Raw genomic sequence first — 72,089 nt, forward strand, 5'->3', positions numbered from 1 at the left:
ACTCAGCACCGCCCTCCTAACCTGCAATCTTCTTCCTGACCTCTCCGTCCCCAACCCACTCCGGCCTATCACCCTCAACTTGACCTCCTTCCACCTATCACATCTCCATCGCCCCTCCCCAAGTCCCTCCTCCCTACCTTTTATCTTAGCCTGCCTGGCACACTCTCCTCATTCCTGATGAAGGGCTTATGCCCGAAACGTCGAATTTCCTGTTCCTTGGATGCTGCCTAACCTGCTGTGCTTTAACCAGCAACACATTTTCAGCTTCATTTCTGATCAGCAATCTTTCTGATGATCCCCCACCCCACCCTCGGAGACTCCCTGTCTCCTGTGGACCCGGATATGTGAGGGATTCTGAAATCTCGGAATCGCGTCTCTCTCTCTCTCTCTCTCTCTCCCCATAGATGGACCGAGAAACGTGGAGATTATTTCTGAGGATACAGTGAAGGAGGGGACCGAGATCACGTTAACGTGTCGAGGTGAAGCCAACCCCCCGGTTCATACCTACAGCTGGGGGAAAATGTGCAACAGACAATGGAAAGATCTGCAAGAAAATACCGACACGATTAGGATTCAACCCACCAGGAATGATGCATCTTGTAGCTACATCTGTACAGCACGGAATTCTGTCAACTCCTGGAATTCTGCACCTAAACACATTAATGTACAGTGTAAGTAAAGAGGGTGTGGGATAACCAGAAAATAGCCCCCAGACCACACTCGGAGCACTGTGTTTAGATCCCTGGTCTCCACACTACAGTTGGATCGTCAGGGATTACAGAGGAGGGTGCACTTGGGAATGAGAAATTCTAGCATGGAGAAGAGAGGAAGAATGGCCTCCTTCAGGATATGAGAAATACTCTTGGTCTCTCTCTGAAATGATGTCAGTGCTCAGGGGCAGCATTTATTTGGGGATTTGGGAGAATGTTCCACAGCTTTATCCCCCTCCCTGACCTGAATCGAGCTGTAATTCCTCTTATAGATGGTCCTGGAGATGTTACCATTGTTCGCAATGAGCCACAGGGAGAGGTGAAGGAGGGAGACCGGGTTACCCTGACCTGTAACTCCAGGAGTAATCCAGGAGCTCTCTACACCTGGTATAAGGACAGTGTGAACACAGCAGCTAACAAGGGGACAGGGAATATCCTGACCATTCGCTCCATCACCCCAACGGAATCTGGAGATTATTACTGCAAAGCGGAAAACGTTATTGGAAGACAAACTTCAAAGAACTTCAGGATCGAGGTGCTCTGTGAGTGACATTCCCAGGTTGACCTTTTCCCAATGTAAACTCCCCGGTCTCTGTCACGACTCACTGCATGAGAGCTCCTTATCCAAAACGTCACTGTCCTCCGGACTCTGATCTCACAGTGAGTCCCTTTCCCCAATCACCCTCCACTCACTCCCTCTCCTGCTTCATTCCCCAGTCCAGCAATATCTCAATTATAAAATTCCCACTCATCACATTCAAATCCATTCATCACCCCCTCCCTATATCTATATTCTCTTCCAGCCCCTTTACCCCTGTAACTTCCTCCAATCCCTACATCAGTCCCTATCTTTATAACCTCCTCCATCCCCTACATCCCTCTCTATCTCTGCGTACTCCTCCAGCCCTTACACCCATCTCTATCTCTGTAACCACCTTGAATCCTAGCCTCTTGAGTAATGCCTGGTTCCCGCCAATTGGGCTCTGCCATCAGCTGCCTATGACCCTGAACTCAGATATTCCCTCTGTCCATGCCTCCATATCTCTCCGTCCTGGAAAGATTGGTTGAGATTCCCGACAGTATGGAAACAGACCATTTAGCCCAGCAGGTCCACACCCAATCTCGGAGGGGTAACTCACTTAAACTTACTTCCCCTACCCAATATTTACCCCTGACTAATGCACCTCGCACTCTGGGACAATTTCCCATGGTCAATCCACCCTAACCTGCACATCCCTGGACACTATGGGACAATTTCCCATGGTCAATCCACCCTAACCTGCACATCCCTGGGCACTATGGGACAATTTCCCATGGCCAATCCACCCTAACCTGCACATCCCTGGGCACTATGGGACAATTTCCCATGGCCAATCCACCCTAACCTGCACATCCCTGGGCACTATGGGACAGTTTCCCATGGCCAATCCACCCTGACCCGCACATCTTTGGACTGTGGGAGGAAACCGGAGCACCCGGAGGAAACCCACGCAGACACGGGGAGAATGTGCAAACTCCACACAGAGAGTCGGCCGAGGGTGGGAATCGAACCCGGATCCCTGGCACTATTACGCAGCACTAACCATTGAGCCACAGAGCCGCCAATAATGCATTCGTTAAAAGCTGACCTCTTTTCCTCATGTACCGAACATCTGCCCCTGATGTTGTTGAAGCAAATTGCAGTTGGATTGCTATTTCACCCCTTTCAATGTACCACCTTCTCAAGCAGTCACTACAAAAATACACGTTGCCTCTTTGTTGTCACTCACCTGGTTTTATTTATGATCAAGATTTAACCAACCAGCGACATCTGTACAGCACGGAATTTTGCCAGCTTCCGGGATTCTCAATCCAAACACATTATTTGACAGAATCCCTTTTCCAAGTCACCATCCACTCAGTCCTTCTCCTGCATTGTTCCCAAGTTCAGAAATAACTTGATAATAAACTACCAACTCTTTGGTTTCACATCCCACCATCACCCCCTCCCGATCTCTGTAACCCCCTCCAGCCCCTACACCCCCTCCCTACCTCTGTAACCCCCTCCAGCCCCTACACCTCCTCCCATTCTCTGTAACCCCCTCCAGCCCCCTACACCCCCTCCCTATCTCTGTAACCCCCTCCAACCCCTACACCTCCTCCCATTCTCTGTAACCCCCTCTAGCCCCTACACCCCCTTCCTATCTCTGTAACCCCCTCCAGCCCCTACATCCCCTCCCTATCTCTGTAACCCCCTCTAGCCCCTACACCCTCTCCCTATCTCTGTAACCCCCTCTAGCCCCTACACCCCCTCCCGATCTCTGTAACCCCCTCCAGCCCCTACACCCCCTCCCTATCTCAGTAAACCCCTCCAGCCCCTACACCTTCATCTCTGTAACCCATTTTAGTTCGTACACCCCTCCCTATCGCTGTAACCCACTCCAGCCCCTACAGCCCCTCCCTATCTCTGTAGCCCCTTCGAGCCCCTAGCCCCCTTCTCAATTTCTGGAGCTCCTCCAACCCCTACACCCCCTCCCTATCTCTGTAGCCCATCCAGCCCCTTCACCCCCTCCCTATCTATGTCACCCCCTCCAACCCCTACACTCCCTACTATCTCTGTAACCCCCCCCAGCTCCTATGCTCCCTCCCTATCTCTGTAGCCCCCTCTAGCCACTACGCCCCCTCCCTATCTCTGTAACCCCCTCCCTACTTCTGTAACCACCACCAGCCCCTACACTCCCTCCCGATCTCTGTAACCCCATCCAGCCCCTACACCCCCTCCCTATCTCTGTAACCCCCTCCATCCCCTAAACCCCCTCCCTACCTCTGTAACCCCCTCCAGCCCCTACACCCCCTCCCTATCTCTGTAACCCCCTCCAGCCCCTACACCCCCCTCCCTATCTCTATAACCCCCTCAGCCACTTCACCCTCCCTCTCTCTGTAACCTCTGTCAGCCCCTACACTCCCTCCCTATCTCTGTAACTCCATCCAGCCCCTACAGCCCCTCCCTATCTTTGTAACCCCCTCAAGTCCCTACACTCCCTCCCTATCTCTGTCAGCCCCTTCAACCCCTCCCTATCTCTGTAACCTCCTCTAGCCTCTACAATCCCTCCCTATGTCTGTAACCCCCTCCAGTCCCTACACCCCCTCCCTACCTCTGTAACCCCCTCCAGCCCCTAAACCCCCTCCCTACCTCTGTAACCCCCTCCAGCCCCTACACCCCCTCCCTATCTCTGTAACCCCCTCCATCCCCTACACCCCCCTCCCTATCTCTGTAACCCCCTCAGCCACTACACCCTCCCTCTTTCTGTAACCTCTGTCAGCCCCTACAACCCCTCCCTCTCTCTGTAACCTCTGTCAGCCCCTACACCCCCTCCCTATCTCTGGAACCTCTTCCAGTTTCAGCCTCTTGAGCAATTCCCGCATCCCATCGCTCTCCCCTTTGTGACCCTGACCTTTGGCATTCTGTCCCTAAATCATTTTAACTCTTTCTCTTCCTTATAAACTGAGCCCTTTTACCGAAGAACTGTCCATTTTTCTGCCCTGTGGGATCTGTGACTGATTTTCCTGTGACTTCACCCCTTGCAATGTCTCCCTCAGTGAGTGATGCTCAAGTAATCCTATCGGAAAGATGTTGTGAAACTTGAAAGGATTCAAAAACGATTTACAAGGATATTGCCAGGGTTGGAGGAACTGAGCTACAGGGAGTGGCTGAACAGGCTGGGGCTGTTTTCCCTGGAGCGTCGGAGGCTGAGGGGTGATCTTATAGAGGTTTACAAAATTATCAGGGGCATGGATAGGATACATCTTTTCCCTGGGGTGGGGGAATCCAGAACTAGAGGGGCATAGGTTTAGGGTGAGAGGGGAAAGATATAAAAGAGACCTAAGGGGCAACTTTTTCACGCAGAGGATGGTACGTGTATGGAATGAGCTGCCAGAGGATGTGGTGGAGGCTGGTACAATTGCAACATTTAAGAGGCATTTAGATGAGTATATGAATGGGAAGAGTTTGGAGGGATATGGGCCGGGGCTGGCAGATGGGACTAGATTGGGTTGGGATATCTGGTCGGCATGGATGGGTTGGACCGAAGGGTCTGTTTCCATGCTGTGCATCTCTATGACTCGATGATTCTATGTCTCTCACTGAGGGTCTTGTCCCTTTCTGTCAGATGCCCCTCGGAATGTGATGGTGTCGATCTCCCCATCGGGCAGTGCGATACACGAAGGTGACAACATCACCCTGAGCTGCACCAGCGACAGTAACCCCCCCAACCAGCTGGTACAAGTGGGTACGGAGACAGGGAGAGGAGACTGAGCCCCTAGAATCAACTGAGAGAGACCTGACCTTGTACAGAATCACTCCCAAACAGGAGGGTGTGTACTCCTGTGAGGCGGGGAACACGGTTGGTGCCAACAGGTCGGACGGTCGCAGGATAGCGTTTGGGAGTAAGTAAGCAGCCCTGATATTGATGTCTGACTCTCTGCCCTTACACTGAGTGTTCAGCACAGCCCTCAGTGTACACATTGCTCTACTCCCATTTGTCAGTCGCCTCAAATGACAGCTGGGGATTATTGACAGTTTATACCTTGAGTCACCTCAGCTGAGGAAGGATTTCCTTATCTTAGAGTCAGCACATTGAGGTTTCACCAAATGGAATCCTGGAATGTGGGGCAGAGAAGAGATACAATCAATCATAGAATGTCTGCAGGGTGTAAAGAGACCATTCAGCCCATCAGATCCACAGTGACCCTCTGATGAGCATCCCAGATACAGCCTAGCCTCATATCCCCACATTTCCATTGGCTAACTCACCTAGCTTGCACACCCCTGGACACTATAGGACAATTTTGCATTGCCATTCCACACTAACTTGCACATCACTGGACAGTATGAAATAAGAGGTGTTCCCACTGTATTCCAGCAAATTCTACAATAACCAAGGGGAGGAAATAAATACAGTAACTTTCACAAGAGGAAATGAACCAGGGAAACTAGTGGGAGAAAAGGCCAACAAGTCCCTGGTCCTGATGGGATGCAGCCTCAGATAAGAAAGGAAGTAACTAATGTTAGAACGCTCACTGATTTTTCAGTGTTTTTGTTTGTATTGTTTTACCAGTTTTGGTTGGAGTTGTGAATTGGGAAGTATGAGCTGAAAATGAACTGTGGAATTTGGGACAGCTTGTGGTAAAAGGAAGATAGCAGACCAACAAGCATCTGTTTGTTTGTGAGGCCAGGCCTGGAGGCTGATTGCAGGCAGATTCTTGGTCAAAGGAATTCCAACAGACAAAGTGAAGGGTATTGTGTTTAAACAGATCGCAGAAGGTGGCTATTAACGAGGTCTGTATCTGGGAATTGGTTCCAGCAAGTCTGGAAGAGGCCCTATGTTGAAGCAGACAGCAGTTGTTGAATGGTTATTGAGACCTCAGGAAGAGCCAATCAGACTATCAGAGATGCTGCACTTGCTCTTAATATACTTATAAAAAGTCTTGGGATTTTTCTTGATCCTGTCAGCCAAAGATATTTTATGACTTCCTTTTTAATCTATTCCCTAACTCTCTCAATTCCTATTACAGAACCACATTTCATTTTTTTTGGTATAGACATGTACACAACAGCTGGTTGTTCACCCTTCCCCTTCAGAATGCCTGGCAGCTACTCTGGAGCTCTGACCAGGAGAATAATATCCCATTCGAGAGTCCCATCTGTGGACATAGAGAGTTATAGAGTCATGTAAGGTCACACCTCAGCCTCCGATACTCCAGGGAAAACAGCCCCAGCCTGTTCAGCCTCTCCCTATAGCTCAAACCCTCCAACCCTGGCAACATCCTTGTAAATCTTTTCTGAATCTTTTGAGTTTCACAACTGCAAGCAATATTCCAACAGTGCCCTTACCAATGTCCTGTACAACCGCAACGTGACCTCCCAATTCCTGTACTCGACACTTTGACCAATAAAAGAAAGCACACCAAATGCCTTATACACTATCATATGTATCTGCGACTCCACTTTCAATGAGCTATGAACCTGCACTCCAAGGTCTCTTTGTTCAACAACACTCCCGATGACCTAACCATTAAGTGTGTTAAGGTTTGCTTTCCCAAAATACAGCACCTCGCACTTATCTGAATTAAACTCCATCTGCCACTTCTCAGCCCATTGGCCCATCTGGTCCAGATCCTGTTGTAATCTGAGGTAACCCTCTTCGCTGTCAACCACACCTCCAATTTTGGTGTCATCTGCAAACTTACTAACTGTACCTCTTATACTCACACCCAAATCATTTATGTAAATGATAAAAAGTAGAGGGGCCCAGCACCGACCAGCCAACCTTTTCCTTCTTGCACTCTGCAGCAGAGCCAGTTGCGACACTGCAAACTTTCCCCCGATAGGCCACCCCCCGACAACAGTATCCAGCACGTGATATCTGTTTGTGAGGGAATGGCCACAGGGGACTCGTGCATGACCTGACCACAGTTTTCCTGGTGGTTGTCCCAGACCTTTCTGCCTGTGTCGCTCTTCCGTATGGTGCAACAGCTCAGTATATGTGCTATCCACAATGTCCTCAGCGTCATGGATGCTCCATCATGACTCCATCTGCAGCTGCATCTGCTCCTTGTACCAAATCAGGAGCTGCAGCTGAATATACGTCTTGAATACATGGTCACCAAGGAGACTGGAAGTGTCTGTGATTCCACACATTATTGCAGGAGGAGCATTCCGCAGTGCCGAGTTCTCCTTAGCAAGTACAAACAATAAACTAGGAATAAACTACCCAACCTCACCCATTACTCACCAAGTCAGATTTCTCTATTCCTAAAGAATGACAAGGCACAAGGATAAGGACGTTACATTCTGTCTCCCGACAGGTTTTACTCTGAGCCCCGAAAATTGGTTCCTAGGCAACCAATCCTCTTTCCCTGAGCTAATTTTTAAATTGTGAGGTCACCTCAGGAGACCTGCCTCTGGACAGAGTGAAGGCTCCAACCTTTCTGCTCCTCTCCGACTGCTGCTCTGACAAAGCATTGGGCTGGAGGAGGTGACAGAGATAGAGGTGTAAGGGCTGGCAGACCTTACAGAGATAGTGACAATTGTAGGGGCTGGAGGAGGTTACACAAAACGGGAGGGTGTGTGCAGTGGAAGGAGGTTACAGAGACAGCGAGGGGGTATAGGGGCTGGAGGGGGTTCCAGAGATGGGGCGTGTAGGGTCTGGAGGGGATTACAGAGATAGAGAAGGGGTATAGGGGCTGGAGGGGGTTCCAGAGATAGAGAGGAGGTGTAGGGGCTGGAGGGGGTTACAGAGATAGGGAGGGGGTGTAGGGGCTGAAGGAAGTTACAGAGATGGGGGGAAGGGGGTGTAAGGGCTGGAGGGGATTACAGATATAGGTAGGGGGTGTAGGGGCTGGAGTTGGTTACAGAGATAAGGAGGGGGAGTAGGCCCTGGAGAAAGTTACAGAGACAGGGAGGAGGTCTAGGGGCTGGAGGGATTTACAGATATAGGGAGGGGATGTACAGGCTGGAGGAGGTTACAGAAATAAGAAGGGGGTGTAGGGTCTGGGTGGGGTTACAGAGATAGGGAGGGGGTGTAGCGGGTGAAGGGGTGTACACATATAGCGTATTCTGTAGCATTTGGAGGATGTTACAGAGATAGGGAGGGATGTATGGAAGGAGGAGATGACAGAGGTAGGGAGGAGGCTGGAGGGGCTCGAGGAGGCTACAGAGGTAAGGAGGTTGTTTAGTAGCAGGAGGAGGTTACAGAGGAAATGACAAGTGAATGGGCTGTGCCATGTCACAGAGGTGATATTGGGTACAGGGGCTGGTTGAGTTTAGAGATTGTGGCAGTTGTTGAATGGGTTGAGGTGACAAAGATAGGGAGAGTTCTCACACACTCACTTGTAGTAGTTTCCTCCAGTCTCTGGGTAATGTCTGGAGCTGTTTATTTAATGGAATCTGAAATTCTGTGCAGTGGTCTGTTGAGATCATGGCTGATTTACATGAGACCAAGAGAGATGTCACACTCTGTGAACAACGTTTCCAGATTTCTCTCCAACAATTCACAACAACACAATCCTGTGTGGAAAAAAGAGAGAAACCTTTGACAGGGAATCCCCCAGGACAAACCTGCACTGTCTCCAATATCCCACACTTTGATTTGATTCATTCACTAGCTTCATTCCTGTAAGTCAGACCTGATACTGTCAGCACTGCCCTTCCCGGATGGACACCAGTGAACCAGATGGGTTTTGCTGACAATCTTCAATGATTTCATGGTTATCATTGGATCCTGAATTCCAGATTTTAAATTTACACACATTCCAGCATCAGCTAGAATGGATCCAACCTGCAATCTCCAGACAGCACCACACTGTCTGCATGATTCCTGTAGAGATATTAACACTAGACCATCGTCACCCCACTAAAGTGGAAGGTCAGAATGGCACTCGCAGCAAGTTCACAGTGAAAAGATCTTGGAGACTTTGGTGTCTCTGAGAAACCATTAGTTGCTCAGAAAGACACATTTTATATTTCATCCCAGTGGTTTTTCTGGTTTGGAAGACAGTTTGGAGCCAATCAAATTGCTGTGGGTCTGGAATCACATGTAGGGTCGGCCGGGTAAAATTTCAGGAGATTCCCATAAGTGAAGGCCATAAGTGAACGAGCTGGGTGTTTACAACAATCAGCAATGGTTACACAGTCTCAATTAGGCAAATGTTTTAATTACAGATCTTTTAATTAAATTTAAATTTCACCATCTGTAACAATGTAATGTGAACCAATGTTCCCAGAACATTAGCTTTGGATTCTGAATTGTTCAACCAGTGACATTCTCACTCTATCACTGCCACAGTTGGAGTGACGTGGAGCCTGAGAGAGATTGAACATGGACAGGAAGTGATTAACCCTTTCTCTGTATTTTCTAGATAACAGAGGAGAGAGTCTGCATGTGATCCTGATCCTGGGAATACGAGCTGGGATATTCATTGTAACTGTTGTTCTCACTGTTGCTGGTGTTTGTGTCTGTGAGGGGGAAACTGTTAAAGGAAGCTGAAAGGCTGCTTCAAGCTTTATCAGTGCAACCAAATCCCATGGGATGTTGGGTTAAGGGAACTGGTTCGGATTGTCTGAGAGCCATAGAATTCTCAGGTAACCATTCAGTCCATTGAGCTATGCCAGCTGTCTCTGTACAGTAATGCAGTCAGTGCCATTTCCCCACTCACTCCTCATTGTTCTGAGAGTTTATTTCCCACAAATATTCATCCAAATTCTGTTTGAAATCAGTGAGCATCTTCCCTTCCACACCACCTTGTAGGCAATGAGATCCAGATTATTATCACTCACAGTGTATAACAGTCCTTCCTCACAACCCCTGCTCTGTCTATCCCACCCCGAATCTTCAATATGTCTCCTTGGTCCTTGTACCTTCAGCAAAAGGGAACAGCTTTCCTTTGTCTCCCTGATCTAAACCTGGCCCCATCTCGTCCTCATCAGTCAGATTCACCCCCAGTCACCGTCGCTCTGAGAGGAACAGCACCAACTTCCCCAAATGAACCCTGTCACTGAAATCCCCGCTCATTGGAACTGTTCAGGGAAATCTCTTCCATATCCTCTCAGACTCTCACATCCTTCCTGAAATGCACTGACCAGAACTGGACACAATGATGTCTTTGTAAACTAAGCAGACCTTTATAAACTCAGTGTAACTTCCTTGCCTTTGTCCTTGACAGCTCGATCTATAAAGTTCTTGTTCTGTACATCAGCGCAAACAGCAATTTACCAGCAGAATGTCTTCAGCAAATGGAGTCCAATTAAACTTCAGTGTGTGTGCTACTTAGTGTATTGACAGAAACCCCAAACACCCTCATCCTTTCTGCTCCCCAAGTGCTGTTGTGTGACCCTGTCTTACCCAAGATGGAGTGCTGCCAACGTGGTTGAATAGCCCTGAACTGAAGTGTGACTTCACTCAGACCTGAACATGCTTTCTGAATGTTGCATCTTGTGTAAACAGTGAGAAATTGCAGCAAGCTTGTTGGTTATGAACAACTTTACCGTTATTGGATTAGATTAGATTCCCTACAGTGTGGAAACAGGCCCTTCAGCCCAACCAGTCCACACCCCACCTCTGAAGAGAAACCCACCCAAACCCATTCCCCCACATTTATCCCTGACTAACGCATCTAACACTGTGGGCAATTTAGCGTGGCCAATTCACCTGACCTGCACATCTTTGGATTGTGGGAGGAACCCAGAGGAAACCCACGCAAACACAGGGAAAATGTGCAAATTCTACACAGACAGGCGGGAATCGAACCCAGGGCCCTGGTGCTGTGAGGCAGAAGTGCTAACCACTGAGCCACTGTGCCATCCAAAGTGGAATGAAATACTCAGATACATAAATATCAATTCAACTTCATATTGATTCAAAATTGTTGACTCAAGATTACCTCACATGTTCTCATCTTCCCCACATTGTTTGAATTCCTGGGCCAACTTTCCAATGTAAACATGTCACATTGTAGTTACAGCCTCCTGCCTGTGGTGGTGCTGTAATCTGCATCTCAGATGCTGGAGGAAATAATGTGGTGGAGAACAGGTCATTCTTCTGTAACACAACAGTTGCATTATTGTGCTACCCTGCATTTTTGATAAATCGCACTTTGGAAACAGTGCTTAATGTGTTGGTGATGTAATTGCGTTACATTTTAAATGTTCATGTTTTAGAAACAGTGTCACCAATTCATCAATTATGTTATAGTGAATTTACGTTAACAAAATGCACATTATAGCAGAATGACCTGTCACTGAAATTTCTGAGACATGGATTTCAAAGGAATTTTTGTACTGAGCTTAAAAATGTTTTAAGATAGAGCTTATTCAGTGTGCTCTCATTAGTAATGACATCACTCCCTCAATATCACCCTCTGACAAAGGACACACCCTCAATACTGACACTCCAATAGGATAGTGGTCTTAAAGGAATAACCCTCTAACAAAGTCTCATAGTCCCTCCCTATCACTTTGCGATGATGTTATGGCTTTAAGAGATGTATTTTGTCCTGTCTTTGTTTTGAAGAAAGGTTTTCAGGCTGAGGGTTGTTGTCCATTGAAAACCTATAAAACAGCTTAGGTATTTTCAAAGATGGAAGAATAGAAGCATCCTGAATGGGTGTGATCAAACTCCCACAGAACCTGGATTTTAGGTTTAACTTTCAACAGTTGTTGCTGAGGTCTCAACAGAGTGTGGAAGCTGGAGGATGTCTCTCCCTGCTTCACTCGCTCACTGAATGATCTCTTGATGTTTTTTCTTACTGCTGCTGGAGTTGCATGTCAGACAATCTGTTTTTCTGAAATTACCTGTTGCCAATGGTGTGTTTATGGGGTGTTACGATATTACAACAGTTACTCTTTAGTAGTAAAATAATTTCTTATTCTGTTTAGTTTTCAAATATTCTAATTGCCTTTTCCATTTATTGTCTTTTAACTATAGTGTATGAATAAAGTGTGTTTAACTTCAAACCTGGTCGTTTGACCGATCAAACTGTATCCGGAACACAATGCCTTGCACGTACCTTTACAAGAAGAAAATGTGAGGGTTAGGCTGTGTTCTGGATTTTTTGTGGGGGTTTACTCTGGTCCATGGCAGACTGGGGACTCTTAGTTGGATCAAAATCTCTAATTCAACTTTGAGTTCAGGATTATTGTACTCAAAGGTAGCGAGTGGTAAGTGTTTGTGTCTTTTTTTTGGGGTGTTGAATTTGATTAATTTAAACAGGGTGGGCCTTGTTTTAATGGCGGCACGGTGGCACAGTGGTTAGCACTGCTGCCTCACAGCGCCTGAGACCCGGGTTCAATTCCCGACTCAGGCGGCTGACTGTGTGGAGTTTGCATGTTCTCCCCGTGTCTGCGTGAGTTTCCTCCGGGTGCTCCGGTTTCCTCCTACAGTCCAAATATGTGCGGGTCAGGTGAATTGGCCATGCTAAATTGCCCGTAGTATTAGGTAAGGGGTAAATGTAGGGGTATGGGTGGGTGGTGGGTCGGTGTGGACTTGTTGGGCTGAAGGGCCTGTTTCCGCACTGTAAGTCTAATCTAATCTAATAATGGCTCTTTCAGTCACTAAGAGTTTCTTAGGGCTGGAGAAAGTTGCTTTGGCAGTTCTACAAAAAGTGAGCAAGGAAAAACATTAGGAATTGGCAAACCAGCTGTAGTTGGGGTTGGCTGTGTCTGTGAGGAAAGAGGAGATTTTTGTGGCAATCACGCAGCATTTACAATTGCCAGGAACACCATCAGAATCTTTGGAAATGGTTAAAATGTAATTGCAAATGAAGCAGCTTGGGTTAGAGGCAAAAGAAAAGGAAAGAATAGCCTTGGCAGAACAAAAATAAAGAGAGATTGAAATGAGACAGCTTGAATTATGATTCAAAGCAGCAGAAAAAGAAAAAGAGAGGAAATCCCTAGTAGAAGGAAGGGCGTGAGAGAGAGACAGAGAAGAAAGACTGAAGGAGAGAGAGAAGAATTGGAGAAAGAGGTAAGATTTGAACTTCAGAGGTTGGAACTGAAAACCCAAAGTCAAGATAAATTGTCGGAGGTAGAGGTGAAAGTAGGAATAATGATGAGGATAGTGACGGAGAGCAATCCCATCTGAGCTAAAGGCCTGGTGGGATCTGTTTAAATATGCTCAAGCATCACCAACGTTCAACAAGAAGGATCTAGAAGCCTTTTTCATTCCATTTGAGAAAATGGTGAAACATATGAAATGGCCAGGGACCATGTGAGTATCATTGATTTAAACAAAGTTGGTATGTGGAGCCAGTGAAGTATTTGCATTGCCAACACAGGAGCTATCTGGTGATGGTAATGAGGTGAAAAATGCCACCTTAAATGCATATGAACGAAGACCAGAAGCTGAATTAAGCGTTTCAGGAGAGGGATCCTGGTCAAACATACATTGCGTTTTAAAGGATCAAACACCATAAACTTGATAGATGGAGAAAAGTATTGAAAATATATCACACATATGATGCTCTGAGAGATGATTATTTTGGAGGAATTCAAAAAATCACTTCCTGAAGCACTCAGAACTGACGTGGAAAAGCAGAGATTTAAAACTAAGATTAACAGCTGAAATGGCAGGTCATAATGACTTAGTTCATAAATTAAAATTTGACTTCCAACATCAATCTTAATCTGTGAAGGATAGTAATTGGGGAAAAGAGAAATCCTCAGGTGGTAAGGGAAAGGAGATCCCATTGAAGATAGTAAAGATAGTTTGCCAGAGGGTGAACAGGAACCCCATGATGGGGAAAGAGAAGTAAAAATGTTCCAGTGTTTTCACTGTAATAAAGTAGGCCACATCAAGTCGCAATGCTGCTGGTACAGGAGAAGGACTGGGAAGATGGATGTGGGAAAACAGGATAAACCAGTGAATATTGTTATTGTGGGAAAGGAAAGTGCAGGGGAAGCTAAACAAAAGCTGTGAAAGAATGCACAATCTGATCAGAGGTTGGTTGAGAAGAGAATGCCAGATCTCTTTATAAAGAAGTTACTTGTGAGGGTAAGGGTTACTCATGTATGGCAGCAGGAGCAGGTAAAAAAATTAACATTTTCAGTGATATGGGAGGAAGTCAATTTTTGATAGGGAGAGATGAGGAGATATGTAATTACAAGGCATATTGCCAGGAAAAGTGGTTACACATGGAATTCATGATGAGAAGTGCAGTGTTTCATGATTTAAAGTGAGGTTGGAAAGTCCAGGAAAAAGTGGTGATGTGGTGGTAGGAGTAATCGAGAAATTCTCAGTTCCAGGAATGCAATTTATCCCTGGTCATGGTACAGCTGGATCACAGGTGAGAGTGATGCCTACAGCAGTTGAAAAGCCAGTGGAATATCAGGCAACTGAGGTGTACCAGGAAGGATATCCTGGGATTTTTCCTGACTGTATGGTAAGACGGTCACAAAACCACAAGTGGAATCAGGAGGAGAAACCAAAACATGAAGACAAGGAAGTTGGAGTTCAATTATCAAAGCCTCTGTCTGATCAAATGGTTGAGAACAAACAGGAACAAGTGGAAGATGAAGTGGATATCTTTAGTTCAGAGAAAGTAAGTGAATTACAACAGGAAGATGAAAAACTAAAGCAGCTGTATCAAAAGACATACATAGAAGGAGAATCTGAGTGTATCCCAGAATGTTAGTACCATAACAATGACTTCTTGATGACGAAATGAAGACCATCGCATATTCAGGTGGAAGGGAAGTGGACAGAAGTCCATCAGATTGTATTACCAGTGGGTTACAGAAAGGAGGTGTTGTGGGTAGCACATGAATTACCAGTAGGAAGTCACATGGGAGTTAGGACATCACATGCCAAAATACAGAAACATTTTTGTTGGCATGCATAAGGATGTAGTGAGTTTTGCCAAGCATGTCGTGGGTGCCAGGAAAACCTCAAGCAGTAATAAAACCAGCACCCTTGATGCCCGTTCCCATGTTTGAGGAACCTTTTATATTGGTTCCATAGGACCCCAACTTTAAACATAAAATGGGCATCAGTGTGTATTCACCATATGAATGAGTTTACTAGATTTATCAGATGTAATTCCATTATGCAGTATCACAGTTAAAGGGATTGTGGAAGAATTACCCAAATTCTTTACGAGGTATGGACTACCCACAGAGATATAATCAGGGTCACATTTACATCCAAAGCATTCAAGGAGGTTATGGATAGAGTCATAGAGATGTACAGCACAGAAACAGATTCTTCAGTCCAAATTGTCCATACCGACCAGATATCCTAACCTAATCTAGTCATATTTGTCAGCATTTGGTCCATATCCCTCAAAACCCTTCCTGTTCATATACCCCTCTAAATGCTTTTTAAAAGCTACAATTTTACCAGCCTCCACGACTTCCTCCAGCAGCTCATTCCACACATGCACCACCCTCTGCATGAAAAAGTTGCTCTTTAAGATCCTTTTATATCTTTCCCCTCTCACCCTAACCCAATGCCCTCTAGTTCTGGACTCTTTCATTTCAGGGAAAAGACCTTGTCTATTTATCTTATCCATGTCCTTCATGATTTTATAAACCTCTATAATGTCACCCCTCAGCATCTGACACTGCAAGGAAAACAACCTCAGTCTATTCAGCTTCTCCTTGTAGCTCAAATCCCCCAGCCCTGGCAACATCCTTGTAAGTCTTTTCTGAATCCTTGCAAGTTTCACAAAATCCTTCTTCCATGCCATATTCCAATCGTGGCCTGAACAATGTCCTGTACAGCCACAACATGACCTCCCAACGCCCATATTCAGTGTTCTGACCAATAAAGGAGCTTGGAAATAAAACAAATCAAAACCACTCGATACCATACAGAATCAAAAGGAGCACTAGAACGGTGGCATCAAACTTTAAAGACTATGTTGAAGGCTTATCATCAAGACTATCCAGAGGATTGGGATAAAGGAATTCCATTTGTACTTTTTTGTAATTTGGGATGCACCAAATGAATCTATCAAATTCAGTTCATTTGAATTAGTTTTGGGCTTAAGTTGAGAAGACCACTGCAATGGATTAATTGAAAATTGATGTGTCAGAGTTTTGAGACCGTACAATTCGACTAGGTGTCAGATTTTAGTGTAGAGAGCAAGTGAGTTGGCTCGACAACATTTGAAAGTAGCTCAGAATATAATGAAAGAGGAAGTAGAGAAGAAATCAAAAAATTTCAATGTTGCTAGTGGAGATAAAGTTATTTCCAACGGTAAGCGAATGTTTACAGGCAAGTTTTAGTGGACCTGATCAAATTGAAAGGAAATTGAATAAGGTGAATGATTGCAGAAATCAGATCAGATTGTTCTGAATTGGGCATTCCTCAACTTAGACAGTGAAGAAGTTCTCAAAAACTGGGATAAATTATTGAGTTATCTTTCAGCGGAAATTCAAAGTGTCCTGAAAGAGTTATTCCAATCACATAGAGAGACATAGCTGGGAAGCACTAATTAAATTATGTATGATTCCAATCCAGAAAATGCTGTTCCAATTAAGCAACATCCTTAGTGACTTGTCCTCTGAAGTTGGCACATGTTCAAATAGAAATTGAATGCATGTTGAAAGACAACATCAGGGACTGGAGCTCACCCATAGTAATGGTGCCGAAACCAGGTGGTACCCAATGATTATGTGTCGCCTATTGCAAAGTCATAACCTATTCCACATTTGGAAGACTGTATTGAGAAGATGGGACACGGAACATAGTCTTCTAAGTTGGACCTACTCGGTTACATGGCAGGTACCTTTATGAGTGGAGACAGTTTCAGTTTCTGTAACACAGAATGAGCTATACCAGTTTGAAGTCATGCCATTTGGTCTGAAAATCCACTAGCCACATTTCAAAGACAAATTAATAAAGTCATTTCTGGATGACCCCACTGTGTGCTGTATATCGATGAGCTGGTGATTTTAAGGCACACATGGAAGGAACATTTGCAGCATTTATCGGAATAGTTTGATTGACTTTGGGAGGTGGGCTTGGTGATAAACCTGGCTAAGGGTGAGTTTGTAAAAGGCCGACTTGCATTCCTGGGCCATGTCATTGGACATGGACAGATGGCCCATGGGATGTGAAAACAAATGTTATTGGGGAGTCTTACATCCCAGCAGCAAAGAGGGCAGTGCTGTGATTCCTGGGATTGAGTGTTTTTTATTGGAATTTCATCCCCAAGTTTAGCAGGATGTTTCCTACACTGACTGACCTATCAGCGGGCAGCAAACCATCAGAAGGTATTTGCCAGCCTGAACGCTGTATTAACCACTGCCCCAGTGCTAGCCACACCTCATTAAGCAAAGCCATTCAAGGTATCGGTGCTGTACTCTTGCAAGAAGACGACGAGAAGATGGATATTGGGTATTTTTGCAGAAAATTGAATAATCATCAACAGAATTGTTCCCAATGAAGAAGGAAACCTTGAGCTTAGTATTGGAGTTACAATATTTCAACTTTTCTATTGTTAGTAATGTGTCTAAGATATTAGTGCATACTGACCACATCCTTTTAAGGTTCTTAGAAACATTTAAGGAGAAAAAGTTGAGACTGTTTAGATGGAGTTTATAATTGCAGCTATTCAATGTGAAACCTTTATACCCAGCAGAATGAAGAGGTGTCAATTGTTATGACACAATGGTGAACCCCTCTGTCAGTGAAACCAAAACCCAGAAAAGCACACCTCGCCTTGTAATCTGTAATGAGTGACTGAGAACTCCCAAATTGCACTATGTTTAAAAAAAAATCAATTTCGTTTTTTAACTTGAAAAATGAACATTAAACAACAATTATTCATAATTCTAAGACCCCTTTTCTCTTTCCCGCTCATTACTTGCCTCCAACTCGATAACAACATGCTGTTCCAATAAAACACTTGTTGGAATACATCAACTTAATTGCACAACCACACAGCGGCTGTCATCTTCGGTGTCTGTCTTTTCCAGATGAAGATCTCCCCAGGTTGTCTTCTTTCTTTTTACTGTGAGTATGTTTCGTATGAATAAGTATCTTTGGCAGAGAGTGTTTCTTACTTACTTGGATCTGTGTTGATGGCAGTTGCTCTATCCGCAATATTCAAAACTTCTGCATTTTTATATTCATAACGTCAGATCATTTCATTGGTTTGATGTTGGCAAAACAGTAAATTCAAACTTGATTAAGTTTTAGTTTCCAGGGCTATAATTTAAACTGATTACAGTCATAAAGATGTACAACACAGAAACAGACACTTCAATCCAACTCGTCCATGCTGAATAGTTACACTAAACTGATCTAGTCACATTGGCCAGCACTTTTCCCATATCCCTCTAAACCTTTCCAGAAGGCTCTTAAATGCTGTAATTGTACCAGCCTCCACCACTTCCTCTGACAGCTCATTCCATACACGCACCACCTTCTGCATGAATGCATTGCCCACAAGGTCACTTTTATATCTTTCCCCTCTCACCTTAAACCTGTGCACTCTAGTTCTGGACTCCCCCATGCCAGGGAAAATACCTTGTCTATTTACCCTCGCCATGCCCCTCATGATTATATAAACCTCTATAAGGTCACCCCTCAGCCTCTGACAATCCAGGAGCAACAATCCCAGCCTATTCTGGATCTCCCTGTTGCTCAAACCACTCAACCTGGCAACATCCTTGTAAATCGTTTCTGAACCCTTTCAAGTTTCACCATTGGTTAAATTTGAATTATTATCAAAACAGCAACCTACTCAGGTATCCATTTCACAACTAAATGTTACATGTTTCCAATTTTCCAGTACACTCTGAGACAACTATCTAGGTGTTTGTAATCTCTCAGTTCAGAATAGCATTCACTCTCTCTTAATGGTACAGTCCATGCCTTCAACATCATAACATCAACGCATTGTTGTGACTTTCATAAAGTAAGAAGGAGGCATTTGGTGGTGGTGGAGAAATGTGGACTAAAATAGACTGTGGTAGGAGGGTTAGTAAGGAATAGATCTCTCTCAGCTGCTCCACGCGCTCTCTGAAATTTCTCTGGATTTGTTTTTACCTCCAGGGCTGCTGGAGTTGTGTGTGAGACATTTCTGTTTTCTGAATATGCCAATTGGCAAGGGTGTGTTTATGAGATGTTACTATATTGGAACTGTAACTGTTTAAGAGTAAAATAATCTGTTATTCTGTTCAGTTTTCCAGTAGAGTAGTTAAGTAGTTCGTAAGAATAGTTAAGTAGTTAAGTTCCTCTTTCTTTTGTTTGTAATTTAACTATATAGTGCTTGAATAAATTGTGTTTTGCTGAAAGGTGAATATTTTGACCAATCAAATTGCATCTGGAACATCCCATTTACCTTTGAAATAAGAGGTTAGGGTCTAGTATACCTTCCTAATGTATTTTGCGGGGTCTAGTCTGGTTCAGGACACCTGTTATTAGCCCGTCACTCAGACAAATGGTGACCTGAGATAAACCTTGGAAGATGTTCTCCACCCTGCACTGCAAAATGGCAGAGGCTGATGATCCCACAAATGGCAGTCTCATATATTGGTACAAACCCTTATGAGTATTAATTGTCGCATGCCTCTGGGAATCCTCATTGAACTGCAATGGCAGGTATGCGTAGGTCATGTCCAGCTTCATGAAGGACAGTCCCTCTTGCCAACTTTGCGTACAAGTCCTCTATACAACATTACAGCGCAGTACAGACCCTTCAGCCCTCGATGTTGCGCCTCGGTGAAGCACATCTAACCTTCACTATTCCATTCTCACTCAGATGACTATCCAATGACCATTTAAATGCCCGTAATGTGGACGGGTCTACTCCTGTTCCGTGCCCCACCTACTCTCTGAGTAAAGAAACTATCTCTGACATCTATCTATCTATCACCCCTCAATTAGAAGGTATGTCCCTTCTTGCGAGCCATCAACATCTGAGGAAAAAGGCTCTCAGTGTCCACTCAATCTAACCTTCTGATTATCTGATACATCTCCAACAAAAACAGCCTCAAGTCCCTCAGCCTCTCCTCATAAGACCTTCCCTCCATACCAGTCAACATCCTAGTAAATCTCCACTGAAACCTTTCCAAAAGTTTCCACATCCTTCCGATAATGCGGTGACCTGAACTGCACACAATACTCCAAGTGCGGCTGCACCAGAGTTTTGTACAGCTGCAGCATGACCTCATGGTTCCAAAACTCGATCCTTCTACCAATAAAGCTAATACATCTTATGCCTTTTAACAGCCCAATCAACCTCAGTGGCAACTTTGAGGGATCTGTGTATGTGGACGCTAAGATCTCTCTCTGCTCACCAAACTACAAAGGAGCTTATCATTGGCCTGGTTCTCTGCATTCCTGTTACTCCTTGCAAAGTGAATCACCTCACACTTTCCCGCATTAAACTGCATTTGTCACCTCTCAGCCCAGTTCTGCAGCTTATCTATATCCCTCTGTGACCTCCAAAATAATTCTGGCACTATGCACAACTGTACCAACCTGAGTGTCATCCACAAAGTTACTAACCCATCCTTCTATGTCTTCATCCAGGGCGTTTATCAAAATGACAAACAAGAGTGGAACAAAACAGATCCTTGTGGTACCCTACTAGGAACTGAGCTCCAGGATGAACATTTCCCATCAACTACCACTCTCTGTCTTCTTTCAGCTAGGCAATTTCTGATCCAAACAACTAAATCACCCTCAATCCCATTGTGCAGTAGCCTACCATGGGGGAAGCTTATTAAACACCTGACTGAAATTCATATACACCATATCAATGGCTTTACCCTCATCCATCTGTTTGGTCACCATCTCAAAGAACTCAATAAGGTTTGTGAGGCATGACCTACCCTTCACAAAACCGTGCTGACTATCCCTAGTCAACTTATACCTATTGAAATGATTATAAATCTTATCTCTTGTAGACTTTTCCACTATTTTACCCACAATTGAAGTAAGGCTCTCTGGTCTGTAATTACCAGGGTTGTCTTGACTCCCCTTTTTGAATAAGAGAGCAACATTTGCTGTCCTTCAGTTTTCTGGTGCTATTACTGTAGACAATGACAACATAAAAATCAAAGCCAAAGGCTCCGCAATCTCCTCCATGGCTTCCCAGAGAATCCCATCTGGCCCAGAGGATTTATCTATTTTCACATTTTACAGAATTGCTAGCACCCCGCCCCCCCTCTTGTGAAATGCAATCCCATCTAGGCTAGTTGCCTGTTTCTCAGTATTCTCCTCAACAACATTATCATTTTCCAGTGTGAATACTGACGAAAAATATTAATTTTGCACTTCCTCTATCTCCTCTGACTCTAAGCTCAACTTCCCACTGCTGTCCCTGATTGGCTCTAATTTTACTCTAATTTATACCTTTTATACCTATAGAAAGCGTTAGGGTTTTCTCTGATCTTATCCGGCACCAAATTCTCACGTTCCCTTCTTGCTCATCATAGCTCTTTCTTTAGGTCTTTCCTTGCTAAATTGTAACTCTCAGTCACCCTAACTGAGCCTTCACATCTCATCCTAACCTAAGCCTTCTTCTTCCTCTTGACAAGAGATTCAACTTCTTTTGTTAACCATAGCTCTCGCGCTTGAGAACTTCCTTCTTGTCTGACAGGTACATACTTATCAAGGACACACATTTCGATTGTGCCCATGCCCTGCAGTTTCGTTCTCCATCCTATGCATCCTAAGTCTTGTCTAACTGCATCATAATTGCATTTCCCCAGCTGTAGCTCTTGCCTGTCTACATACTGTGTCAGAATACACTCCTGTGCACATTGGACAAAAACTGACACATCTAAAGTACTTGAACTATTGTATTCCCGTTCAGTGTTTGGGAAGGTGAAGTCTCTCATTAAAACTCCCTGTCATTCTCACTCCTATCCAGGATCATCTTTGCTATCCTATCTTCTAAGTCTCTGGAACTTTTCAAAGGCCTATAGAATGTTCCCAACAGGGTGGCCTTTCATTTCCTGTTCCTAATCTCAGCCCATACCACCTCAGATGACGAGTCCTTCAAAGTCCTTTCTGCAACCGTAACGATGTCTTTGACTAACAATGCCACACCCCCACCTCTTTTACCATCTTCTCTGTTCTTATCGAAACATCTAAATCCCAGAACCTGCAACAACCATCCCTGTCCGTGCTCTATCCATGTCTCCGAAATAGCCACAACATTGAAATCCCAGGATCTGACCCATGCTGCAAGTTCACCCACCTTATTCCAATGCTTCTGACATTGAAAATAGACACACTTCAAACCAACGTTTTTGCTTGCGACTCTGAAACCTTATTTCAGACCTCCCTATTCTCAACCTCCTCTATCCTCAAACTGCAATTTAGTTTCCCATTCCCCTGCTGAATTAGTTTAAAGACACCCAAACAGCATGAGCAAATCTCCTTCCCCTCTCCCCCTTCCCCCAAGGATATCGGTATGCCTCTGGTTCAAGTGAAGACCATCGTGTTTATAGAGGTCCCACCTACACCAGAAAGAGACCCAATTATCTAGGAATCCAAAACCCTCCCTCCTGTACCATCATTGTATTCATGTGCAGTCAACAGTGTCACTAGTGGTGACCCTTACCTCCCACATTCTGCTGGAGGAAACGTCAACTGCCCTAACCACTATTCCCACCTTTCTAAATTCCAAACGAGCCGACTGAAAAACTAAAGAGAGGAGAAAACGAGTCACCTTATCAACCTGGGGCTCAGGACCTTTCAGTTAGAGGCGGAGGACAGGTGGGAGACACTACTCGGGTAGTGTTGTGGGTAAAGCAACCACCCAAACATAAGGCCTCACTTACCCAGCAGTCCTGTGTCCACTCCTGCTCAGTGTGTGCTCTGCCTATACACGAGGTGAGTTCATAAACTTTACTCCAACTTTCCTGACGGGTCTCTGGTCCTCGCGGTCGCTCCTCCCACTGAGAAAATCCCTCTAATGCGAGGGATTGGGTAGTTATCCAGAAGCAGTTTACTGTTTGTCATTAAATAGGCAGGGGGTAGCAGCAAAGGAAGAGTTCATTCAGTCCAAGCAGAGGGTCCTGGCAGTACCTCCCCAGGCAAGCAGTCAGGGAGGTCATTGGTAAGTAATGAGGCGATTGCAATTCATTTCCACAACCAATATCTTTGATGAAGTGATGTGACACACACAGATTCCAATGATCGATGCCTTCAATAGGTTGCTATTTATTATTGAGCTCTGGGCCTGATACTCACAAACAGGACAATTCCACTTCAGGCTCTCGGTTCCTGTTGGACACAAACAAGACCACTCAGCCCCTTTAGCCCATTACATTGGATCAGTATGAGGTTAATCCAGCCCCAGAAGCCTTCAGCACAGGAACAGTAGGACATTCAGTCTGTCAGGTCTGTGAGAGAGGAACAGGAGAAGCTCCATTCACCCCCTTGAACCATGTTCAATGCTGCCCAGGTCTACAGAGAGACAATATCAGGATACACAAAGGGTTAACAGTTTGTTTGTATTCCGGGGCTAATTGCTGCTTTCTCACTTTGACCCAGCTTCCTGCTTTCACTCACTGTGACAGACAGCAGTTCTGACTAAATACTCAAGGGGAACAATACAGGAAGTGGCCATTCCACCCTCCCCAGGCCAGTAGTCGGATAGGCCCAGAGTAACTAAAATCACGACAAGAACTTACTGCCGCAACCAGGATCATTCCATGCTGATGTTGTGAAGATATATTCCAATGAACAATTTCGGTTGTTAGGAAGATCTCGCTGTAGGGCTCAAAGTCTGTCATACAGGATATCTTTCTCGGTCAAGGAACGTGGGTAATGCAGAGACAGGAGCTTTGGGACATCTAGAGGAGGTAAAAGCTGCTATAGAATTTCAAATATTTTATTGTTTTACCTTCTTGAAGCCTCCTGACTCTGAGGTGCACCCATCAACCCAGAGGGAGTCAAAGTAGTCTGCAAGGACATGGTCTAAAAGCAGTTCTGATCTCTCGAGAGCTGGTGACAAGAGGTGAGGTCTCATTCACTTCTTTCTGTTTCAGAGCTTGAGAGGGTGAGGCTGATGAAATATCTGGGAGCAGACACTGATCAAGAAATTTTACTTGCTGCTGTAACTTCTCCAAGGTAATGACATCGTCAGCTCAGACATGCTCATGGTTAATAATCTTTGTACAAGATTGGTATTATCGAGCTCTGTTTGGGAACCAGTGCAGCAGTGAGGCAGTGTACACACTCATACCTAGTCCTGGTCACCCATCACCCTGTGCTCACTGATATACACTGGCTCCCATCCTGACAACAGTCGTGGAGTTACACAGAGATCCCACAGTGTACATTGCAGACCGAGAGGAGGTTGCAGAGGGAGGGAGTGGAGAGCGGTGACAGAGAGATGGGAAAGCAGTGGTGATTATCATAAAGCTGAAGCTTTGTTAACCAATGGAATTCAGTGAATAAGGATTCAGTCGTGAGGATGAGCTGGAATAAATACTGGGGAATGATGTTTACACTGACACTGCAAGTTCAGTTACAATTTACTGAAACTTATGTTCTTACTGATTTAGTTAGAATTTCCCACAAAGACAGCACAGCAGCTCCTAGAATAGACAGACTGGTCAGCGTCGCACTTCCTGATCATTCTCCCTGTGCTAGAAACCTCAATAAGGGTGTGAGATAACTGACAGAGAGAAGGGAGAGTGCAGGGCTGACATGTTCCCATGAAGGTGAAGGGCAGGACCAATAGGCTGAGAGAACCCTGAATGTCAGGGGATGCACAGGATTGGATACGGGAAAAAAACCCTTTTGACAGACACCGAGGGCTCAAAACACTGAATGTTTCAGAGGAGAAAATACAGGGGGTTACTGAAAATGGGAATTAGGAGAACAACGAGGGGACATGAAGAAGCAATGGGGGGTACCATTACGGAAAACCCAAAGGTGGTTTATAAGTATATTCGGGGTCAGAGAAGGAGCCGGCCCCATTAGGGACCAAACGGGCAAACTGTGTGTGTGGGGCCTGAAGACACAGCTGAGGTTCAAAATGAGTATGTTGTATCTGTGTTCACTGTAGAGAGGGACAAGGTAAGTCTGGGACTCAGGGAGGGAGAATCTCATATATTACAGTGAATTAGCATTGAGAAGGAGGAGGTATTAACTGTTTTAATGGATCAGTCCCTTTGGCCCAGATCACATGTACCTCAGGCTGCTGTGGGAGGCAAAGGGAGGAGATTGCAGGCACCCCGACATTAATTTACAAATCCTCTCGTTTTGATGTGTTTTGATTTCTGATTGTCACATGCACATCAGTCCAGTGAAAGGTTCTGTGTGCAGTACAGATAGACCATACTTTACAAAGACCATCGTGTGATTGTACAGAGTGGGGAATACGGCTGCACAGAATTTGTACATAAAGCAAGATGAACATTAGGTTTGAAATTTGAGAGGTCCATTCAGAATCTAACATCAGCAGCAAGGAAGAGGCTGAACTTGAACCTGTCGGTATCTGTGTGGAAGGTTTTGTACCTCCTGCCTGGTGGAAGGGTTGGAAGAGATTAGAACCAGGGTGGGAGGGCTCTCTGATGGTGTTGGCTGTCTCTCTGAGGCAAGGAGAGGTGTACATGGAGACAATGGACAGATGATCAGCTTGTGTGATGGTCTAGGCTGTGTTCACAACCCTCTGTCGTTATTTACAGGCCTGGGCAGAGCAGTTGCTGTTCCAAGACGTGATGTATCCAGATAGAATGCTCTCCATGGTGCATCTGGAAAGGTGGGTGAGGGGCCTCATGCTGAATTTCCTTCATCTCCTGACATTAATGTGCTTCTTCATCATCGCATCTGCATGGGGTGGTCCAGGACACATTGTTGGTTATCATCACTCCGAGGAACTTGATGCTCTCCACCCACTCCTCCTCATCCCCCCTCCACTTTCCTTCCAACCTCTATAACCCCCTCCACCCCCTACACCCCCTCCTTATCCCTGTAACCTCCTCCTGCCCCTACACCCCCTCCCTATCTCTGTAACCCCCTCCAGTCCCTACACCCCCTCCCTATCTCTGTAACCCCCTCCACCCCCTCCACCCCCTCCTTATCCCTGTCACCTCCTCCAGCCCCTACACCCCTATCCTATCTTTGTAACCCCCTCCAGTCCCTACACCCCCTCCCTATCTCTGTAAACCCCTCCAGCCCTTACACCCCCTCCCTATCTCTGTAACCCCCTCCCACCCCTCCACCCCCTCCCTATCTCTGTAACCTCCTCCAGTGGGTATGAACTTTCAAGATCTCTGTGCTCCTCCGATTTTTGAGTACCTCCTGATTCCTTGGCTCCATTATTCTCCGATGTGCCTTCAGCTGCCAAGGGGCCCTGAGCTCTGGGATGAGTTCCTAAAACTCTCCAACTGTCATGTCTATCTCTGTTGCTTTCTCTTACTTTTTCTTTCTCTCTCTGTATCTCTCTCTTTCCCTTGCTCCCAACGTTTCACCACAGTATGTCATCAATGTCCTCTCTGACTTTGGCTTTTGTCACCTGTTTCCTGATATCCGCTGGTGGAACTCAGCGTGAGACGATGGTGAATTAAGATGAATGGTCATTCCTCAGCAAAGGACTCACCTTCATCCCCCTCCGTCCATGCATCAATGAATTTAGTACACGCCGTGACGTCGAACACTTCTTCCGTTGCCTCCGCCTCTGAGCTTACTTTCACAATCAGGATTCCCGCCCACCTTCCGAGGACCCCTTTGCCCACCTCCAACACACTGCATCCACCTGGACACCCCGTGCTGGCCTATTACCTGCCCTTGACCTCTTCATTTCCAACTGCAGCCGGGACATTAACCGCCTCAACCTGTCTAAGCCACTCCCCCACTTCAACCTCTCACTCTCACAACGCGCAGCCCTCCAATCCCTCTGCTCCAATCCCAACCTCACTATCAAGCCAGCAGATAAAGGGGGCGCAGTGGTAGTCTGGCGCACTGACCTCTACACCGCTGAAGCCAAACACCAACTCGAGGACACCTCTTCCTACTGCCCCCTTGACCATGACCCCACCCTCCATCACCAAACCATCATCTCCCAGACCATACAGAACCTCATCACCTCAGGAGATCTCCTACCCACTGCTTCCAACCTCATAGTCCGGGAACCCCACACTGCCCGGTTCTACCTCCTTCCGAAGATCCACAAGCCTGACCACCCTGGCCGACCCAATGTCTCAGCATGCTCCTGCCCCACTGAATGCATCTCTACCTACCTCGACACTGTCCTATCCCCCTAGTCCAGGAACTCCCCACATACGTTCGACACACCACCCACGCCCTTCACCTCCTCCAAGACTTCCGTTTCTCCGGCCCCCAGCGCCTCCTCTTCACCATGGATATCCAATCACTCTACACCTCCATCCACCATGACCAGGGCCTCCAATCCCTCCGTTTTTCCCTCTCCCGACATCCTCAACAGTACCCTTCCACCGACACTCTCATTCGTTTGGCCGAACTGGTCCTCACCCTTAAGAATTTCTCCTTCGAATCCTCCCACTTCCTCCAGACCAAAGGGGTAGCCATGGGCACACGTATGGGCCCCAGCTATGCCTGTCTCTTTGTTGGCTACGTAGAACAGTCGATCTTCCATAATTACACCGGCACCACTCCCCACCTCTTCCTCCGCTACGTTGATGACTGCATTGGCGCCACCTCGTGCTCCCGTGAGGAGGTTGAGCAATTCATCAACTTCACCAACACATTCCACCCTGATCTTAAATTTACCTGGGCCATTTCTGACACCTCCCTCCCCTTCCTGGACCACTCCATCTCCATTAATGACAACTGACTTGACACTGACATTTTTTACAAACCCACCAACTCCCACAGCTACCTGGATTACACCTCTTCCCACCTTACCTCTTGCAAAAATGCCATCCCGTATTCCAATTCCCAGGAGGACCAGTTCCACCACAGAACACACCAGATGGTCTCCTTCTTTAGAGACCGTAATTTCCCTTCCCACATGGTTAAAGATACCCTCCAACGCATCTCGTCCAAATCCCGCACCTCCGCCCTCAGACCCCACCACTCCAACCGTAACAAGGACAGAACGCCCCTGGTGTTCACCTTCCACCCTACCAACCTTCGCATAAACCAAATCATCCTCCGACATTTCCGCCACCTCCAAATGGACCCCACCACCAGGAATATATTTCCCTTCCCACCCCTTTCCGCCTTCTGCAAAGACCATTTCCTCCGTGACTACCTGGTCAGGTCCATGCCCCCCACCAACGACGCACCCTCCCATCCTGGCACTTTCCCCTGCCACCGCAGGAACTGTAAAACCTGTGCCCACACCTCCTCCCTCACCTCCATCCAAGACCCTAAATGAGCCTTCCGCATTCATCAAAGTTTTACCTGCACATCCACTAATATCGTTTATTGTATCCGTTGCTCCCAATGTGGTCTCCTCTACATTGGGGAGACTGGATGCCTCCAAGGAGAGCGGTTTAGGGAACATCTCCAAGATACCCGCACCAATCAACCACACCGCCCTGTGGCCCAACATTTCAACTGCCCCTCCCACTCTGCCGAGGACATGGAGGTCCTGGGCCTCCTTCACCGCCACTCCCTCACCACCAGACGCCTGGAGGAAGAACGCCTCATCTTCCGCCTCAGAACACTTCAACCCCAGGGCATCAATGTGGACTTCAACAGTTTCCTCATTTCCCCTTCCCCCACCTCACCTCAGTTCCAAATTTCCGGCTCAGCACTGTCCCCATGACCTGTCCTACCTGCCTTTTTCCACCTATCCACTCCACCCTCCCCCACCTCCGACCTATCACCTTCATCCCTCCCCCACTCACCTATTGTACTCTATGCTACTTTCTCCCCACCCCCACCCTCCTCTAGCTTATCTCTCCACACTTCAGGCTCACTGCCTTTATTCCTGATGAAGGGCTTTTGCACAAAACGTCGATTTTACTGCTCCTCGGATGCTGCCTGAACTGCTGTGCTCTTCCAGCACTCCCTGCCTTCTGTCAGCCAGCCAATTCTGAATCCAGATAGCCAAATCTCACTGTATCGCATACCTTCTGACTTTATGAACGTACTGGGGAACCTTATCAAATACCTTTCTGAAGTCAATATACACCATATCAACTGCTCAACTTTCATCTACCTGTCTCATCACCTCCTCAAAATACCCTGCTGAATCCATTCATAACCTTCCTCACTATCCACAACTCCACCAAAGTTCACGGTGTTTGCAAACTTATTAAACAGACCGCTGACATTATCATCCAAATTATTTATCTGTTTCATAAACTACAGGGGGCCCAGCAGTGGACCCTGTTTAACACCACTGGTCACAGACCCCCATTTCCCCACATCCCTCCACAGAGACTCTCTGTGCCCTCTGACCAAGCCAAATTTGTATCTAACTGACCAACTCACCCTGGATGCTGTGTGCCTTTATCTTCGGAACAAGTTTACCATGAGGGACCTTGTCAAATGCTTTAATAAAGTCTGAGTAGGCAACATCCACTGCCCTTCCCTCATCAGTCATCCTCATCACTTCCTCAAAGCACTCAATCATGTTTGTGAGGCAGACTTCCCCTGCATAAAGCTATGGGGATATCCTTCATCAGAACATTCTTTTCCAAATATGAGTAAATCCTGTCTCTCAGAATCTTCTCCAATAAATACCGATGAGAACTTAAAATAATTTCTAACACTTTTGTAAAAACACTCATTGTTTTCACCTTGCTTGCTTTCTGTGACAGTGCAGCACATCCTTCGAACTGACCCTCCGACAGTGCGGCACTCCCTCAGCACTGACCCTCCGACAGTGCGGCACTCCCTCAGCACTGACCCTCCGACAGTGCGGCACTCCCTCAGCACTGACCCTCTGACAGTGCGACACTCTTTCAGTACTAAACCACCGGCAATGCAGTGCTCCCTCATCACTGACCCTCCGACAGTGCCCACTCCCTCAACACTGACCCTCCAACAGTGACAACTCCTCAGCACTGACCCTCCGACAGTGCCCACTCCCTCAACACTGACCCTCCAACAGTGACAACTCCTCAGCACTGACCCTCCGACAGTGCCCACTCCCTCAGCACTGACCCTCCGACGGTACAGTTCTCCTTCAGTATTAACCCACTGACAATGCGACACTCCCTCAGTCCTGAGCCCCTCAGATGTCTGCCTTAATGCGGTTGGTTCAGACAGAGAGTATGAATTTCAACAATGATGATGTAAATCTTTTCATGATTTGTCTCCATTTCTCTTCAGGTCTTTGCCAATGAAGTGGTTCCTCCTCTTGTCACTGCTCCTGCCTTCAGTCTGTGGTATGTGTCTCTCTCAATGTACATCTACATATATAGAGGAGCCTTGTGAGAGAGGAGGGGAGGCAGAGCGAGAGAGCGGGGTGGGGGAAGAGAGAGACGTGGGGAGAGGGAGACACACAGAGAGACAGCAAAAAGCAGAAAGGATGAGGAAATATCAGTCGCAAAGACAGACCCTAATTAGAAATTGGAATGTGGAGAGACTGGGATTTTACGAAGAGCAGCATGTTAATAAGTTAGACTGGGTGGGATATTAAAGGGAGAGGGGAGTGAGTGGGAGAGTGGGATTAGACTGGGTGGGATATTAAGAGGAGCAGGGAGTGAGGGGGGAGAGTGGGATTAGACTGGGTGGGATATTAAAGGGTGTGGGGAGTGAGGGGAAGAATGGGATTAGACTGGGTGGGATATTAAAGGAAATGGGGAGTGAGGGGGAGAGTGGGATTAGACTGGGTGGGATATTAAAGGGAGTGGGAAGTGAGGGGAGAGTGGGATTAGACTGGGTAAGATATTAAAGAATGTGGGGAGTGAGGGGAGAGTGGGATTAGATTGGGTGGGATATTAAAGGGTGTGGGGAGTGAGGGGAGGGTGAGATTAGACAGGGTGGGATAGTAAGAGGAATGAGGAGTATTATGACATGGGTAACCCCTCCTGCTTAATTTAAACCTGCAACACAGGGAAGATTTATCCCCTGCAGTCATCTGTGAAAATCCGAGAGTTCAAGAACTATTTGAAGGAAAAATTAACAACTTTATTTCTTAAGGTATATGAGAGAATAACTAACCAGCAACTGTTTCCATCTCCTTCCTCCAACCTGTCTTTTTACTTTCCCTTCTGCAATACTAGTCTCATTAAACCCCAATTAAAATTTACAAAACAAAACTTCTTATCTCAAAAGGCAGCTTTCTGTTCTCTGTATTCCTGTCTTCATTGCTCCTTCTAGGGGATTCTGCCTCACAGGTTATTGATCGATAAAGGTACCTTTAAGAGAGTAATTTTTCAGGCAGTCTCTACATGCTGCTGGCTTGGCAGCTCTCCTCCTAACTGTTCAATTTTCCTCAGTTTTTTACCCCCCCCAAATCATCGGATTATATCATTGCCTTTTAAAATTGTCAAAAAACTAAATTCAAACTTGCTTGGAATGTGGTATTTTTCAGGGTATAATTTAAACTGATTGGCCTTACGTGAATTTGTTTTGTCGATTCTCGGCAACCCAGCTCACCTAGCTTTCGACCAAGTGTTACCTATCTCTGCAGGCTCCTCCAGCCCATACACCCCTCACTATCTCTGTAACCTACTTTGACCCCTGCAGCCCCTCCCTATCTCTGTTACATCCTCCAGCCCCTACACACTTTCTCTCTGTCTGCCACCTCTTCCAGTCCCTACACCCCCTCCCTCTCTCTATAATCCCCTCCAGCCCCTACAACTCCTCCATATCTCTGTAACCCCCTCCAGTCAGTACACCCCTCCCTATCTGTGTACTCCCCTCCAGCCCCTGAACCATCCCTATCTCTGAAAGCCCTTCCAGTCCCTACACCCCCTCCCTATCTCTGTAACCCCCTATACCCCCTCCCTATCTCTGTGATCCTATCCAGTCCCTATGCCCCCTCCCTATCTCTGTAATCCCCTCCAGCCCCTACACCCCCACCCTATGTCTGTAACCTCCTCTAGCACCCTCACCCCTCCCTATCTCTGTAACCCCATCCAGCCCCTACACTCCCTCCCAATTGCTGTAACCTCCTTCAACCCCTACACCCCCTCCCTGTATCTGTAAACACCTCCAGCCCCTACACCCCCTCCCTATCTCTGTAACCCACTTCAGCCCCTGCACTCTCTCCCTATCTCTGTAACCTCCTCTATCACCCACACCCCTCCATATCTCTGTAACCCCATCCAGCATCTACACCACCTCCCTATCTCTGTAACCCCCTCCAGGCCCTACACTCCCTCCCAATTGCTGTAACCTCCTCCAACCCCTACACCCCCTCCCTATCACTGTAAACCCCTCCAGACCCTACACCTCCTCCCTATCTCTGTAAACCCCTCCAGCCCCTACAACCCCTTCCTATCTCTGTAACACCCTCCAGCCCTTACACCCCCTCCCTATCTCTGTAACCCCCTCCAGCTCTTACACCCCCTCCCTATCTCTGTAACCCCCTCCAGCCCCTACACCCCCTCCCTATCTCTGTAACCTCCTCCAGCCCCTACACCCCCTCCCTATCTCTGTAACCTCCTCCAGCCCCTACACCCCCTCCCTATCTCTGTAACCCTCCCCAGCCCCTACACCCCCTCCCTAAATCTGTAACACCCTCCAGCCCCTACAAACCCTCCCTATCTCTGTAACCCCCTCTAGCCCCTACACCCCCTCCCTATCTCTGTAACCCCTGGTGCAGGGGAAGCTGGTTAAACACATGAGGGAGAGAGGGAGATGAAGATGAGGTGCTGAGGAAGCTGATCTGGAGCAGAAACCCTAGCATGGAGCAGAGGGGCCGAATGGAAAGTTCAGTGACAACACCATCAGTAAAACATTTCCCACCATGTCAACATTAACCGGATTGGTAACAAACCTCTGTTTCAGATAAACCGAGAGATTTTCAGATTGCACACAGTGTGAATGGTGACGATAAGAGAGATTTAACGTCTGTGAATGAGCGGGACACTGTGAATATTAGCTGTACCAGTCAGAACAGTGACCCTGCAGTCTCAGGGTACAGCTGGTACAGACTCACTCAGAACAAGCCAGTCAGCGGGCAGATACTGCTGTTTGAAAGCATCAGCAAGGACGACAGTGGGAATTATCAATGTGAGGCTAGAAACAACGTTGGGACAGGGAGATCACACATCATCACCATCAGAGTGCAGTGTGAGTATCCCCAGAAACACAGCTCCTGAATTCATTCACCTGGTATTTCCAAACCTGGTCAAACAGCTTCTGGACAGAAACCATTAAAGGGCACATGCAGATAGAGTGCGGCACTGTCGGAGGGTCAGTGCTGAGGGAGTGGGCACTGTCGGAGGGTCAGTGCTGAGGGAGTGGGCACTGTCGGAGGGTCAGTGCTGAGGGAGTGGGCAGTGTCAGAGGGTCAGTGCTAAGGGAGTGCGGCACTGTCGGAGGGTCAGTGCTGAGGGAGTGGGCACTGACACAGGTTCAGTGCTGAGGGAATGCCGCACTGTCGAAGGGTCAGTGCTGAGGGAGTGGGCACTGTCGGAGGGTCAGTTTTGAGGGAGTGGACACAGTTGAAGGGTCAGTACTGCGAGAGTGGGCACTATCGGAGGATCAGTGCTGAGGGAATGGGCGCTGTCGGAGGGTCAGTGCTGAGGGAGTGGGCACTGTCGGAGGGTCAGTCCTAATGGTGTTGGGAGTTTATTTCCAGATGCCCCGACCAGTGTCCGAATCACATTCCCGTCTTCAGTTCGAGCTGGAACGTGGACATCCCTCGGTTGTCAGTCTGATGGCTATCCAGCAGCATCTCACTATCGTTGGCGGAAGGTGTGTCCACACAGTTCGATGCCTCTCTGTTCTGGGAGTCAATGGTGGTCTCAATGTTCATACTACGCTTCATTTGAAGATGTTTTCTGTGAGTTCATCTGTACAGCGAGGAACTCCGTCGGTGAAAAGGATTCTGATCCCATCCGACTGGATATTCAGTGTGAGTGTCATCAGTGTGAGAGTCCCACTCACCAACAAACTCTCACATTATACTGAGCCTACACTTCATGTACCTCCCTATCTCTGTAACCTCCTCCAATCCCTACACGTCCTCCCTATCTCTGTAATCCCCTCCAATCCCTATACCTCCTCCCTATCTCTGTAATGTCCTCCATCCACTCCACCCCCTGCCTATCTCTGTAACCTCCTCCAATCCCTACACCCCCTCCCTATCTCTGTAACCTCCTCCATCCCCTCCACCCCCTTTCTATCCCTGTACCCTCCTCCAGCTCCTACACCCCCTCCCTATCTCTGTAACCCCCCCCAGCCCCTACACCCTCTCCCTATCTCTGTAACCCCCCTAGCCCCTACGCCCCCTCCCTATCTCTGTAACCCCCTCCAGCCCCTACACCCCCTCCCTATCTCTGTAACCTCCTCGAGTCCTGGCCTCTAGAGTAGCACCTGAATCCCACCACCGGCTCTGCTATCAGCCGCCTATGACCCTGAGCTCAGATATTCCCTCACTTCACCCCTCCATCTCCCTCTTTCCTCTCAGACATTGAGGAAAGCCGACCTCTTCTCCTGATGTTGTTGAAGCAACTTGCAGTCACATTACTGTTTCACCCTTTTCAATGCAACAACTTCTTCAACAGGCGCTACGTAAGTGCAGGCTGAGTGTTGTTACCTTTTTTTGTCACATTTCCTGGTTTCATTTGTGATCAGCAATCTTTCTGATGTTCCCCCACCCCACCCCTCGGAGACCCCCTGTCTCCTGTGGATCCGGATATGTGAGGGATTCTGAAATATCGGAATCACGTCTCTCTCTCTCTCTCCCCACAGACGGACCGAGAAACGTGGAGATTATTTCTGAGGATACAGTGAAGGAGGGGACCGAGATCACGTTAACGTGTCGAGGTGAAGCCAACCCCCCGGTTCATACCTACAGCTGGAGGAAAATTTGCAACAGACAACGGAAAGATCTGGGAGAAAATACCGACACGATTAGGATTCAACCCACCAGGAATGATGCATCTTGTAGCTACATCTGTACAGCAGGGAATTCTGTCAGCTCCCGGGATTCCACACCCAAACACATTAATGTACAGTGTAAGTAAAGAGGGTGTGGGATAACCAGAAAATAGCCCCCAGACCACACTCGGAGCACTGTGTTTAGATCCCTGGTCTCCACATACAGTTGGATAGTCAGGCATGGGATTTGGGGAATGTTCCATGATATTCCACAGTTTTATCCCCCTCCCTGACCTGAATCGAGCTGTAATTCCTCTTATAGATGGTCCTGGAGATGTTACCATTGTTCGCAATGAGCCACAGGGAGAGGTGAAGGAGGGAGACCGGGTTACCCTGACCTGTAACTCCAGGAGTAATCCAGGAGCTCTCTACACCTGGTATAAAGACAGTGTGAACACAGCAGCTAACAAGGGGACAGGGAACATCCTGACCATTCGCTCCATCACCCCAACGGAATCTGGAGATTATTACTGCAAAGCGGAAAACGTTATTGGAAGGTTAGGGTGGATTGGCCATGGGAACTTGTCCCAGAGTCTGAGGTGCATGAGAGCTGAAAATATGTTGCTGGAAAAGCGCAGCAGGTCAGGCAGCATCCAAAGAGCAGGTGAATTGACGTTTCGGGCATGAGCCCTTCTTCAGGAATTCCTGATGAAGGGCTCATGGCCGAAACGTTGACTCAAGCCCCTACAGCCCCTCCTTATCTCTGTAATCTCATCCAGCGCCCCACCTACACCTCAGTAACCCATTCCAGTCTGTACACCCCCTCCAGACTCTAGACGTCCCCTCTATCTCTGTAACCTCCTATAGCCCCTACACCCCCTCTCTATCCCTGAAGCCCCATCCAACCCCAACACCCCTTCCCTATCACTGTAACCTCTTCCAGCCCCTACATCCCCTCCCTATCTCTGTAACCTCCTCCAGCCCCTACACCCCCTCCCTGACCCTGTCACCCCTCAATCTCTATACTCTCTCCCTATCTCTGAAACCAGTCAAACCCAACACCCCCTCCCTATCTCTGTAAAGCCCTCCAGCCCCTACACCCCCTCCCTGTCTCTGTAACCCCCTCAATCCTGACACCCCATCCCTATCTCTGTAACCCCCTCCAGCCCCTCCCTATCTCTGTAATCGCTTCCAGCCCCTACAACCCCTCCCTATCTCTGTAACCTCCTCCAGTCCCTACACGCCCTCCACTTGTGTGTGTGTTGGGGAGGGGAGGCGGTACAGTGGGAGGAAGCGACCGGAAGGAGAGGCCGTCGGTAAGAGACAGTCCTGAATAACTCCCATTGGGAATTCGGGAGAAACGTCTTCACCCAGAGAGTCAGGGGGAGAGGCGAATGTGGGACTCACTCCCACAGGGAGTTAGAGGGTGCGGAATGTGGGACTCACTCCCACAGGGAGTTAGAGGGCGGGGAATGTGGGACTCACTCCCACAGGGAGTTAGAGGGCGGGGAATGTGGGACTCACTCCCACAGGGATTTAGAGGGCGGGGAATGTGGGACTCACTCTGACAACTCCCTGTGGAAGGTAATCCTTTTCCATGCAGTGGTGCAGGGGAAGCTGGTTAAACACACGAGGGAGAGAGGGAGATGAAGATGAGATGTTGAGGAAGCTGATCTGGAGCAGAAACCCTAGCATGTAGCAGAGGGGCCGAATGGAAAGTTCAGTGACAACACCATCAGTAAAACATTTCCCACCATGTCAACACTAACCGGATTGCTAACAAACCTCTGTTTCAGATAAACCGAGAGATTTTCAGATTGCACACAGTGTGAATGGTGACGATAAGAGAGATTTAACGTCTGTGAATGAGCGGGACACTGTGAATATTAGCTGTACCAGTCAGAACAGCGACCCTGCAGTCTCAGGGTACAGCTGGTACAGACTCACTCAGAACAAGCCAGTCAGTGGGCAGATACTGCTGTTTGAAAGCATCAGCAAGGACGACAGTGGGAATTATCAATGTGAGGCTAGAAACAACGTTGGGACAGGGAGATCACACATCATCACCATCAGAGTGCAGTGTGAGTATCCCCAGAAACACAGCTCCTGAATTCATTCACCTGGTATTTCCAAACCTGGTCAAACAGCTTCTGTACAGACACCATTAAAGGGCACAAGCAGATAGAGTGTGGCACTGTCAGAGGGTCAGTGCTGAGGGAGTGCCGCACTGTCAGACAATCAGTGCTGAGGGAATGGGCACTGTCGGAGGGTCAGTGCTGAGGGAGTGGGCACTGTCGGAGGTTCAGTGCTGAGGGAGTGGGCACTGTCGGAGGGTCCGTCCTAATGGTGTTGGGTGTTTATTCCCAGATGCCCCGACCAGTGTCCGAATCACATTCCCGTCTTCAGTTCGAGCTGGAACATGGACATCCCTCACCTGTCAGTCTAATGGCTATCCAGCAGCATCTTCCTATCGCTGGCGGAAGGTGTGTCCACACAGTTCGATGCCTCTCTGTTCTGGGAGTCAATGGAGGTCTCAATGTTCATACTACCCTTCAGTTGAAGATGTTGGCTGTGAGTTCATCTGTACAGCGAGGAACTCCGTGGGTGAAAAGGATTCTGATCCCATCCGACTGGATATTCAGTGTGAGTGTCATCAGTGTGAGAGTCCCACTCACCAACAAACTCTCACATTATACCGAACTAACACTTCATGTACCTCCCAATCTCTGTAACCTCCTCCAATCCCTACACCACCTCCCGATCTCTGTAACCCCCTCCAGTCCCTACACCCCCTCCCTATCGCTGTAACCCTCTCCAGCCCCTACACCCCTTCCCAATCTCTGTCACCCCCTCCACCTCCTATACCCCCTCCCTATCTCTGTAACCCCCTCCAGTCCCTACACGCCCTCCCTATCTCTGTAACCCCCTCCAGTCCCTACACGCCCTCCCTATCTCTGTAACCCCCTCCAGTCCCCACACCCCCTCCCTATCTCTGTAACCACTCCAGCCCCTACACCCCCTCCCAATCTCTGTAACCCCCTCCACCCCCTCCCTATCTCTGTAACACCCTCCAGTCCCTACACCCCCTCCCTGTCTCTGTAACCCCCTCCAGTCCCTACACCCCCTCCCTATCTCTGTAACCTCCTCGAGTCCTGGCCTCTAGAGTAGCGCCTGAATCCCACCACCGGCTCTGCTTTCAGCCGCCTATGACCCTGAGCTCAGATATTCCCTCGCTTCACCCCTCCATCTCCCTCTTTCCTCTCAGACATTGAGGAAAGCCGACCTCTTCTCCTGATGTTGTTGAAGCAACTTGCAGTCACATTCCTGTTTCACCCTTTTCAATGCAACACCTTCTTCAGCAGGAGCTACATAAATGAAGGTTGTGTTGTTGCCTCTTTATTTGTCACATTTCCTGGTTTCATTTCTGATCAGCAATCTTTCTGATGTTCCCCCATCCCACCCCTCGGAGACCCCCTGTCTCCTGTGGACCCGGATATGTGAGGGATTCTGAAATCTCGGAATCACGTCTCTCTCTCTCTCTCTCTCTCCCCACAGACGGACCGAGAAACGTGGAGATTATTTCTGAGGATACAGTGAAGGAGGGGACCGAGATCACGTTAACGTGTCGAGGTGAAGCCAACCCCCCGGTTCATACCTACAGCTGGAGGAAAATGTGCAACAGACAACGGAAAGATCTGGGAGAAAATACCGACACGATTAGGATTCAACCCACCAGGAATGATGCATCTTGTAGCTACATCTGTACAGCAGGGAATTCTGTCAGCTCCCAGGATTCTACACCCAAACACATTAATGTACAGTGTAAGTAAAGAGGGTGTGGGATAACCAGAAAATAGCCCCCAGACCACACTCGGAGCACTGTGTTTAGATCCCTGGTCTCCACACTACAGTTGGATAGTCAGGCATTACAGAGGAGGGTGCACTTGGGAATGAGAAATTCCAGCATGGAGAAGTGGGGATGATTGGCCTCTTTCAGGATATGAGGAATACTCTTGGTCTCTCTCTGAAATAATGTCAGTGCTCAGATGGGATTTGGGAAAATGTTCCGTGATGTTCCACAGCTTTATCCCTCTCCCTGACCTGAATCGAGCTGTAATTCCTCTTATAGATGGTCCTGGAGATGTTACCATTGTTCGCAATGAGCCACACTCTTAATCCCTACACCCCCTCCCTATCTCTGTAACCCCCTCCAGCATCTACACTCCCTCCCTATCTCTGTTTCGCCCTCCAGGCCCTACACCTCCTCTCTTTCTCTGTAACCTCCTCCAGCCCCTGCACTTCCTCCCTATCTCTGTAACCCCCTCCAGCCCCTTCACCCGCTTCCTGTCTCTGTCACCCCTCAATCTCAACACCCTCTCCCTATCTCGTCACCTGTCAATCCCTACACCCCCTCCCTATCTCTGTAACCCCCTCCAGCCCCTACCTCCCCTCCCTATCTCTGGAACCCCCTCCAGTCCCTACACCCCCCATCTCTGTAACCCTCTCCAGTCCCTGCACCTCCTCCCTATCTCTGTAGTCCCCTCCAGCCCGTACAAGCCCTCCTTATCTCTGTAAACCCCTCCAGCCTGTACACCCCCTCCCTATCTCTGTAACACCCTCCAACCCCTATACCCCCTCCCTATCTCTGTAACCCCCCAGCCCCTACACCCTCTCCCTATGTCTGTAACCCCCTCCAGCCCTTACACCCCCTCCCTATCTCTGTAACCCCCTCCAGTCCCTACAACCCCTCCCTATCTCTGTAACCCCCTCCAGCCCCATAACCCCTCCCTATCTCTGTAACCCCCTCTAGTCCCTACACCCCCTCCCTATCTCTGTAACCCACTCCAGTCCCTACACCCCCTCCCTGTCTCTGTAACCTCCGTGAGTCCTGGCCTCTAGAGTAGCACCTGAATCCCACCACCGGCTCTGCTTTCAGCCGCCTATGACCCTGAGCTCAGATATTCCCTCGCTTCACCCCTCCATCTCCCTCTTTCCTCTCAGACATTGAGGAAAGCCGACCTCTTCTCCTGATGTTGTTGAAGCAACTTGCAGTCACATTCCTGTTTCACCGTATTCAATGCAACAACTTCTTCAGCAGGCGCTATGTAAGTGCAGATTGAGTATTGTTACTTTTTTTGTCACTTTTCCTGGTTTCATTTGTGATCAGCAATGTTCTGGTGTTCACCCACCCCACCCCTCGGAGACCTCCTGTCTCCTGTGGATCCGGATATGTGAGGGATTCTGAAATATCGGAATCATGTCTCTCTCTCCCCACAGACGGACCGAGAAACGTGGAGATTATTTCTGAGGATACAGTGAAGGAGGGGACCGAGATCACGTTAACGTGTCGAGGTGAAGCCAACCCCCAGGTTCATACCTACAGCTGGAGGAAAATGTGCAACAGACAACGGAAAGATCTGGGAGAAAATACCGACACGATTAGGATTCAACCCACCAGGAATGATGCATCTTGTAGCTACATCTGTACAGCAGGGAATTCTGTCAGCTCCCGGGATTCTACACCCAAACACATTAATGTACAGTGTAAGTAAAGAGGGTGTGGGACATACAGAAAATAGCCCCCAGACCACACTCGCAGCACTGTGTTTAGATCCCTGGTCTCCACACTACAGTTGGATAGTCAGGCATGGGATTTGGGAGAATGTTCCATGATGTTCCACAGCTTTATCACCCTCCCTGCAAAGCGAAAAACGTAATTGGAAGACAAACTTCAAAGAGCTTCAGGATCGAGGTGCTCTGTGAGTGACATTCCCAGGTTGACCTTTTCCCAATGTAAACTCCCCGGTCTCTGTCACTACTCACTGCATGAGAGCTATTTATCCAAAACGTTACTGTCCCCCGGGCTCTGAACTCACAGCGAGTCCCTTTCCCCAATCACCCTCCTCTCACTCCCTCTCCTGCATCGTTCCCCAGTCAGCAATATCTTGATTATAAAATTCTCACTCATCACTTTCAAATCCATCCTTCACCACTCCCTACCTCTGTATTCTCTTCCAACCCCTTCCCCCAGCAACTACCTACAATCCCTACATCAGTCCCTATCTTTATAACCTCCTCCATCCCCTCCATCCCTCTCTATCTCTGCGTTCTCCTCCAGCCCTTACACCCATCTCTATCTCTGTAACCACCTTGAATCCTAGCCTCTTGAGTAATGCCTGGTTCCCGCCAATTGGGCTCTGCCATCAGCTGCCTATGACCCTGAACTCAGATATTCCCTCTGTCCATGCCTCCATATCTCTCCGTCCTGGAAAGATTGGATGAGATTCCCGACAGTATGGGAACAGACCATTTAGCCCAGCAGGTCCACACCCAATCTCGGAGGGGTAACTCACTTAAACCTATTTCCCCTACCCAATATTTACCCCTGATTAATGCACCTCACACTCTGGGACAATTTCCCATGGCCAATCCACCCTAACCTGCACATCCCTGGGCACTATGGGACAATTTCCCATGGCCAATCCACCCTAACCTGCACATCCCTGGGCACTATGGGACAATTTCCCATGGCTAATCCACCCTAACCTGCACATCTTTGGACTGTGGGAGGAAACCGGAGCACCCAGTGGAAACCCACACAGACACTAGAAGAATGTGCAAACCCCACACAGAGAGTCGGCCGACGGGGGGATTCAAACCCGGATCCCTGGCACTATTACGCAGCACTAACCATTGAGCCACAGAGCCGCCAATAATGCATTCAGTAAAAGCTGACCTCTTTTCCTCATGTACTGAACATCTGCCCCTGATGTTGTTGAAGCAAATTGCAGTTGGATTGCTATTTCACCCCTTTCAATGTACCACCTTCTCAAGTAGTCACTACATAAATGCATGTTGCCTCTTTGTTGTCACTCACCTGGTTTTATTTATGATCAAGATTTAACCAACCAGCAACATCTGTACAGCACGGAATTCTGCCAGCTTCCGGGATTCTCAATCCAAACACATTATTTGACAGAATCCCTTTTCCAAGTCACCGTCCACTCAGTCCTTCTCCTGCATTGTTCCCAAGTTCAGAAATAACTTGATAATAAACTTCCAACTCTTTGGTTTCACATCCCTCCATCACCCCCTCCCTATCTCTGTAACCCCCCCAGCCCCTACACCCTCTCCCTATGTCTGTAACCCCCTCCAGCCCCTACACCCCCTCCCTATCTCTGTAACCCCCTCCAGCCCCTACACCCCCTCCCTATCTCTGTAACCCCCTCCAGCCCCTACACCCCCTCCCGTTCTCTGTAATTTCTGCCATACCGACAACTCTCCCATTTCTCTCACCAGCAGCTACAACCATGATGTCTTATCACTTTCTCTAGTTCCGAAACCACTCTACATCCCTTGAAGCTCCTCCAGCCTTTACACCCCTCCAGATCGCTGTAATCAGCTCCAGACCCGATGCCCCTCCTTATGTCTGTGTGTCTACCACTCCGTATCTCTGGAACCCACAGCAGCCCTTACCTTCCTATCTCTGTAACCTCCTCCAGCTCCGAAAACCTTACCTGTAAACTCCTACAGCCCCAACATCACTCCCTATATGTGTAATTGTCTCCAGCCCTGACACCCCTCCCTATCTCTGTAACTCCCTACAGCCCCTCCCTATCTCTGTAACCCCCTCCAGCCCCTACACCCCCTCCCTATCTCAGTAACCCCCTCCAGCCTCTACACCCTCTCCCTATCTCTGTAACTCTCTCCAGCCTCTACACCCCCTCCCTATCTCAGTAACCCCCTCCAGCCCCTACACCTCCATCTCTGTAACCCATTCAATAGACAGTAGACAATAGATGCAGGAGTAGGCCATTCAGCCCTTCGAGCCTGCACCACCATTCAATATGATCATGGCTGATCATCCTTAATCAGTATCCTGTTCCTGCCTTATCTCCATAACCCTTGATCCCACTATCCTTCAGAGCTCTATCCAACTCTTTCTTAAATGAATCCGGAGACTGGGCCTCCACTGCCCTCTGGGGCAGAGCATTCCACACAGCCACCGCTCTCTGGGTGAAGAAGTTTCTCCTCATCTCTGTCCTAAATGGTCTACCCCGTATTTTTAAGCTGTGTCCTCTGGTTTGTGCACACCTCCCCATCTCTGTAACCCCCTCCAGCCCCTACACCCCCTCCCTATCTCTGTAACCCACCCAGACCCTACACCCTCCTCCCTATCTCTGTAACCCATCCAGCCCCTTCACCCGCTCCCTATGTCACCCCCTCCAGCCCCTACACCCCCTCCCTATCTCTGTAACCCCCCCAGCTCCTACACTCCCTCCCTATCTCTGTAGCCCCCTCCAGCCCCTACACCACCTCCTATCTCTGTAACCCCCCCAGCTCCTACACTCCCTCCCTATCTCTGTAGCTCCCTCCAGCCACTATGCCCCCTCCCTATCTCTGTAACCCCCTCCAGCCCCTACACCCCCTCCCGAATTCTGTAAACACCACCAGCCCCTACATTCCCTCCCTATCTCTGTAAACCCATCCAGCCCCTACATCCCCTCCCTATCTCTGTAACCCCCTCAAGCCCCTATCCCCCTTCTCAATTTATGGAGCTCCTCCAGTCCCTTTTCCTCCTCCCTGTCTCTGTAGCCCATCCAACCCCTTCACTCCCTCCCTATCTATGTCACCCTCTCCAGCCCCTACACCCCCTCCTATCTCTGTAACCCCCCCAGCTCCTACACTCCCTCCCTATCTCTGTAACCCCCTCAAGCCCCTACGCTCCCTCCCTATCTCTGTCAGCCCCTACAACCCCTCCCTATCTCTGTAACCTCCTCCAGTCCCTACACCTCCTCCCTATCTCTGTAACCTCCTCTAGCCCCTACACCCCCTCCCTATCTCTGTAATCCCCTCCATCCCCTACACCCCCTCACTATCTCCGTAACCCCCTCCAGCCCCTACACCCCCTCCCTATCTCTGTAACCCCCTCAGCCACTACACCCTCCCTCTCTCTGTAACCTCTGTCAGCCCCTACACCCCCTCCCTATCTCTGTAACCCCCTCAGCCACTACACCCTCCCTCTCTCTGTAACCTCTATCAGCCCCTACACCCTCTCCCTATCTCTGGAACCTCTTCCATTTTCAGCCTCTTGAGCAATTCCCGCATCCCATCGCTCTCCCCTTTGTGACCCTGACCTTTGGCATTCTGTCCCTAAATCATTTTCACTCTCCCGTTCTCTTTCTCTTCCTTATAAACTGAGCCCCTTGACTGAAGAACTGTCCATTTTTCTGCCCTGTGGGATCTGTGACTGAATTTCCTGTGACTTCACCCCTTGCAATGTCTCCCTTAGTGAGTGATGCTCAAATAATCCTATCGGAAAGATGTTGTGAAACTTGAAAGGATTCAGAAAAGATTTACAAGGATGTTGCCAGGTTTGGAGGAACTGAGCTACAGGGAGAGGCTGAACAGGCTGGGGCTGTTTTCTCTGGAGCGTCGGAGGCTGAGGGGTGATCTTATAGAGGTTTACAAAATTATCAGGGGCATGGATAGGATATATACACAAGGTCTTTTCCCTGGGGTGGGGGAATCCAGAACTAGAGGGGCATAGGTTTAGGTTGAGAGGGAAAAGATTTAAAAGAGACCTGAGGGGCAACTTTTTCATGCAGAGGATGGTACGTGTATGGAATGAGCTGCCAGAGGAAGTGGTGGAGGCTGGTACAATTGCAACATTTAAGAGGCATTTAGATGGGTATATGAATGGGAAGGGTTTGGAGAGATATGGGCCGGGTGCTGGCAGGTGGGACTAGATTGGGTTGGGATATCTGGGTCGGCATGGATAGGTTGGACCGAAGGGTCTGTTTCCGTGCTGTACATCTCTATGACTCAATGAATCTATGACTCTCACTGAGGGTCTTGTCCCTTTCTGTCAGATGCCCCTCGGAATGTGATGGTGTCGATCTCCCCATCGGGCAGTGCGATACACGAAGGTGACAACATCACCCTGAGCTGCACCAGCGACAGTAACCCCCCAACCAGCTGGTACAAGTGGGTACGGAGACAGGGAGAGGAGACTGAGCCCCTGGAATCAACTGAGAGAGACCTGACCTTGTACAGAATCACTCCCAAACAGGAGGGTGTGTACTCCTGTGAGGCGGGGAACTCGGTTGGTGCCAACAGGTCGGAGGGTCGCAGGATAGAGGTTGTGAGTAAGTATGCAGCCCTGATATTGACCTCTGACCCCCTGCCCTCACCCTGAGTGATCAGTATAGCCTCTGTCTGTGTTAACATTGCTGTACTCTCAGGGAAGTATGGTTCCCTGTCTGTTATTCTCACTGACACCCCCCCTTCCCCCCACCCCCCAAGGCTCTTTAGTGAGTTTCTGCAGTGTATCTTGTAGCTGGTACACACTGCTGTTACTGAGCGTCGGTGGGAGGAGGGAGGGGATGGTACACATTGCTGTTACTGAGCGTCGGTGGGGAGAGGGAGCGAGGGGATGTTTGTGGGTGTGGGGCCAATCCAGCAGGGGCTGCTTTGTCCCTGGATGGTGTCCATGGCAATCACAGATAGGGAAGAGACTGTAGCTTTCCCAGTGCCACCATCACCTTCATCTTCAACGCTGTACTGTCATCAGTGACCATTCCCACAACTGACCTTCTGATGGAGGGAAGGTCATTGATGAAACAGCTGAAGATGGTTGGGTCAAGGACACTATCCTGAGGGACTCCTGCAGAGATGTCCTGGAGCTGAGATGTCCAACAACAACCATCTTCCTGTGTGCCAGGTATGACTTGAACCAGTGTAGAGTTTGCCCCTGATACCCATTGATACCAGTTTTGCCAGGGCTCTGTGATACCACACTCGGTCAAATGCAGCCTTGATGCCAAGGGCTGTCCCACACCACCCCCCTCCCCTCGGGAATCCAGCTCCTTTGTCCATGTTTGACCCAAGGCTGGAATGAGGTCAGGAGCCAAGGAGCATGAGATTTTAATTTGTGGCGATAATCTTGTGATTAACTTTCTCCATCACAGGAAGCTCATTCAGACTCTTAATTGGAATTAGCATGGGACTACTGGGCTCCGTTATCACAGTGGTTTTGGTGATCGTGTGTTACAGAAGGTAAGCATATTTAGATCACACCCTCAAATACAATACAGTGCAACATTTGAAAAGGTTTCTATCAAACCCCAGTTAGTCCCTTCTCGGAGCACTGTGCACAGTTCCAGTCTCCGTATCCCTCAGTCAGACCCACACTCGGAGCACCGTGCACAGTTCCAGTCTCTGTATCCCTCAGTCAGACCCACACTCGGAGCACTGTGCACAGTTCCAGTCTCTGTATCCCTCAGTCAGACCCACACTCGGAGCACCGTGCACAGTTCTGGTCTTCGTATCCTTCAGTTAGACCCACACTCGGAGCACCGTGCACAGTTCCAGTCTTCGTATCGTAAAAGAAGACACCGACTCATTTGAGAAGTCGCATAAGATATTGATTTTAATGATCCCAGAATTAAGCAATCCTAATGCTTGGAAGAGAGTAAATGCGTTGGGGCTGTTTACTCTTGAAAAGAGGAGGCTGAGAGATGACCTGATCGAGATGGTTAAAATTCTGAAAGGGGTTTCAATCACGGAGATATTGAGAAGGTGGGGATGGGGGAGACCAGAAAGAGGGACCATCGAAAGAAGACTGGGACATCATGTTGTGTTTGAACAGGGCGTTGGTGAGGCCTCTTGAGGAATACTGTGTCCAGTTCTGGTCGCCCTGTCATAGGAAGGATATTATTAAACTGGAGAGAGTTCAGGAGAGATTTCCCAGGTTGTTGCTGGGAATGGGAAGGTTTGAGTTACAATAATAGATTGGATTGGCTGGGACTTTTTTCACTGGAGCGTAGGATGCTGAGGGATGACCTTACAGATGTTTATAAAATCATGATTTGCATAGATATGGTGAATAACAAGGGTCTTTTCCCTCAGGTGGGTGAGTTCAAAACTAGGGAGCACATTTTTAACAGAAAAAAGTTTTACAAGGACATGAGGGGCAACTGCCAGAAGAAGTGGTGGATGTGGGTACAGTTACAACATTTAAAAGACATTTGGATCAGTATATAAATAGGAAAGATTTGGAGGGATATGAGCCAAATGCAGGCAAGTGGGACTAGTTTTGTTGGGAACATGGTGGATTAGTCCATCCCAAGGGTCTGTTTCCATGCCGTATCACTCTATGACTTGAAGACAGTCCCGAATAAATCCATTGAGGAATACAGGAGAAACGCCTTCTCTAAGACAGTGGGGGGGAATGTGGGACTCGCTCCGACTGGGAGTGCGGGAGGGGAATGTGTAATTCACTGCCCCAGGGAGTGAGGGATTATGGGACTTGTTCCCAGGGCTGTGGTATTGACCCAGGGACCTGCGGACCTTCTCTGAATGTAATAATTTGTGCTCTGTCCTCTCAGGAAGTGGAAGAAGACCGATTCTACCAGCCCACGATGCACTGAGGCAACAAACACTGTCTACAGCGTGGCCATGAAACGGAATCAGGTTAGTGTGGAAACAGCAGGAAGTCCAACGCAGGGTAAGCTCTGTGAGGCCATTCTTCCCCTCTTAGCTAATACCCAATTCAACATGATTGATTGAGCGACTGTCCCACCCTCACTTAGCACTGAGTATCCAACACTGCAGCACTCCTTCATCACTCACCCTTCAACAGTGATGAGGTCCCTCAGTACTGATCCTCCAACTGTGCAGCACTCCCTGAGTAATGGCCCTCCAACAATGCGGCACTCCGTCAGCACTGACCCTTTGACAGTTCAGCACTCCCTAAGTCCTGACTCACTGACAGTGTGGTGCTCCCTCGGCACTGACCCTCCGACAGTGCACACTCTCCATTCTGAAAGTGATAGAGTGATTGAGACAGAGGTTCAGAGATCGAGAGGCACAGTGAGGTAGAAATATAGAGACAGTTATTTGCAGAGAGAGAGAGAGAAAAACAGAAATAGACAGTGAGAGATTGATAAAGAAAGAGATGGAGAGGCACTTGAACATGGAGAGTTACAGAGAGCGAAAGAGTGAGAGAGAACAACAGAGAGATAGCAATAGAGAGCCAGAAGGATTGATATAAAATTAATGGGAGATAAAGAGATAGAGATAGTAAATCAAGAGGGAAACCAATAGAAAGGCAGAGATAGGGAGAGGAGATGGAGCAAGAGATACAGAGATAGAGAGAGAGAGAGAGAGATGCAGAGAGAGGTAGACAGAGAGACTGAGGATGATAGAGATGGGTGATAAACTGGATAAGATGATCCACACTGTCCCCCAAAGTTGTTTAGTGTAGGATTGTGTTGCTGTGATATGTTGACCGGGTAAGGCGCTATCTAAATGCACATTGCTGAGCAGCAATGTCGGCTGATCCTGCTGTTGTTGTTGTTGTATTCCCTGCAGGTGAAGGAGAGGCCGGTGTATGAGAACGTGATGATGACCGAGAGCACGGACTCTCAGGGGCACTCCCCCCCTGACGACTGTGTCGAGTATGCGACCATTAACTTTGGGGCCAGCTCCCAGACCCCGGAGGGACAGAAACAACCAGGGGCCACTCGGTAATGTCTCAGTGAGGGCTAGAACCACCCAGTAACACCGGGAGCCTGTGGCACTGGAGAATGAGCCGGGTCTGGGACGAGGGATTGGCGCTGACTGGGTTAATAGGGGATAGTATAGAGCTGCTTGGCCAAATGGCCTCGTTCTGTCCCGTTGGTACTCTGGTATTTCTCAGCAGAGTAACATTGAATAGGACCAGACAGGGGTCAACACAGGAAGGATGTTGCCAATATCCCGGGTGGGGGGAGTTTGGATCCAGGGAGTCACAGTCTAAGGGATAAGGGGGAATGACTGAGATGAGGAGAAATGTCTTTATCCTGTGTGTGAGAATCCCACAGGCTCCCCCACTCTCTGGGTATTGTTGAGGCCAGAACATTGAAGAAGGAGTTAGATCCTGGTCTTTGGGGTAAAGGGATCAAAAAGAATGGGGGAGAACGTGGGAATGTGGGATTGTGTTGGATCAACACCATGATCTTGAAGGGCAGAATGGCCTACCCTTGCTCCTATTTTCTATGTGTCCACCACAGGAGGCAGGAGTGTACAAAGCCCTGGGGGATCTGGGTCCACTTGTGGGCCCCACATAATCGGGACGATGGGGACGTTTTGGTGGGAGAGTGAGGGAGAGAGCAGAAGGTATTCCCAGGAACTGGTCCAGGGATAAGAACCCTCCGTGATGATGATGGGTTGAAGACGCTGGGGAGTGCTCCACTGGGGGAGAAGGAGGCTGAGGGAGAGGGGGATTCAATCGAGGGTTTCAAAACCAAATGCGGGTGAGGGGGGAGGTGGATAGAGTCGATAGGGAGAAGCTCTTCCCGCTCAGAAAGGGAACGGGAATGGGGATGGGAATGGGAGAGGGGTGTGGGTTTAAAGTGAAGAGCAGATGGATCGACGGGATGTGAGGGAGGAAACCGTGCTCCCCCAGGAAGTAGTCAGGGTGTGGGATGTACTGTCTGGAAATGTGGGGGGTGAGAGGGGGGTGGTTCAATTGGAGCATCGGGGAGGGGCATTGGATGGGGATTGAGATAGAGATGGGGAGCAGGGAGACGGGGGTAAACTGAGGGAATTGGGGGATAGAGCCATTGTAAGGGGATTGGGACAGAAATGGGGAATAGGGAGATTGGGGGCAGGGTGGGGGGGGGAAGGGAGGAGATGGATACCAGGGAATGCTGCCCATTTGACGAGCTGGCACAGGGATGATGGCCCAAATGGCCTCCTCTGTGATGTAACACGTCAGTGACTCCCAGAGACCTTCCTGAAACAGAGGGGTTCTTACAGGTTCACATTGCAGAGTTTAATTCATTCCAAACACAGCGTTTCAATCTGGCAGTAATTACAATAATATTAATTAATCGTTTTGATTCTGAACAAAGGAAGGGGGTTGGAGCAACTGGTGAGATAAGGGGAATATACATGTAGAGAGGGTGTTGGGGGCAGGGTCATATGGGTTTGAAGGGTGTTGGGAGTGGGGGGGGTGTATGGGTTCAGACGGTGTTGGGGTTGGGGGGTTTATGGGTTTGGAGGGTGTTGTGGATGGGGGGTAAATGGCTTTAGAGAGTGTTGGGATGGGGGGTGTATGGGTGTGGAGGGTGTTGGGGGTGGGGGGTGTATGGGTGTGGAGGGTATTGGGGTGGGGGTGTATGGGTGTGGAGGGTGTTGGGGGTGGGGGGTGTATGGGTGTGGAGGGTGTTGGGGGTGGGGGTGTATGGGTGTGGAGGGTGTTGGGGGTGGGGGGTGTATGGGTGTGGAGGGTGTTGCGGGTGGGGGGTGTATCGGTGTGGAGGGTGTTGGGATGGGGGGTGTATGGGTGTGGAGGGTATTGGGGTGGGGGTGTATGGGTGTGGAGGGTGTTGGGGTGGGGGGTGTATGGGTGTGGAGTGTGTTGGGGTGGGGGTTATATGGGTTTGGAGGGTGTTGGGGGTGGGGTGTGTATGGGTGTGGAGGGTGTTGGGGGTGAGGGGTGTATGGGTTTGGAGGGTGTTGGGGTGGGGGATGTAAGGGTGTGGAGGGTGTTGGGGGTGGGGGGTGTATGGGTGTGGAGGGTGTTGGGGGTGGGGGGTTTATGGGTGTGGAAGGTGTTGCGGGTGGGGGGTGTATCGGTGTGGAGGGTGTTGGGGGTGGGGGGTGTATGGGTTTGGAGGGTGTTGGGGGTGGGGGTGTATGGGTGTGGAGGGTGTTGGGGTGGGGGGTGTATGGGGGTGGAGGGTGTTGGGGGTGGGGGGTGTATTGGTTTGGAGGGTGTTGGGGTGAAGGGTGTATGGGTGTGGAGTGTGTTGGGGGTGGGGGGCGTAGGTGTTTGGAGGGAGTTGGGGGTGGGGGGGTGTAAGGATGTGGAAGCTGTTGAGAGTGGGGGGGTGTAAGAGTCTGGAGGGTGTATGGGGGTGGAGGGTATTGGGGTTGGGGGGTGTATGGGTGTGGAGGGTATTGGGCTAGAGATTATATGGGTTTGTTGTGTGACGGGGCTGGGGTTGGGGCAGATGTGATTGTATTTGACTCGAGGCTCCCCCCGGACCATCACCGGAATGAAGGGTGGGGTCAGGTTTCCAGTTTGTACCTGCTGACTGTTCACTATCTGCATGTCATCGAGTGTGTGTGTGTGTGTATATGTGTGTGTGTGTTTATATGTGTGTGTGTGTGTGTGTGTATATGTGTGTGTGTGTGTGTATGTGTGTGTGTGTATGTGTGTGTGATTGTGCAGGCGTCTGTGTGTATCTGTGAGTGTTTCTGTGTGTGTACAGATGGGGAAGACACAGAGTGGAGAGTTCCCCATGATATTTGTGTGTGTATGTGGGTCTGTGACAGTGTGTGATGTGTGTGTATCTCTATGTTTGAGTATATGACAGAGAATGTGTGTACGTGTGTGTATCTGTGAATGTGTATCTCCATGTTTGTATGTGTGTGTGAGAGAGTATGTGGATCTGTGTCTGTCAGTGCGCGCACGTCTGTGTGTATCTGTGAGGGTGTTTTTGTCCCTATGTGTGCAACTTTTTCTCTGTGTGTGTGTGTGTGTGTGTGAGTGTGTGTGTGTGTATGTGTGTGTGTGTGTGTATGGTTGTGTATATTTGTATGTGTGCATCTCTGCGTGTGTGTGTATGTGTTTGTGTGTGTGTGTGTGTATGTATCTCTGTCTGCGTGTGTGTGTGTGTATGTATCTCTGCGTGTGTGCGGATGGGAAGATACAGGGAGGAGAACTCCCCGTAATAATTTTTGCTCCTTCCAGCTCACAGTGTGCTTTCTCACATTCACAGGGGGAAAGGGAAGAAGCCTCTGAAAGCGAGACCTGATAACGATCCGACTGTCATCTACAGCTTGATAAACAAAGCACCATCTCCATCCCAGGTACAACAGCCCTCATCCCCAAGAGGCTGGAGGGAGCGGGTTAGCGGAGGCTGGGTGAGGACACTCACTGGCTGGGTTCGATCCCAGGGACAGAGAGACACAGAGTGCAGACACGGCATTACATCCAAGAGCCCCCAGACCGTCCCATTGGAGTGATGGCTCCAGAGGGGTCAGAGGGTCAGTACTGAGGGAGTGCCACTCTCTCCCATGTTCCCAGCAGACACCCTCCCATAACATGAGAATGATTCAGTGACAACAGAAGGAACTTTGGAACCTATAACCATCAGAACAGAAACAGTTACCATGTTGTGGGAGGGTGTGTGCTGAGAACAGGGGAGAGTGCAGAACTCCCTCATCACTGACCCTCCAACAGTGTCTGCTCCCTCAAATATTTCCCTTCAAATAGTGCCCGCTCCCTCAGCACTGACCCGCCAATGGTGCAGCGCTCCCTCAGCACTGAACCTCTGACAGTGCCTGTTCCCTCAGCACTGACCCTCCGACAGTGCGGCATTCCCTCAGCACTGACCCACTAACAGTACAGCGCTCCCTCAGCACTGACCCTCCGATAGTGCGGCACACCCTCAGCACTGACCCTCCAACAGTGCCCACTCACTCAGCACTGACCCTCCGACAGTGCAGTGCTCCCTCAGCACTGACCCTCCGACAGTGGAGCGCTCCCTCAGCACTGACCCACTAACAGTACGGCGCTCCCTCAACACTGACCTCTTGACAGTGCCCACTCACTCAGCACTGACCCTCCGACAATGTGGCGCTCCCTCAGCATTGACCCTGTGATAAAGCCCACTCCCCTCAACACTGACCCTCCGACAGTGCCCGTTCCTTCAGCGCTGACCCACTGACAGTGCCGGCTCCCTCAGTACTAATCCTCTGACAGTGCCGGCTCCCTCAGCACTGACCCTCTGACAGTGCCGGCTCCCTCAGCACTGACCCTCCGACATCTTGCAATGGTGCTTGCTTGCCCATGGGATAACAACGATGCACACAGAACCTTTCGAAGTGAATAAGGTGTCGCATTGCAGCTAACCCTGGCTTATTGCTGTCCCAGTAGCTCCCTCACTATTACCACCTGCTGTAAGCTGTAAGGGACCCCATGGATTTCTCCCTTGGGTTAAATAACTGAGACAGAATTTGCACTGCTATATCAAAAACACCATGAGAGTTTTGCAACTCAAAATGTTACATGCTGCATCTTTCTTGAGCTCTGTGATGCAAAGTCACAGTTTGAACCACTGAGGGGAACTCTGTACTCAAGTGTCAACAAGAATTCTTCAAGTTAAGGACAATCAGCCCGAGAACAACCACTAATTTGTTGAACTATCGAGTGTCAAGGAGAGTTCAGGAGAGAGAAGCTACCAGACTGCAGACAGAAAGCAATCACCGCTCCCTCTCTCTCCCTCTGGAGTGAAAACTCCTGAAAGCTGTCACTTCCAAATAGAACTGTTGGGCTACAACCTGGTGTTGTGAGATTTATAACTAAAAAAAATGAAAGGAAAGCATTCCAAAACAAGAAAAGACCTAGGTCCAACTGATCAACCACTGAATTGAAGACTGACCATCACCTATAGACAGCAATGTCATCCTTCATGAAATCCGCAAGACTGTAAGAAAGGAACTTTCCAATTTATGGTCCGTATTGTTTACATTCAGAATTTTGTTTCTCCTGTCAATATTATTTTTCCATCCATAGTATGTGTGTTAAACCAACTGTCTTTGTCAGAACCACGAATGAATCGATGTGGACCTGGAGTTTTTAAAGGGTTATAGTTTAACTTCCATAGAAGTAAATTACAAATTCTTTCTTTTCTCATCTTAAAGTCACTGGTGTTACGATGTAGAGTTACCTTCTGTCCATGATGGAACTTGGTATGAATTCTGATTTTCTCAACTCACAGACAACCAGCCGAATTGATCATTTTGTTGGTCTGAGGGATTCTGGGTGTTTTGAGACAGCTTCTGGGACCGTGGGCACAATAATTGATGGTCCACATTTCCCCGTGGAGTTGTGACCACACTGAATAGGGAGCAGTTCCAGACTGGAATCTGAATGGTGTAGTCCTCGAATTCGGAGCTTCACTGTCACTGTGCCACAAGTCCCCACCCTACAAGGGAGTGGCCACTGACCTCTTTGTTCATCAATACACCATTTCCGCCCCCCCACATCTGCTCACTCTGATCAACATGGGACAATAGCAGGCAATGCTGCACCACTGTTTAATAGCATTCTAAAAATCCCCCCCTCCCCCCCAATGCTCAAGCCAGCTCTCGGGACCATACATCATCCACCATTTGATACCAGGACATTGGTGATTCTATTGAGAAAGAACACGTTTGGCCAGAATCCTTGCTTTACAGCCGCAGCGGCAGATGTGCATGTGGAGTTTGCACGTTCTCCTCGTGTCTGCGTGGGTTTCCTCCGGGTGCTCCAGTTTCCTCCCACAGTCCAAAGATGTGCAGATGTGTAGCCATGGGAAATTGTCCCATAGTGTCCAGGGATGTACAGGTTAGGGTGGATTGGTCAAGAGAAATTGTCCCATAGTGTCCAGGGATGTACAAGTTAGGGTGGATTGGTCATGCTAAATTGTCCCGTAGTGTCCAAGGATGTACTGGTTAGGTGGGTTAGCCATGGGAAATGCAGGGTTACAGGGAAAGGGTACAGGGATGGTTCTAGGTTGGATGGTCTTTGGAGGGTCAATATTAAAATGTTGGGCTGACTGGTCTGTTTCCACACTGAGGGGAAACCTATCATCTCTGGCCCTGGAGAAGGTGGGAATGTCTTTCAGTTCGGGTCATCTGACTCCAAATGGTCCCGATAAAAATAACAGGACAGTTACTACCAGTGTCTGAGAAAAGAAAAATAATGATCACTCAACATCACCAGTGGCAGGAAGATGTCATTGCAGCGTGACATGTTTCCATGGGAAATTTCCATGAGAAGTCATACAGTGTGTGTAATAAGGTCAGCCAGGTAAAGCTCCTGAGTCTGAGTTCCGTGATTGGGGCTGTTCACCCATTCCAATCAAGGAGCCCTGGCTGACAGACAGAAACAGCAGTGTCAGAGGTTCTGCTCACTCTGAGAGCTGGTTCTGAGGGAACTGGATCAGTGTCAAAATCTCTCCACGTGTAAATAAAGGGGGACCTGGTGACAGGATACCGGTCTCTATGTGGAGTTATTTCAGTGGCGATGAGAGTTATGCACATTCCTGAAGAAATTCACTCACAATGGTTGTCTTTGAGCTGGTGTAATCATTTCTGGGTCGAGAATGTGGTGCTGGAAAAGCACAGCAGGTCAGACGGCATCCTAGGAACAGGAAAATCAACGTATCAGGCAAAAGCCCTTCATCAGGAGTGAGAGTTGGGAGCCTCGGGGGGTGGCGAGGTAAGTGGGAGGGGATGGGGCTGGGGGGATGGTAACTGAGAGGGCAATAGGTGGATGGAGGTGGGGGCAAAAGTGATAGATGATAGCCTGAAACATTGATTTTCCTATCAGCTTTATCCCCACCTCCATCCACTTATTGCACTCTCAGCTAACTTTCCCCCAGCTCCATCCCCCTCCCACTTATCTCTCCACCCCCAAAGCTCCTGGCCTCATTCCTGATAAAAGGTTTTTACCCAAAACATTGATTTTCCTGCTACTCAGATGCTGCCTGACCTGCTGTGCTATTCCAGCACCACACACTTAACTCTAACCTTCAGCATCTGCAGTTGTAACTTTCACCCAGTAAGCATTTCTGGCACCATGCCATTATTTGGGAAACTTGACTCATTCGATCCTGTTGTTGAAGACTGGGTCCAGTGTGTGGAAAGAATATGTTGATTTTTCCAGACTACTGACACTGGTGTAGATGGAAAGCAACGAGTAATTTTCCTGACAGCTTGCGGATCTGCAGCTTTTTCTGTTATAAGGAGCTGAATATATCCTGAGGTATCAGATATTAAAACATTTCCAATTGCTGGAATTAGTTAAGAAATATAACAACCCCAAACCTCCTCTTATTCTGAGATGCTATCGGTTTTACCAGGGGAATCCATGTCGGAATTTTTGATGAGGTTAAGATGACTGGCAGAGACATGTAACTTTGGTTTAACCCTTAATGTGATGCTGAGAGGCTGCTTGGTATGTGGGATTAATGAGATAACCATGCAAAAGCACCCCCTAGCTGAAGCTCAACTGGACTTCAAACAGGCATTACAACTGGAGTTATCACTGGAAAATGGCCAGTGGAGCACGAGTTACAGGGTTTACCGATGGAAGTGGACACCTTCGCCAGTCCGACTGAGCTTGGGGAATGCCATTTGAGTGAAGGCAGTGGCACAGCCTCACTCAGGACACATCCTGAACAGAGGGACTCTAGGTCAGCCCACAGCAAAACCCCAAAACAAAACCAAGCCTCAGCCAAAGGGTTAAAATTTTCTTCAGGATCCAGGCCAGCGAGCCATTGTAGTTGCTGCCAGTATACAGATTCGACGCAGCAAAAGAGTCCCACTGAGCCTGAGGTGAGTAAGAGAACTGTGTTGGAACAGCTACATTGTTTAGTGACATCCAAATCAGAAACAATCAAAATAAATGGTCACCTGCTTCTCATGGAGGTTGATACCAGTGAGGGGTGCGGCAGTGATTATAGAATCTTTAACAAAACACTCTGGACTCCAACCCTCAAGTCTGTGTAAGACAGAGAGCCTACACCAGGGAGCCATTACAGATTAAGGGTTCAACTTCCGTTTCAGTCTCGTTTACAAAAGCAGCTGGTCCTGATGGAAACAAAGCTTAATGGGGCGGAACTGGTTGAGAAAGATGCACCTTGATTGGCTCAACATTTTGCGATTAGAAAACGGCTGCCCGAGTGAAGTCCTAATTAAATACCCGGATGTTTTTCAGTAAAGTCTAGGGACTATGAAAGGCACCGAGACCATTCTGCATATTGACCAGGAAACAATTCCACAATTCTGCAAGACCCGCCCAGTGCCATTTATCTTATGGGCGAAAGCAGAGGCAGGAGTCAGGAGGTCGGGATGTGACCAGTCCGGTTTGCAGAATGGGCAGCACCGGTCACATATCATGAAACCAGATGGCTCGGTTCACCTTTGTGGGATTTTAAACATAAAGCAAACTGCTTGTCACAGCTGGATAAATACTCAATCCCTCACCTAGATGATGGGGTGTGTAAAGCTGGGCAGAAATATGCCACAATTAATACCATAAGGGTTTGTACCAACATATGGGAAGGCCATTTGTGGTATCGTGAGCCTGTGCCATTTTGCAGCAGACGAGAGAGAATATTTGCCTCAGGTCACCGTTTATCTGAGTGACATGTTAATGATAGGTGTTATGGATCAGACCAGACCCCCTCAAAATATATTAGGAATGTCACCTAGACTCTAACCTTCTCTTATTTAAAAGGTAACTGCGATGTTCCAGATGCAATTCAATTGGTCAAAATATTCAATATTCAGCAAACACTATAGTTAAGGTACAAACCAAAGAAAGAGGAACTTAAAATAACTTAACTCTCTGTAGGAAAACCTAACAGAAGAATAGGTTATTTTACTCTGAAACTCTTCCTGTACAGTTATGTCTCATAAACACACAAGGTTCTGAATGAATATTTCTCCTCTCTAATTTGTATAGGAGAAAGTGAGGACTGCAGATGCTGGAGATCAGAGCTGAAAATGTGTTGCTGGAAAAGCGCAGCAGGTCAGGCAGCATCCAAGGAGCAGGAGAATTGATGTTTTGAGCATGAGCCCGAATTTGTATGCCCTTATCCAACCATTGAAATTACTTTCGTCATCTTTTCAAACTCAATGTATGTTTGACCGGGGTCCCTCCTTAGATTCTGGAAACGTAGTCTTCAGACAGCACTTTTCACCTCATTACCCTCACCAGGTACCCCCTGTGATAGTAATGTAAATACTTCACTGGCTCCACATACCAACTTTGTTTGAATCAACAATACCCACATGGTCACTGACCATTTCATTTGTTTCGCCATTTTCTCAAATGAAACAAAAAAGGCTTCTACATCCTTCTTGTTGAAATTTGGTGATGTTTGAACATATTTAAACAGATCCTCACCAGGCCTTCAGCTCGGATGGGATTGCCCTCTATCACTGTCCTCATCATTATTCCTACTTTCACCTCTACCTCCGCCATTTTAACTTGGCTTTGGGCTTTCAGTTCCAACCGGTTCAGAAAAGATTTACAAGGATGTTGCCAGGGTTGGAGGGTTTGAGCTACAGGGAGAGGCCGACCAGACTGGGGCCGTTTTCCCTGGAGCGTCGGAGGCTGAGGGATAAACTTATAGAGGTTTACAAAATTATGAGGAGCATGGATAGGGTAAATAGACAAAGTCTTTTCCCTGGGGTCAGGGAGTCCACAACTAGAGGGCATGGGTTTAGATTGAGTGGGGAAAGATATAAAAGTGGGGCAACTTTTTCACACACATAGGTTGGTACGTGTATGGAATGAGCTGCCAGAGGAAGTGGTGGAGGCTGGTACAATTGCATCATTTAAGAGGCATTTGGATGGGGACATGAATAGGAAGGGTTTGGAGGAATATGGGGTGGGTGCTGGCAGGTGGGACTACATTGGGTCGGGATACCCGGTTGGCATGGATGGGGTGGACCGAAGGGTCTGTTTCTGTGCTGTATATCTCTATGACTCTGAAGGTCAAATCTTGCCTCTTTCTCTGATACTTCTCTCGTTCCTTCTGTCTCTTTCTTCTCTCTCTCTCTTTCTCTCTCTCTCTCTCTCTCTCTCTCTCTCTGTATCCCACCCTTTCTTCTGCTGGAGACTTCCTCGTCTTTTCTTTTTCCTCTGCTGTTTATTGTAATTCAAGTTGTTTCATTTCCTTTTCTCTGTTCTTTTGTTCTGCCAGGGCTATTCTTTCCTTTTCTTTTCCTCTAACCCAAGCTGCTTCATTTGCAATTACATTTTAATCACTTCCGAAGATTCTGATGGTGTTCCTGGCAATTGTAAATGCTGCGTGATTGCAACAAATATCTCCCCTTTCCTCACAGACAAAGGCACCCCCAACTCCACTTTGTTTACTGATTCTGAATGTTTTTCTTTGCTCAGTCTTTGCAAAACTCCTGAAGTGGCTTTTTCCATCCCCAGGAAATTCCTAGTGACTGAAAGAGCCACTATTAAACAAGGCAGACCCTGTTTAACAAACAATACTCAATACCTAAAATAAAAGACACTAACACTTACCAATCACTGCTTTGAGTCTAATTACCCTAAACCGAACAAAAACTGAAAGGACTACAGATGCTGTAAATCGGAGACAACAATAGAAATTGCTAGAAAAGCTCTGCAGGTCTGGCAGCATCTGTGGAGAGAGAAATCAGGACTAACAGTTCAGATCTAAAACATGAACTCGGATTTCTCTCTCAGATGCTGTGAGCTCTGCTGATCCTAAACCCAACCTGAAAATAGAGATGTTGATCCCAACAAGAGTCCCCAGTCTGCTATGGACCAGACCAAACCCCCCTCCAAAAAAAATCAGAAGATAATCTAAACCCTTACTCTTTTTCTTCTTTTTAAGGTAACTGCAAGGTGTTGTGTTCCGATCAGTCAAACTGCCAGATTTAAATAAAACATAATTTATTCATATATTATAGTTAAAGGACAACAAAAAGAAGAGAAATTGGAATAACTTAACTTTATTGGAAAACTTAACAGACTAATTGATTATTTTACTACTAAACAGCAACTGTTCCAATATAGTAGCACCCCATAAACACACCCTTGGCAAAAGGCAAGTTCAGAAAAATAGATTGTCTCACGTGCAACTTCAGCAGGAGAAGAAAGAAAAAACATCAGGAGAACATTCTGTTAGCGAGTGAAACAGGGAGAGAAAACTGCAGCTTCCAAACCCTGCTGAGACCCCAGCAACAACTGCTGAAAGATAAAACTAAAATCCTGGTTCTGTGGGAGCTTGACCACACTCAGTCAGGCTGCATTTATTGTTCCAACTTTAAAGACAACCTAAGACCTCACAAACTGTTTTTTTTTGAGATTTAAATAGTCAACTCAGCCCCTCTGCCTTACAATCTTTCTTCAAAATAGAAACAATACAAAATATACTTCTTAAAGCCATAATATCATCACAAAGAGACAGAATGAGTATGAGACTTTATCAGAGGGATACTCCTGAGAGAGTGCTGTCGTATTGGTGTGTCAGTATTGAGGATGTGTCACTTTGGCAGAGGGTGATATTGAGTGAATGATGCCATTACTAATAAGAGCACAAGCTCAGTCTTAAAAACACCTTTGGCAGAGTGCGGAAATTCCTTTGAAGCCAATGTTCCAACAATTTCATGCAGTAGGCTAAGTTATTTTGGTGGCTCAGTGGTTAATACTGCTGCTTAGCAGTGCCAGGGACCTGGCCTTAATCCCATTCTCCCCTTGTCTTCATGGTTCCTCCCACAGTCGAAATTTGTGCAGGTTAGAATGGATGGTTCAGTGTAGAGGGACTGCTGCATTGTCGGAGAGTCAGTGCTGAGGGACTGCTGCATTGTCGGAGGGTCAGTGCTGAGGGAGCGCCACACTGTCACAGGGTCAGTGCTGAGGGAGTGCCACACTGTTAGAGGGTCACTGCTGAAGGAGTGCCGCACTGTCGGAGGGTCAGTGCTGAGGGAGTGCCGCACTGTCGGAGGGTCAATGCTGAGGGAGTGCCGCACTGTCAGAGGGTCAGTGCTGAGGGAGTGATGCACTGCCGGAGGGTCAGTGCGGAGGAGTGCCGCACTGTTGGAGGGTCAGTGCTGATGGAGTGCCGTACTGTCAGAGGGTCAGTGCTGAGGGAGTGCTGCACTGTCAGAGGGTCAGTGCTGAAGGAGTGCAGCATTGTCAGAGGGTCAGTGCAGAGGGAGTGCCACACTGTCAGAGGGTCACTGCTGAAGAAGTGCCGCACTGTCAGAGGGTCAGTGCTGAGGGAGTGATGCACTGCTGGAGGGTCAGTGCGGAGGAGTGCCGCACTGTCGGAGGGTCAGTGCTGAGGTAGTGCTGCACTGTCAGAGGGTCAATGCTGAGGGAGTGGGCACTGTCAGAGGGTCAGTGCTGAGGGAGTGGGCACTGTCGGAGGGTCAGTGCTGAGGTAGTGCTGCACTGTCAGAGGGTCAGTGCTGAGGGAGTGCTGCACTGTCAGAGGGTCAGTGCAGAGGGAGTGGGCACTGTCGGAGGGTCAGTGCTGAGGGAGTGCATCACTGTCGGAGAGTCAGGGCTGAGGGAGTGCCGCATTGTCAGAGGGTCAGTGCAGAGGGAGTGCCGCACTGTCAGAGGGTCACTGCTGAAGAAGTGCCGCACTGTCAGAGGGTCAGTGCTGAGGGAGTGATGCACTGCTGGAGGGTCAGTGCTGAGGGAGTGGGCACTGTCAGAGGGTCAGTGCTGAGGGAGTGGGCACTGTCGGAGGGTCAGTGCTGAGGTAGTGCTGCACTGTCAGAGGGTCAGTGCTGAGGGAGTGCTGCACTGTCAGAGGGTCTGTGCAGAGGGAGTGGGCACTGTTGGAGGGTCAGTGCTGAGGGAGTGGGCACTGTTGGAGGGTCACTGCTGAGGGAGTGCCGCACTGTCTATGGTCAGTGCTGAGGGATTGCCGCACTGTCCGAGGGTCAGTGCTGAGGGAGTGCCGCACTGTCGGAGGGTCAGTGCTGAGGGAGTGGGCTCTGTCGGAGGGTCAGTGCTGAGGGAGTGGGCACTGTCGGAGGGTCAGTGCTGAGGGAGTGGGCGTTGTCAGAGGTTCAGTGCTGAGGGAGTGGGCACTGTCAGAGGGTCAGTGCTGCGGGAGTGGGCACTGTCGGAGGGTCAGTGCTGAGGTAGTGCTGCACTGTCGGTGGGTCAGTGCTGAGGGAGTGAGCACTGTCAGAGGGTTGATGTGACATCCTGTTGAATGAGGCTGACCTGCAGATGATGGTAATCTACGTGTGTGTGGTTTGTCACTGCTTTGCTATTTTGGGAGCGAGACTGTGTGCAAGTTCCTGTTTAGTTTCTCAGTTGGGATTCTAAAGTTTCCTCTGGTGTCTTGCTGCAATTGTGCAAGGACCTTTGTCAGACCACTCTCTGGTATATTTTGTGTACAGATTGGGGGTTTTCCTTATTTCCACTCCATCAGCACTGACCAGACACTGCGGCACTCCCTCACCACTGACCCTCTTAAACTACGGCGCTCCCTCTGCACGGACTCTCCGATATTCCGTCACTCCCACAGTACTCACTCCACTACAGAGCGGCACTTCCTCAGCACTGACCCTCCGACAGTGCCCACTCCCTCAGCACTGACCAGACACTGCGGCACTCCCTCACCACTGACCCTCCGACAGTGCGGCACTCCCTCAGCACTGACCCTCCGACAGTGCCAACACTCTCAGCACTGACCCTCCGACAGTGCGGCATTTCCTCAGCACTGACCCTCCAACAGTGCCCACTGCCTCAGCACTGACCCTGTGACAGTGCCAACCCTCTCAGCACTGACCCTCCGACAGTGCCCACTCCCTCAGCACTGACCCTCCGACAGTGCGGCACTCCCTCAACACTGACCCTCCGACAGTGCCCACTCCCTCAGCACTGACCCTCCGACAGTGCGTCACTCCCTCAGCACTGACCCTCCGACAGTGCGTCACTCCCTCAGCACAGACCCTCTGACAGTGCGGCACTCCTGAAATCGACCAAGAAATTGATTCTTTGTTCATTTTTAACATGGTCAAAGAACATCTTAATCAACCACAATCTTACTCCGAGCTCCACCATGGTATATGAAGAAACATGCTCGGTCAAACAGGAAATTGTTGAAATTATACTTTGAAAAGATGGGGGCAAATGTAAGAGAGAGAGGGCACAGACTGAGAGACAGAGGGAGCGGGACTGACAGAGATAAACATGACAGAAACAGAGTGAAAGAGAGAGAGCAGGAGAGACATGGAGAGAGAAAGAGAGACAGTTAGTGAGATATATAGAAAGAGAGAGAGAGAGAGAGAGAGATGGAGAGACAGGGTGGCAGGGAATGAGGAATGCACCCCATAGCTCCGGTTTCCCAGGCAGCAGAAGACACATCGGCACTTGGGAGAGTGATGGAATGGAAGGGGGCTACAATGATAGGGAGGGAATGTAGGGGCTGGAGGGGGTTACAGAGATAGGGAGGGAATGTAGGGGCTGGAGGGGGTTACAGAGATAGGGAGGGGTGTAGGGACTGGAGGGGGGTTACAGAGATAGGGAGGGGTGTAGGGACTGGAGGGGGTTACAGAGATAGGGAGGGGTGTAGGGACTGGAGGGGGTTACAGAGATAGGGAGGGGTGTAGGGGCTGGAGGGGGTTACAGAGATAGGGAGGGGGTGTATGGGCTGCGGGGGTTACAGAGATAAGGAGGGGGTGGAGGGGCTAGAGGGGGTTACAGACATAGGGAGGGGCTGGAGGGGGTTACAGAGATAGGGAGGGAGTATAGGGGCTGGAGGGGGTTACAGACATAGGGAGGGGGTGTAGGAGCTGGAGGGGGTTACAGAGATAGGGAGGGGGTGTAGGGGCTAGAGGGGGTTACAGAGATTGGGAGGGGGTGTAGGGACTGGAGGGGGTTACAGAGATAGGGAGGGGGTGTAGGGGCTAGAGGGGGTGACAGAGATATGGAGGGGATGTAGGGACTGGAGGGAGTTACAGAGATAGGGAGGGGGTGTAGGGGCTGGAGGTGGGTTACAGAGATAGGGAGGGGATGTAGGGGATGGAAGGGTTTACAGTTAAAACCTCCTCCTTCTCAATGTGAATTCATGAAAATATATGAGATTCTCCGTCCCTGAGTCCCAGACTTACCTTGTCCCTCTCTACAGTGAACACAGATACAACATACTCATTTTGAACCTCAGCTGTGTCTTCTGGCTTCACACACACAGTTTGCCCGTTTGGTCCCTAATGGGGTCGGCTCCTTCTCTGACCCCGAATATACTTATAAACCACCTTTGGGTTTTCCGTAATGGTACCCACCATTGCTTCTTCATGTCCCCTCGTTGTTCTCCTAATTCCCATTTTCAGTAACCCCCTGTATTTTCTCCTCTGAAACATTCAGTGTTTTGAGCCCTCGGTGTCTGTCAAAAGGGTTTTTTTTCCCGTATCCAATCCTGTGCATCCACTGACATTCAGGGTTCTCTCAGCCTATTGGTCCTGCCCTTCACCTTCATGGGAACATGTCAGCCCTGCACTCTCCCTTCTCTCTGTCAGTTATCTCACACCCTTATTGAGGTTTCTAGCACAGTGAGAATGAACAGGAAGTGCGACGCTGACCAGTCTGTCAGAGGCTCAGTCAGAGAGAACATTGATGGGATACTGTGGTGAAAAGCTGGGAGCAAGAGAGACAGACACAGACACAGGGGGAGAGAGAGAGAGAGAGAGAGAGAGAGACAACAGAGATCGTGATGAAAGAAGCTGAGGGAGAGAGAATGACACTAAGAGTGTGGGAAGCAAAGAGAGGGTGATCCAAATTGACAGAAATAGAGAGACAGACAGACAGACAGAGTGACCGAGTTGGAGAGGTTTAGGAACACATCCCAGAGCTCAGGGCCCCAAGGCACCTGAAAGCACATCAGAAAATAGTGGAGCTGAGGAATCAGGAGATATTCACGAATCAGAGGAGCACAGAGATCTTGGAGGTTCATAGGCACTGGAGGAGGTTTAAGAGAAAGGGCAGGGAGAGGAGGAGATGGAGGAGGTAACAGAGATTGGGAGGGGGTGTAGGGGCTGGAGGGGGTTACAGAGATAGGGAGGGGGTGTAGGGGCTGGAGGGGGTTACAGACATAGGGAGGGGGTGTCGGGGCTGGAGGGGGTTACAGAGATAGGGAGGGTGTGTAGGAGATGGAGGAGGTTACAGGGATGGGGAGGGGATGTACAAGATGGAGGCGGTGACAGAGATAGGGAGGGGGTGTAGGGGCTGGAGGAAGTTACAGGGATAAGGAGGGGGTGTAGGGGCAGGAGGAGGTTATAGAGGTTGGAAGGAATGTGGAGGCAGATGAGGAGGAGTGGGTGGAGAGCATCAAGTTCCTCGGAGTGACGATAACCAACAATGTGTCCTGGACCACCCCATGTAGATGCGATGATGAAGAAGCACATTAATGTCAGGAGGTGAAGGAAATTCAGCATGAGGCCCCTCACCCACCTTTCCAGATGCACCATGGAGAGCATTCTATCTGGATACATCACGTCTTGGAACAGCAACTGCTCTGCCCAGGCCTGTAAATAACGACAGAGGGTTGTGAACACAGCCTAGACCATCACACAAGCTGATCATCTGTCCATTGTCTCCATGTACACCTCTCCTTGCCTCAGAGAGACAGCCAACAGCATCAGAGAGCCCTCCCACCCTGGTTCTAATCTCTTCCAACCCTCCCACCAGGCAGGAGATACAAAACCTTCCACATAGATACCGACAGGTTCATGTTCAGCCTCTTCCCTGCTGCTGATGTTAGATTCTGAATGGACCTCTCAAATTTCAAACCTAATGTTCATCTTGCTTTATGTACAAATTCTGTGCAGCCGTATTCCCCCCTCTGTACAATCACACGATGGTCTTTGTAAAGTATGATCTATCTGTACTGCACACAAAACCTTTCACTGGACTGATGTGCATGTGACAATCAGAAATCAAAACACATCAAAATGAGAGGATTTGTAAATTAATGTCGGGGTGCCTGCAATCTCCTCCCTTTGCCTCCCACAGCAGCCTGAGGTACATGTGATCTGGGCCAAAGGGACTGATCCATTAAAACAGTTAATATCTCCTCCTTCTCAATGCTAATTCACTGTAATATATGAGATTCTCCCTCCCTGAGTCCCAGACTTACCTTGTCCCTCTCTACAGTGAACACTGATACAACATACTCATTTTGAACCTCAGCTGTGTCTTCTGGCCCCACACACACAGTTTGCCCGTTTGGTCCCTAATGGGGCCTGCTCCTTCTCTGACCCCGAATATACTTATAAACCACCTTTGGGTTTTCCGTAATGGTACCCACCATTGCTTCTTCATGTCCCCTCGTTGTTCTCCTAATTCCCATTTTCAGTAACCCCCTGTATTTTCTCCTCTGAAACATTCAGTGTTTTGAGCCCTCGGTGTCTGTCAAAAGGGTGTTTTTTCCCGTATCCAATCCTGTGCATCCCCTGACATTCAGGGTTCTCTCAGCCTATTGGTCCTGCCCTTCACCTTCATGGGAACATGTCAGCCCTGCACTCTCCCTTCTCTCTGTCGGTTATCTCACACCCTTATTGAGGTTTCTAGCACAGTGAGAACGAACAGGAAGTGCAACGCTGACCAGTCTGTCTATTCTAGGAGTTCCTGTGCTGTCTTTGTGGGAAATTCTAACTAAATCAGTAAAGAACATAAGTTTCAGTAAATTGTCACTGAACTTGCAGTGTCAGAGTAAACATCATTCCCCAGTATTTATTCCAGCTCATCCTCACGACTGAATCCTTATTCACTGAATTCCATTGGTTAACAAAGCTTCAGCTTTATGATAATCACCACTGCTTTCCCGTCTCTCTGTCACCGCTCTCCACTCCCTCCCTCTGTAACCTCCTCTCGGTCTGCAATGTACACTGTGGGATCTCTGTGTTACTCCATGACTGTTGTCAGGATGGGAGCCAGTGTATATCAGTGAGCACAGGGTGATGGGTGACCAGGACTAGGTATGAGTGTGTACACTGCCTCACTGCTGCACTGGTTCCCAAACAGAGCTCGATAATACCAATCTTTTACAAAGATTATTAACCATGAGCACGTCCGAGCTGACAATGTCATTACCTTGGAGAAGTGACTGCAGGAAGTAAAATTTCTTGATCAGTGTCTGCTCCCAGATATTTCATCAGCCTCACCCTCTCAAGCTCTGAAACAGAAAGAAGTTAATGAGACCTCACCTCGTGTCACCAGCTTTCGAGAGATCAGAACTGCTTTTAGACCATGTCCTTGCAGACTACTTTGAATCCCTCTGGGTTGATGGGCGCGCCTCAGAGTCAGGAGGCTTCAAGAAGATAAACAACAAAATGTTTGAATTTCTGTAGCAGCTTTCACCTCCTCAGAATGCCTCCAAGTTCCTGTCTCTGCATTACCCACATTCCTTGATCTAGGAAGATATTCTGTCTGACAGACTTGAACCTTACAGCCAGATCTCAAATAATAAATTATGTTGGGAAGTTGGGAAGCATCTTCAACACCCAGGACCTCTTTAGTAATGCTGTGAGCTAGACCAGTCAAACAGAATGACAGAACAGGCTTGATGGGCTGGTTGGTCTCTCTCTGCACTGTAACATTATGGAGTCCTGTCAGTTTTAATTCCTCTGCAGATCAGAGACAAACAGTGAATTTCTGCACATTTCACACGTGGGGCTAACTGGTCTTTCAGTAGTTTTGCCTCTTCATAGTGGTTGCTTTAATGGTGAGGCTGGACAGGAAGTGCAGCATTTGACTGTGAACACTCAGCTTTGCTGCTTTGTCGTCATGACAACATCTAAAAAAACACAGGTCAGAGAATCATACAACACAGATGACGCCTTTCGGCCCATTGCATCAGTATCAGCAAAAATACTCGATTATCTGCATTCATCCCTCTGTCCCACACTAGGCCCACATCTCTCCGCGCTCCTCTGTTTCTGACCACTTGTTCATTCCCAACATTAAGGGAGGGAATTCCAGAGATTTGGACACAGGCAACATAAAGGCTTCTGGACAAATGGAAATCAGGGAATGGTCATGGACCTGGAAGCTGCAGAGATGTCGGAGTTTTGTGGGAATGTCGTCAGAGAACGCGAGTAGTTTGCTGGAGTGTCACAGGAGAATACAAGGAGCGTGTTGGAGTGTCATGGGAGAACTCCTTCGAAGGCATCAATCATTGGAATCTGATTGTAAAGTCAGGAAGGAAGCCAACAAGTCACAACAACATCAATTAAGTTAGGTTAGGGTGGATTGGGCATGCAGACTTACCCAGAATGTCCAAGGGTGAGCAGGCTAGGTGGATTAGCCATGGCAGATGCAGGGTTATGGGGAATGGGTAAGGAGGGTGGGTCTGAGTAGGATGTTCTTCAGAGGGTCAGTGTGACCTGATGGGACAAATGGCCTGCTTCCACACTATAGGGATTTAATGATTCAATGAAATGTGATGTTGGTCATGGAAGTGAGTCCCTGTCACTACATTATCTATCCTTGACCTGTCCTTATACTTGCATGGGGAATAACTGCTCACATGCTGTACCTGGGTGGAATGGCCTCTTCCTGTGCTGCTCCCTTTGTATTTGATGAGAAATGTGGGTGCGTCAAGGTGATTCAGGCCAGGAAAGTAAGGAAAAAGTGAGAAATCTGGGCTCCATATCTGTCACTACAAGCGAACTGTTAACTGGTGGAAAGGTCTTTGATGTTGTTTCTGTGTCGGTTACAGAGACATTGACATGGCTCACTGGAACAGCAGGAGGCCATTCAGTCCCCTCCTCAAGTCTGTTACACAGGAACAGGAGGCCATTCAGTCCCCTCCTCAAGTCTGTTACACAGAAACAGGAGGCCATTCAGCCGCCTCCTCCAGCCTGTTACACAGGAACAGGAGGCCATTCAGCCCCCTCCTCAAGTCTGTTACACAGGAACAGGAGGCCATTCAGCCCCCTCCTCAAGTCTGTTACATCGGAACAGGAGGCCATTTAGCCGCCTCCTCAAGTCTGTTACACAGGAACAGGAGGCCATTCAGCCCCCTCCTCAAGTCTGTTACACAGGAACAGGAGGCCATTCAGCCCCCTCCTCAAGTCTGTTACACAGGAACAGGAGGCAATTCAGCCGCCTCCTCAAGCCTGTCAGACAGGTACAGGAGGCCATTCAGCCCCCTCCTCAGGTCTGTTACATCAGAACAGGAGGCCATTCAGCCCCCTCCTCAAGTCTGTTAGACAGGAACAGGAGGCCATTCAGCCCCCTCTACGAGCCTGTTTAAGTGGGAAAGGTAGCCCAACCATAGCAAACAAGGGAAATTAACAACAGTTTAGATTCAAGAAAGGGTCAAACAAATAAGCCATAAACAGCAGTAGACCTGAGGATTGGCAGCGGTTTAGGAGGAAGAAGGGTTTGATTATGAAGATATTTTGAAAATTGGAGATGGAGCAACAGCCATCAACACCGATCCAACAAATTGGGAAACACTTTCTAATGAAGGTACTCTTTCATATGAAATATTTTCACAGTGAGAAGAAAGAAGACGACCGAGGGAGATCGTCAGCCCGAAGAAGATAGACACCGAAGATGACAGCTGATGTGTGGTTTTGAAATTAAGTTGATGCAAGATGTATCAGAGTGTAAACATGGATACCACCATTACACATGGGGACACCTCCCACCGTGTACACGGCAGGTATTCATGTGACTCGGCCAACATTGTCTATCTCATACGCTGCAGGCAAGGATGCCCTGCGGCCTGGTACATTGGTGAGACCAAGCAGAGGTGGCAGCAATGGATGAATGGACAGAGCACAACAATCACTGGTCAGGAGTGTTCTCTCCCAGTCAGAGAACACGTCAGTGATCTGGGACTTTCTACCTCGGACCTTCCGGTGACCATCCTCCATGGCAGACTCTGGGACCAGCAACAACAATCAGTGGCCGGGCTGAGGATGATAGCCATGTACGGTAGCCATGGGGATGGCCTCAACTGGGACCTTGGGTTCATGTCACACTACAGGTGACCCCACTGCACTGCACACACACACACACACACACACACACACATCCCTAGACTCGCACAGACACAGACAAACGCACACAGACAGACAGACGCACATTCATAGACACTCCGACAGACACCCACACACACTCACACACACAGACACATATACACACACACACACACACACTCCTACAGCCCCATACACTCATGCGGATCCTCTCTCTCATACACTCACACATACATTACCAGACTCACACGCATACACTTATCCTGTCACAGACTTATACCCCTTTACACTCACACTCACACACATACACACACTCTTTCAGAGGAGAAAGTGAGGACTGCAGATGCTCACAGACACTGTACCACACAGCACCCCCCCACCACCCACTCCCACCCACACCAAACACGCACCCACATGCATACACACACATGCATATAAGTTTTTAGGATGAATTTCAACTTGCAGAATTACAATTTATTGTGCTCAAAAATTGCATGAATCCATGTAAGATTCTGTAAATCCCTTTTTTAGATTAGAATCGGTCTGAATATTGGAGCACAGACCGCCTCACACAGGGCAGCTCACACACTCAATGCATTATCTGGGCCGACACGGCACCTACTGTTGACGTTCACTTGAGAATGTAACTTTGAGACAGTTGTGGAATTTACATATAGAGTCATAGAGATGTATAGCATGGAAACAGACCCTTCAGTCCAACCTGCCCATGCCAACCAGATATCCCAACCCAATCTAGTCCCACCTGCCAGCACCTGGCCCATATCCCTCCAAATCCTTCCTATTCATACACCCATCCAAATGCCTCTTAAATGTTGCAATTGTACCAGCCTCCACCACTTCCTCTGGCAGCTCATTCCATACATGTACCACCCTCTGGGTGAAAACGTTGCCCCTTGAGGTCTCTTTTATATCTTTCCCCTCTCACCCTAAACCTCTGCCCTCTAGTTCTGGACTCCTCGACCCCAGGGTAAAGATTTTGTCTACTTATCCTATCCATGCCCCTCATAATTTTGTAAACCTCTATAAGGTCACCCCTCAGCCTCTGACGCTCCAGGGAAAACAGCCCCAGCCTGTTCAGCCTCTCCCTGTAGCTCAAATCCTCCAACCCTGGCAATATCCTTGTAAGTCTTTTCTGAACCCTTTCAAATTTCACAACATCTTTCCAATAGGAAGGAGACCAGAATTGTACACAATATTCCAACAGTGGCCTAACCAATGTCCTGTACAGCTGAAACATGACCTGCCAACTCCTGTACTCAATACTCTGACCAATAAAGGAAAGCATACCAAACGCCTTCTTCACTATCCTATCTACCTGACTCCACTCAGAAAGCTAGTGTTGCAAATAAACTTGTTGGACTACGATCTGATGTTGTGTGATTTTTAACTTTGGTACACCCCAGTCCAACACCAGCTCCTCCAAATCATGATGTGATTTTAATAAGTGTTTTATTGGAACAGCATATTGTTATAGAATTCGAGGCAGATCATTGGCAGTCAAGAGAAACGGGGGATTAAAGTTGCGATTAGTTGTTGTTTGATGTTCATTCTTAGAGTTAAGAAATCAATTGATGCATTTTCTTTAAATAGTGGAATTTGGGAGTTCTTTATTACTCATATTTAACAGATTACACGGCGAGGTGAGTGTTTCTTGGTGTTTGGTTTAATTAACAGAAGGTTTCACCGCCATGTCTTAATACTCAGAGACTCAATGAAAAACTCTGGTGCACTTGAAATCCTCAATTAAATCTCCTCTCCACCTTCCTTTTCTCCAATGAGAACAACTGCAACTTCTCCACTTCACCACATTCAATAATCTCCCTCATCGCTGGAACCACTCTTGTGAGTAGTTTCCGCACCCTCTCTAAAGCCTTCACATCTTTGTTAACATGTGGTGCCCAGGACTGGACACAGTACTCCAGTTGAGTCTAAACCAGTGTTTTATAAAGATCATAATGACTCCTTTCATCTACCCAACCACTTTCTCAACTTTAAATTAGTGAGGTGTTTGAACCAGAAAAAAATTCAGAGATATGGGGAAGTGATGCACGGATGGAACTAACTGGAGAGACATTCAAAGAGCCAGCACAGAGGCAACAGGCTGAATGGCCTCCTCTGGTGCTGTACAAGTCAATGATTTAATTTTGTTATCATTACAGCAAAAGTTAATGATGAAAAAATGCAGAGGAACAAGGGTGTGTTCCTTATTAGCGTTTTTGAGTGTGTTTTACTTCATGCTTTGAGCACAAAGGCTGTGAAACCACCTGTGAAAGTTACAGACTCAACCTAGAGGCTCCTCCAACACATTGCAGAGCTCAGGCAAGAGGTTCGGGCGTTCCACAGTGTCTGCATGGGGTAGGATCAGCACTGAACTTGGGGACCAGACAGTCTCCAATGCTCCACTGGATTCAACAGGATGGGCTTT

General features: G+C 48.4%; 1 protein-coding gene across 1 annotated transcript; it reads left to right on the forward strand.

Moving 5' to 3' along the window:
• Positions 1–23,840: 23,840 nt before the first annotated feature.
• On the forward strand, positions 23,841–55,130 carry LOC132834007 (B-cell receptor CD22-like). The gene is made up of 15 exons (XM_060852719.1): positions 23,841–24,015; positions 24,202–24,283; positions 25,849–25,922; positions 30,431–30,486; positions 33,855–34,130; positions 34,970–35,236; positions 36,895–37,179; positions 37,466–37,741; positions 38,654–38,920; positions 40,376–40,642; positions 44,971–45,246; positions 46,069–46,156; positions 47,488–47,572; positions 48,473–48,627; positions 51,871–55,130. The coding sequence occupies exons 3-15, from the start codon at positions 25,882–25,884 to the stop codon at positions 52,115–52,117; spliced, it is 2,586 nt and encodes an 861-aa protein (XP_060708702.1). The 5' UTR covers positions 23,841–24,015; positions 24,202–24,283; positions 25,849–25,881; the 3' UTR covers positions 52,118–55,130.
• Positions 55,131–72,089: the final 16,959 nt, after the last annotated feature.

Source organism: Hemiscyllium ocellatum, chromosome 38 (genome assembly GCF_020745735.1).
Source record: "Hemiscyllium ocellatum isolate sHemOce1 chromosome 38, sHemOce1.pat.X.cur, whole genome shotgun sequence".
NCBI lineage: Eukaryota > Metazoa > Chordata > Chondrichthyes > Orectolobiformes > Hemiscylliidae > Hemiscyllium > Hemiscyllium ocellatum.

Bases quoted from the DNA above. Each gene is read 5' to 3' on its own strand.
- LOC132834007 (XM_060852719.1), top strand. From the start codon at position 25,882: ATGTATCCAGATAGAATGCTCTCCATGGTGCATCTGGAAAG. The intron at 35,237-36,894 runs GTAAGTAAAGAG...CCTCTGTTTCAG, and splicing joins CAAACACATTAATGTACAGT to ATAAACCGAGAGATTTTCAG. The intron at 47,573-48,472 runs GTTAGTGTGGAA...TATTCCCTGCAG, and splicing joins TGGCCATGAAACGGAATCAG to GTGAAGGAGAGGCCGGTGTA.